The sequence below is a fragment of the Anopheles coustani genome, chromosome 2 (genome assembly GCF_943734705.1).
Source record: "Anopheles coustani chromosome 2, idAnoCousDA_361_x.2, whole genome shotgun sequence".
NCBI lineage: Eukaryota > Metazoa > Arthropoda > Insecta > Diptera > Culicidae > Anopheles > Anopheles coustani.
Genome location: NC_071289.1, coordinates 70,220,141 through 70,291,907, shown reverse-complemented (window position 1 = coordinate 70,291,907; position 71,767 = coordinate 70,220,141). Strand labels below are relative to the sequence as shown.

The 71,767-nt window shown below is 45.2% G+C and overlaps 3 protein-coding genes across 3 annotated transcripts; all 3 read left to right on the top strand.

Moving 5' to 3' along the window:
• Positions 1-12,512: 12,512 nt before the first annotated feature.
• Positions 12,513-34,989, top strand: LOC131263546 (cuticlin-3). Its single transcript, XM_058265758.1, has 6 exons — positions 12,513-12,554; positions 17,592-17,637; positions 20,046-20,278; positions 32,605-33,213; positions 33,310-33,459; positions 33,537-34,989. The coding sequence occupies exons 1-6, from the start codon at positions 12,513-12,515 to the stop codon at positions 33,732-33,734; spliced, it is 1,278 nt and encodes a 425-aa protein (XP_058121741.1). The 3' UTR covers positions 33,735-34,989.
• Positions 34,990-35,332: 343 nt separating this feature from the next.
• Positions 35,333-37,767, top strand: LOC131267428 (nucleolar GTP-binding protein 1). Its single transcript, XM_058270307.1, has 4 exons — positions 35,333-35,463; positions 35,572-35,846; positions 35,920-37,399; positions 37,483-37,767. The coding sequence occupies exons 1-4, from the start codon at positions 35,416-35,418 to the stop codon at positions 37,636-37,638; spliced, it is 1,959 nt and encodes a 652-aa protein (XP_058126290.1). The 5' UTR covers positions 35,333-35,415; the 3' UTR covers positions 37,639-37,767.
• Positions 37,768-51,291: 13,524 nt separating this feature from the next.
• Positions 51,292-67,295, top strand: LOC131263919 (U-scoloptoxin(19)-Tl1a). Its single transcript, XM_058266202.1, has 3 exons — positions 51,292-51,429; positions 66,735-66,884; positions 66,968-67,295. The coding sequence occupies exons 1-3, from the start codon at positions 51,300-51,302 to the stop codon at positions 67,093-67,095; spliced, it is 408 nt and encodes a 135-aa protein (XP_058122185.1). The 5' UTR covers positions 51,292-51,299; the 3' UTR covers positions 67,096-67,295.
• Positions 67,296-71,767: the final 4,472 nt, after the last annotated feature.

Here is a 71,767-nt window from a genome sequence, read left to right as displayed (position 1 = left end):
TACTTGAAAAATTTCCCTCAAATGAGTTCAATGGAGTAGAAAAGTTGTTAATAGTGATGCACTTAATTCCTAGTGGAACGCAATTTAACGGTTGCTGCTTAGGGTTTTTACTTCTATTGAATTTGTTAAGTCTACAGACAAGAGGTTTAAAATTTCCTTTAATATTTTTGATAATTTCTTGTAGGAGAAATTGAAGAACAAATTATCGACAGAATTATTTCAGTTCCAATCGGTTATACTTCTTTTTAATGAATAATTATTAAAAAGAAATCTTCTTTCCGAAACAAGTAATGACTCATAAAGACCAAGAGTAGTTTAAAGTTTGCTCGTCAGCGATTTGAACAAAATTTGTCCAAGTTAAATTAACTATGGTCCGCTGTTTAAATTATCATAAAATTTCGCTGTACCGTCTGTAATAAAACCAAACTAAAAAAGGCCCCAGCAGAAAAGTGAAATGAACAAAAACTTCTTGACTTTTCCAATACTGAACCGTCGATTCTGAAACATTCCTATTAAGTTTAAACAGATGTTGCAGATGTTGTTAAAGATTTGTTTGATGACTATGTTTTGAGAAAACCATCTAAATTTTACAATTGAACTCCAGTTTTTCTAGCTCAAACAAAACAAGCATGTATACATTCTACTCTTGTTGACTAAAAAAAACAACATAAAAGTATGCAAAATCTTTATTTGTGTTGTTGTGCAACCAAAGATTGAGTACAACTTTCAGTAGTTTTTAGGTAAAACAATAATCATTCGTACCAAGCACGGGATTTCATTCATATTTAACCAAATTTATGTCAAGGTGTTCAAAATCAAAAGTTATCAGTTATGCAACACTTGAAAAAGCGATGAAATATCAACCATTTAATAAATGCCGTTATTGTAACTATTAAATTAAAACATAACTTCCAAGTAAAGATTAAAAACCATAACTCTTTTCCCAAACCCTTCTTCATCGAGCATCGCCGGGGCGTCAAGCAAGTACTTATTATAATGTAATGTTTCTTCGCTCGTGTATGAACTTCCGTGTGTGAGATCTTAAAACACATGTTGCTTCACACACTTCCACCATATCAAGATCCGTTCTGCTTCCCCCGCGATCATCGTCGATAAAGCTTTCATAAACATTGAAAATGGTCTCCGTAAAAACAAGGGGCAGGAACATTGCCCAAAAATAAACCCCCAAAAAGGCAAGCGTTTTCGTTTCCCTGCGGCTGACCGAGAACCAGATAAAAGGAAACCAGAACGCCGTAGCCTGGATTCGACCAGTTCATAAACGCGCGAGGAAATCTCTCGTGCGCGTCCGAAAGAAAAGCCCATTCCGCCAACCATCCCCGGGGAAGTTGAGCGTCGAGCGAGGGGTTGCGGGGAGTACAAAACATCGATAGGATAGGAATCCGTTACGTACGGCGTACGTCGGCGGAGGTCATTGAAAGCAAACGTACTTTTCACGCTCGTGGGGCGGGACACGGACCGGTGCGTGCGTGCGAAGCGGCCTAAAAGCGCCCAGATGGAAATGGAATTCATTCGCAGTCGTTCGATTTCCCAACGCCGAGGTACCGCTACGTTTTCGGTATGCTGCAGCATGCCAATGGCGATGATTGGCTCGCCAGATGCGTTGCCATCGGTAGTGCATTAGCATTCCTTCGGGTGCTTTGAGAACCGCCGACCGCGCTTCGGGAAGCATATCGTTCTGTAAGAGAACCAATGGAGTAAGATTTGGAGTGTGCTTGGGCTTTAATCAAAGTGTGTTGCTCCCTTGAAACCTTTGAAAGGATAGAAATACCATCAACGGACCTTGAGTAACATCGATGCACAACGCACCGACGGATGTAGAGATTTTCTAACCAAACTTCCTGCTGCAAGTTGGAGTTTCTTTTCAATTTAGATTCAATACCACCCGATGGTAGGAAAACAAAACTTTCTAAGTTGATCTTTGTTGAAGATCTTTGGTGCGAGCTGCAGGAAGAAATAGAAAAAAAAACAACAAACCAACGAGGACAGAGCAATCTTCGATTCAATTCGATGCATCTTCCAATCACCGAAAAGATCGCCAATAAAAAACGACCGATCTCCGTTGACGATCGATCGAGAAGGCTGTAGCGATCGGTGGTTAATTATAATTTCTCCGCACCGTCCACGTTACGTTTCTCTACCTTCCTCTCAGCTCCCAGCTCGGTTGTCGATCGTCGAAAATAGGTTTAATCGTGGCCAACACACTTCGATCGATCTTCCGATTGGATTCGTCGAAGAAGAAATTCATCACCTCCGGTTGCATGAACGGCAACCACTCGTTCGCTCCACTGCGGGGCTCGAAAATGGGTCAGGTCGAATTAACGATAAACCAAAGCCAGCCAAACGAACCGCGGCGAGATCGTCGATCGATCCCGGGGTTGTCCGGTTTTTTTTTCGATCGATCGATCCCAGCCCGGGTTCGGGAAACGGTTGGACGGATCAAAGGAAAATTCTAACCCAAGGAAGGTCTGATCGGGCGATTATTAATGGCAGCACGCTCCCGAACGCTCATTAGGGGGATACTGGTTGGCCCACATTTCCACCCCTCCCCCCCCTCCCACCAGACTCACATTTCACTCTTCCCTTGCAAGCTCCGATGCGTTCGGAGTAAATGCAAATTGAAAAAATGATAGTTTGCATTACAAGCACTCATCCTTATTTCTGTCCGACTGGGCGACTTTACTCCCGGAACCTCTAGCAAACCCCAACCAATAATTTATACCTTCTCTCTCCAAACCTCCTAACCTCTCCACCCACCCGCTGCACGAACGACGGATGGATCTTTTTGAAGGTTAATATTATAAAACGGCTTAAACCTTCGCCATCCGGAACCCCGCCAAGAGGTTAAAGACGGTCGGACCCATAAAGAGACCAACCACCAAACCAAACCGTAACAATTTGGCAAACATTTGAATTTTTAATGAATCGCCACGTCCGGTCTCGAGGGCGCTCCGGTTCGAGGGCGAAGCAAAGGATAAAATCAATCAGATCGAACGCAAAGGGAAGTGGAAAAATCGCGAACGGATTTCTTCCAGCAGCGAGGAAGCGATAATTATAACATTCAAAAATTGTAAAGCGGGTTCTGGTACAACAAAACCCAATCTCCGGTCCGTCCGAGTTTGGAATGCAACCCGTCGAGCAACTATCGGTGGACGGTGTGGAAAACGAAGTGTGTGGCAGTTATTCAAATCGCGTCCCGATAAGTCACCTGTGGCACGGTTGTCCCTCGTCCGGGGGACAATTTCTTATTCTATAAAGACACCGTAAGGGACTTTCAGCTCCTTCTCCACCGTCGTCGCCTTTGTGGATGTGGTGGAAAGCTAACGGAGTTGTCGTTATCAATTAATTTCTCCCTGCTCACCTGCGGCAGCACGTGCGGATCGACGGAATGCCATGCCCGTATCGGTGTATAGGAAAATGACAATTTTATGCTAATGCTTTCCCGATAGTGCTTCCGTCATCGTTTGCCTTTGCTATGCTGCTGTGACATACAAAGTGCTGTGGTGCATTCTTGGAAGCACCTTTCTTCCCGACGGTGAGCGGTTTGGAAGAACGCTAGCTCATTATGCAGCGCACAGTATTATGTCATTTCCAATTAAAACTGTTCTGGTAGTTAAAACTCCTTTTAAATCCGTCGAAGAATGTTTTATTTTCGTTCTCCCAGCAGGTTTATTCTTCCGCTGATTAGCAAATGAGCGATGAATTCCTCGATCAATATAATCCTATAATAGAGGGATCGCCATTTTCCAATCACCAAAGAAAAAGGCTGTGTGGTTTGTTTATCATAAAACCAACTAAATCCCGTTGTTAATCGTTTCCCCCGATGGAGACGTCCATTCGGAAGGTCATCTAACCGTACACATTCCGATTCTATCCCATTGATCTACTTTTGCGCCCAATTTTATGCACAACGGGGTTTTCAGCAGTTTAAACGGCGAGACGCGAGAGGCTCTATTTGGCACCTCCCGTCCACACCGGCAATTATCGCGCGCTAGCGGAAAATTCCTACCCATTTTCCGGGCGCACCGGGCCCAGGCCAGTAAACAACGACTAAATACCGAGCCGGGTGCTTTTTCGGTACAGTTAGAATAAGGAATCTGGCCACGGCGTTTGAAGCTCCTTCGTTTATTTTTTGCTTCAGCCTAATACGCAGCTGATTATTCCCTTTTTGAATGGGTGAATAATCGCTAGATCGGAAAGATTGTTGGTGAGGGTTCTCCACCATCACTCCCTCCATCTCTACCAGTATTAGCGCACTCCGAAAAACCCTCGGTCGCCCGATTGCTACACGTAACAACATTCCCTTCATTGAAATTTATGGCTGATTCAACGCGATTGATCCCGAGGTTCCACAATTCGCCACGGCAAGATCTTCGCGATTGCGACCGTGGAAGGAGGGTGGGGGGGGGGGGGGCTCATTTTCTGTACCGCGTGTTTGCAATTAACATACAATCGCCCCGTTGGATTGGGCCCCGGCGGCAAGCGGAGTATCGCCTTGTATCGTCTTTGGCGATCATAATTTTACGTATAGGGAAAACCGTCGCTTCGGTGATGTTCTTCTGCTTGTCTCCTTTAGATTCTTCTGACGGACGGAAAAAAACAGAACACAGTTTCTTCGTACTTTGGAGATGATCAGTTTGAACAGTCACCACATCCGATTCCGACACCGCAAAACTTAGCTTTAAAAGCCGCAAAACCCCGCTCCTTCCTTTCCGAACCAAGAGCTGCCCCAAAACGGTGCTGCTACACACAAAGAAACCTAACGGAATTAATTAGACCAAATTCTCACCATCTCCCCCGTAGCATGATTGGACGAAACGGACGAACGTCTTGTGTGACGTTGCGGTTGCGTTTCTTTTCCCCAGTTTTTTTCCCCTTCTTTTTTTATTGTTTGTTAAACTATTTTATCCCTTTTTCACGGTGCCACCGACCGATGGGTGGAGTCATAAATTGGCACAAAACGGTACAGGTGATTGATACTGCGGCTTAATTAAATCCGAATTCGAAGCGAAAGGCAAACGCGTCCAGCGGGAAAGGTCACCGCGGCGAGTCGTCGGCGATTTTCCACCACGTGATTGTTGATTTTTCTACACCGATGGTAGTTATTTTTTCGTTTGCTTCGTACGATCATCAAAAAGCGACCGCCCACCGACCCAGTTTTTCGGGGCCCGGCTCCATTCTTGACACTTCACCTTTCTCGCCGGGGATCGACGAGGTCAGATGCCTTCGGTAATACGAACCCTCAACTAAAGTTAAACACTGGTTTGTGGATTATAGTTGTTTTTTGTTACTTTGTTTAGTTTTCTTTTTCCACGGCACGACTTGCACTTCGGGGTGTCGGTCACGCCGTTCGTTCATCTCGTGCAGCGCTGCACGGCGTGAACTCGTTCGGGCGCGTATGTCGTTCGCCATTGCGCAACCGTTTCGCTGCGAAGAAGGTGTGTCACAAAACCCGAACAAGAGATTCAAGGAGAAGGAGTCCAACCAAACTGGACGATTCGATTATCTTCGTACTCCGGGACCGCTTTCTGGCACTCTTTTGGGAAATGTGTTAAGGTGAGCAAATAAACAGCAAATAAAGTGCTTTTAAACCGACACACCGAAAAGCCCGTTTTAAACCGTTCCAAAAATGGCGCACAAACGGTTTTTTGGCAATCGGTGAGCCTTTTGTTCGGGTAGCAAATGTTTATCGGCCTCCAAATCGTGGTGGAATTTGTGTGTACAGCGATCAGCATGATTAATGTGTTGCTAATCACGGTTGATTCACGCGATGAGATCCTGGACGGGAGAAAGGAATTGCCTCAATCGATGAGATCAGCAATTATGTCATCATCATCGTTAGTTTCGAATCATCTCACAAAAGGGAAGTTGTTGCTGGTTTGAACATTGGTAATGTTTTTTTTTCTCCACATCCCGTCTCCTCTTCCTCGTTTAAACACAACGTTTTTTTCTCCCGGTTTTGGTTGACGGAAGCCACTGACACGGATGACGGTTTGCACGCGGATCCGGTTGAGCGCGCGGGACAACCGTCTCGAACGGGAATCTTTTCACGCCACACTCGCACAAAACCCGCTACGGCGACGGATGGCACAATTTAGTGGCGCGATCCGGGAAAAGAAGACACATTTCCCGGCGCGGGAATGCTAATTGTGAAACACGCCGGGAGTTGCAGATCAGGTGCATTAATCAACCGATCGGCCTCCGGACGGTCCGGGGTTGCTCGTCCGATCGATTAATGCTGCTCCCGGGAGGTACTGTTAGACGACGCTTTCCGGATGTTTATGCTTGCGCGTTTATGCATCGGCGGGGCGCACGGTTGGGGCGGTAATTATGCAGGTTCGCTCGGCGAAGCGGGGAAAATGCAGCGCCCGGTTCGATGCTGATCAATCCATCAGCGTCAACGTCGCGCCGGTGATGTCATAAATCTTGGCGAGAGAAGGCAACAGAGCCGAATGCTGGCAGAAGTTATGATACTATCGAGCTTATCGACAATCAGTTTGAAAACGGGATTGTTGGAGGGTTTGTTTTGCTTCCCAACTTTGCTCTTTACAGTAAAAAATGGAGGAATGTGTTCATTCAATCCTTTTTGGAGTGAAACAAATAGCCATTGAAGTACCGACGAAGCATATTTCTTAAAGTATATCTTCAAGATCGTGATCGCTGTAAAGATGCCATAATAAAATTATCGGTATCGGATCGATATCTTTTAAAATATCTTGTCATCATCAGTTCACCTTCATCATCGATCATTGGAATAATTTTTATCATTTTTCAAAAAAGTTGCTTGCCTTATCAAATGCGTGATGGATTTTTCAAATGAAATATGTTGTTTTTAATAAAAGGTTACCAAATGTCACATTTTTGTAGTTTTTAAGTTAAAATTTAAAATACTGATGTACTAAGTGATACATAACAGAGAACAGTGTGAGGATTGTTTTGAAGAAGAGGAAAATACTCAGAATAATTTGAGGATCATGGAAATGGAACAGCAAATGCAATGCCCTGCATATTTTCATATATCATAATGATGCTTGACATTGTATTAACCTTTTCTTTTTCGAACTTTTCACTTTCAAGAACTTTTTCGGTATTCGGAAGACATAAAAAATAATTAGATTAAATAGTTAAAAATTGAATTACTCATCAATTTTGATCATCGAAAAAACTTTCAGTGCAAAATGATTCTCTTCGAAAGTTCCGCATGAATTATGGGTTTGAAAAAGAATCTTTCGATATTATAAACTTGGGATAAAATTGTGGAAAATGGTAGTTTAATCTTTATTTGATTCCTGCTTAAAAAAGAATGCCTAAATCGATGTTGAAATGTTATAAATCTAGAAATATCAAGTTGAGTGTTGAGTGTAATATATGTTTTTGGGACCTTCAACTTGTTGCTGCCTGGGTCCCTAGAACGCTTCACCCGCTCTACCTCTCGTGAAAGAAACAGGCTTGATCAGCTTTCAGGTTCGCCATAAACGACCGAAATGGCGACGGTGCGTTCCTCCCGACAATGCCACCATTTAGAGACCTGCGGCATCTTCTGGGATCTCAAACCACTTAATGCTGGCATTGGGGTATCTCGTATCGCCTCCGAGCACCTCCCAACGGCCCGCAAGTGCCGGGTTAGTGGTTGATCTTTTGTCTACAAAACTCAGAAGTCGCGCTCGGCACGACGCCACGACGACAATTAAGGCTGGAAGTGCGCTCTGGCGCGCGCGCGCGCTCACACACAAGATCATCGTTAGCTTCCTCACGCACACACCACGCGGCTGGAGACGGTCGCGATTATCTCATCTCGTGGCAAAATCACATCATAATTATTTTTAAAATTGACATTGAACATAGCAAACCCGGGGTTCCAGCCCGCAAAACTGTCTCAAGCCGACCGTCGGTTGGATGGATGAATGGATGGACGGATCGGAACCGCTAAATTGGTGGCTGGTGGCTTTCGCACGGCCATTTGGGACGTCTGACCGGAGGCAACAAAGTCGCTCTGGAGCCGGTGGAAAATGTCAATAATTGTTTGGCCAAGATTCGGTGCGCACGGGGAAAGATCAACTTGCTTTATGTTTTCATTCGTCGACAAAAAGCACAATTGATCTTTAGCGGCGAGTGAGCAAGTGTCGTGGAAATTACGTTGTGATTGGCACGGCGTGGCCTTTAAGCATGTTGGATAATCGTGGCTCGTTATACCTAATTTGTCTTTCGTTTACTTTGGAGCAGATTTGATTTTATGGTTTGACCAAGTTTTAACTACTTTCCATTTTGTTCAAATGTATCACATATTTGTTTAACACTTTTACAATACAGTCTCTTTTAAAGAAGGACACGACCTCAACCAAATCAAGCAAGTTAAAAGTTGTTTCGCCTTTCAGCTGTGGTTCAGAATTTGAAAGTATCAATTTTCCTTGGCCTACCAAATCCACAACCGGGTTGATGGACACTTTTTTTGGTGATATAATCGTGACCCTGCAATCAGCAGAACGGACCGCTGAAGAAGCGCTCGATGATGCAAGCACGTCTTATGTCGTTTGTCTTACGACAAAAAAAACACGTAAACCGTCTGCACCCCCCCCCCCCCCCCCCCCCCCCCCCCCGAAAGGTGCAAAACAAACCGGCTTGCGTAACGAAACTAACCGGTGGACAGTTTGAGTTGTTTGCTAAACCTTTCTCTAACAACACTGGTCATTGAAAACGAAATGAGCGAACGAGTGAGAGATAAATATGCCGTACGTGAATTATTTACGATGCTTTTTTGTTATTGCGGGTGGGTGGAAATGGCTGTCAGGAAGCAGAGGAGTTTGACGCCATCTTAACAGAAACAGACACACACACATACGGCCATCCTAAACCTAACTCCACCGTTCGGGTGGTCCGTTCCAGTCATTAACTCCTTTCACTTTCACGCATCCGTAAATCTTTCGCACATCTCGGACGCCGCACCTCACAACAATGCACTCGAATGCAATCGGTTGTGCTTGCAGCAAGCGCGAAGGTGGTGGGATTTAATTTGGCCTCCTATAGCAACACCGAGACACACCGCAGCAAAGGTTGATTGGCAGTTGTGGAATATTTTACAAACGCTCACTCTGTTTTTTTTTGAGGCATTCGCGAGCGAGAAATGAAAATTGGCTCGAGGTGCAAAATGGAAATGTTGTCATCATTCCATCGTTCCAACCCACACACAACCACACGCGGTGGAGTAGAAGACATTTAGACACTACCCTAGACACGTCCTTCCTCCCTTTTTCACGTACCCCATAATGGACGTTGCAAATCTGGTTAATCAAGCTGCACCAAGGTGTATAAATGCTTTCCATCACCTGACTGGTTGCGCATTCGAACGATCGAAGCTTACAATTTACGCCTACATCATGTCATCATATCGAACGTATGAAAAGGAAAGGTTCAACCAGCCCGACTCCCTTCAAACTCCGCGTGATTCTCTCCGGTACCTTTGCCGATTGGTTGAGCTAATCGTTAGGTTCATGAATTTTATGCTATTCATGAGTTACTAGGAGGGCAAACACCCCGACATAACATGAAGCGTTCGTGAGTGTTATGGTTAACAGGGCTTTCAAGCATCACCACCCATTTTCCGTGGCCATTTTTCATTGGCCAAGGCTCGCGATCGCCCGTTTGGGCACGCGGCGACATGACGCACGCTATCGGTTTGCGACCGTTTAAGGTAAGCTGCGGTTACAGCATGGTTGCCATTTTTTTTAAACCTATTTTTTCCTTAAATCTCGAGGCAAACTGCTGGTCAAAAGCGGCGGCCAGTTCTTTCGATGCGGGCCAGTTTTTTTTCGTCGTGCAAATCGTGACGAGGATCGTGTCCGATCGGGAGGCGGTTGAGGACGCCAGCTTCTTACCGGCGGTTGGTCGAGGTCAGCTGATGGCGTGGAAAGACCGGCGCAATGCGTCCATGTCTAACTTTATCAGATCATGGATTCGGTATGTCTTACGCCGGCCTCAACGATGATTTATTGGGCGCGTTAAGAAATCATGGACCCCGCGATCATCCATTAATCCGGACGACATGGAGAGGTCCTCGAGGAAAACCAACCTTCGTGCACTATATGGTTGGTTAATTCTACCCACTTCGGGGGGTGCAATTTATCATTAAACAATATAACATTTTAGAAGGTAATAATTGCGTGCTAGGGAACCTGCGGCACGTGATGTTTATTTCAACAACAATAATTAATTGTATACGTTCCATCCAAGCTACGATGGAGGATGCTCTCAAGCGTGGCACATGTTAAGAAAGAGTGTGTATTATTTTAAGTAAACGGTTTAATAAACTCTCTTCCTTCTATCGCAGCAGGGAAGTAAATAAAGCTGAACAAAATTTCGTGATCAAAATGGTTTGCCTCTGCACGCATTTGTAATACTTTTTCCCCGATCGAGCGTCACCTACATTCACTTCCGTTCCGCAAGCGCAATTGAATGATGAACGACGGCTCAACTCGTGCGTCTTCCGAGAGAAATACGTAACCGTATACGTGAAATGTCTCACTGTGCCTTGAGCTGCACACTTTTTTTTCCTCTTGCCCAGCTATTACATCAACTCGGTAACCATATACCGACTCACTCACTCACTTGCCGACGCATAAATCAATGCAAAAAGAGATGAGCCCGGTGCCGATGGCAGAGGAAAGGAAAATATAAATCACCACCACCAAACAAGGCCACCCCTCCCGTCGGCGTTTGGGGTGAAAGCATGCCGAAGATGATCATGAAAGCATGCTGCAGATCGAGCAACACGAGACGAGCTCGGGTTTGCATAAAATTCCGCACCCTTGGAGTTGCGGCGGCCGGGGGGTGGGTTGAAAAGGCAAGAGGAATGGGAGCAACCAATGCGTAACCGAACGGAAGATGTATCCGATGGCAGGTGTGTGCGAGTGTGTTTACGAAATGCGGAAAAAAACGGAAGTGCGGAAGGAAAAACCTCACATGGCATCACCGATGGTGCGCCTATTGCCTGTTTTTCCGGCTCGTTGCCAAACAAACGTCTTCCATCTCGTTCGTTCCACCCAGAAGAGTGTGCCATAAATGGGAGGATGGAGGAAACGACAGAGACGCCGAAGCGATGCGTTTCCTATTTCCTATTTCCCAACGGCATGACCCGCTGGATGAAAAGCTCGTGTGTCGTTTGGATTCCAAACGGGTTCTGTATGGTGTTTCGATTTCCGCTTTCCGCCTCGACAACGACGATGACAATCATTGTTCGATGTACGCGTTTTATCGCCACCTCACCGGACTTTCTTTCGCCATTTGGATGAAAAGAAACCGGTGCCAGCAAGAGGAACGGTCGGCGCACGGCATGACACTTCGTTTCGGGTGAAATTTTCGATGATCTCATCTCGTCGAGCCGCAGCAGGTTTTAAATTTGCAAACCAGTTTGTCGCGGTTGTTGTGGGCAAAGTTTCTCCTTCAGTTTAAAGGCGTGAAAATGAATATCTTAAAATTTTGAACACGCCAAAGAATAGTTTTTATAACGTTTGAAACTAGTTCGATTTCACTAGTCTTAAATGAAGAATCAGAAAACCCTAAAATGGAAAGCGATGCTGCATCTCAAAAAGATTGGTTTTCAATCAGCATGCAAATAAACGATTTAATCAATAAAAAATGCGATGTTTTAAATCCAAGGGTGCTTAAATATGTCAATTTTTTGTTTGAAAAAAAGCACCATCTATTAAGTTTGTGTTTTCTGGTAATAAAGTTAATCAAACTACCATTAACCGACTTTGTTTTCAAAGGGTGAAAATAAATATCGTCAGATTTTGAACACGTTAAGGAATTGTTTTTATAACGTTTGAGACTAGTTCGATTTCACTAACCTTAGACAAAGTATCAGAAAAACCCAAAATAGAGAGTGATGCTGCATCTTAACATGATCGAGTTTGCTAATTTTTGGGCATTTGTTTGAAAATATTCATTTTTTGTATAAATTTTGTATAATCATCTATTGAAGTTTGTGTTTTCTGGCAATAAATTTAATCCAGGTAGCGAGAATGACTTAAAATCTCGCTCAAATGCTTAAATAATATCTTTAAATTTTGAACACGTTAAAGAATTGTTTTTATAATGTTTAAAATTAGTTCGATTTCACCAGCTTTAAACAAAGTATCAGAAAACCTTAAAATGAAGATCGATGCTGAGTCTTAAAAAGATCGAATTTTAATCAGCATGAAAACAAATCATTTAAGAAAGTGTAAATTTTGTTATCTATGGGTGCTTGTATTATAGATCTATTTTTTGTATGAAAAAGCATCATCTATTATGTTTGTGTTTTCTGGCAATAAATTTAATCAAGCTAACCTTAATCAACATTGTGGAGGCTTTCTCTATCAATTCGGAGATCTTTCCTTTCCTTTATCGTATCACGGTATTTAAAATGCATTTCAATCAATAGTTTAATCACCTTTTTCTAACCCTTCTCCCTTTTTTCTATTCTCTCCCTTTCTTGCAGACACATCAATGAAATCAAAATGGAGATCCACCCGATAGTTAGCACGATATTTTACGTCTTGGTAAGTAGCCGGCGCAAGTTCGAAACCATTTCACCGGAAGCACCACCGGTTTGGAACGCGGCTGGATGGGGAGTGCCGTTGGCCCATATTTTTGAAATTCATCAAACTTGCGCCGGCGTCCGGCCGCTGCGCTCGGGGTGCTGCGTGGTTTTAATTTCCGGTTGCGTGTGTCCGGGCCGAATCGATACCGACGAGTAACTGCGCACGTCTATTAAGTCAAACCCCAATCACCCGGGATGCCACCCGGGAATGGGCGGCGGAGGGGCGGGGCCGCGGGTCGGCCGGCGGTAACAGTAAACGTGCAAAAGTTGTCCCGTTCGGAAGGCAAACCAGTCAACCTGTTGGTTCCTGGCGGGTCCCGAGAGAAAACCATGCGGTAGATAACAACCGTCAGGACGCCACCAAGACGACGTTCCGGACGCAGTGGCGGCCGCCGAGCACCATCATCATCCAATCACTTTGTACTGCCCGACTGCGCAACGAGTTTTCGAGCTGAGCATTCGCATCGCGATGATAATGATCGGGCCTGCGAATGCGTCCAGCTCCATGGGACTCAATCAGCTTCGTCGGAGGAGTTGTATTGGAAACCCGTTTGGAAAGAAAAGCCTTTGCCGCCATCATGGTGGCCACGGTGGTCGTTTTGGCAGCTGCGCCAAGAAGCCCCGACGTTCGCCGACGTTCGCCGACGTTGTCTCCCTTCGGGGCGAAACGTCAAAGCATCGCGTGACGTAACGTTGGTTTGTGGAAAAAAGAAAGAAAAAGCAACGGTTGTGATCGGACCCGGGCGATAGTTCTGCTCCACGGCGTGTCACTGTCAGCCCGTCAAGACTTCCACATGATGGAATGCCACTTGCCCGGGCGCCGCTTCCTTCCCCTTCGCAATGATTTCAATCTCGGGACGAGAAGGAAGGAATTGTGATGTTGTTAGAACGTTTCCTGCCATCCAGATAAGACGTGCCATCGGGGTATGTAAATGACACGGCGGCCCACCGGGGCAAGGGCAAGGTTAACATGGAAACGGTTTTACGTACCACATCGCCAACCGCCCTCAAAGGGGTGGTGGCCATTGGGATTACGTTGCAAAACCCCACCAGCAGCGTTACGTTTCCCGAAATCCTACGCTCGGGTTCATCGACAGATTTTGGAGCGGCCTGTGTCGTGGTGGAACCTGTCCGTAAGTAGGGCAACGCGGAATGACGACGACGACGACGCTTTTTTCGGGCGATGTGTTAATGGCCCGACTGGATAGAAAGATAGGCGAGCTTTTAACCCTTAAAGAGGCAACATAATTTAGCAGTGTCAGCAAAGTGTAAATATTTGTGTGACATTGGCAACTTACTAGAAAACACATTGTCCAAAATCAATTTTACCTGCTTTATAAAGCTGAAAAAGATGATGATTATAAAGATGAACAAAAGCTTTTTTCTTGAATAATTTTATTTTGTTCGAGATTGCTAGTATTTTTGTGCAAACATTATTTTCCTAAATAATACAGTTAAATTGTTCCAATGAAGCCTTTAAATTAATTTTAATTGAAAGTTACCTCAAGTCATCATTTTCAAAACCAATTTTTAATGCCAGCAGTTGAAAATATGTTAATGCTTTTATTTTAATCAAAATACTCTGAGGAAGTTATATTGTAAATTTTTTATTTTCAAATTAAAAATCCTGCCCTTTAAATCGAGGATTCTTTGGGTCATTCGTTCCAAGAAATTTAAAATTTGTAATGTTTCTTCTTCTTCTTCTTCTTGCCGTAACGACCTTGTTAGTCATGCCTGCCCTGTTAAGGGCTTACGAGACTTTTTACCGTAAGTTTAGGTGGATAGTCAGTCCTCTCGTACAGGGGAGGGTCCGGGTTGGGATTCGAACCCATTTTGCAATGTTTATGTTTTTTAAAAAAATATTTCTTTGTTTTTGTTTGAGTTAATATATCCTACAAATTTATTGTTCATTAAAAGTTCAAAATCAACTGGTGTTTGTACTCAAAAGCTATTTTTTTTAAAACATCTTGTTTCTTACCTTCAAGGGTTGAACAACTGTGCCTACGACCATATCGAAAACATAAGATAAGAAGAAATCACGATCCGTCGGAATAGTTCTTGACAGGAGAATTCGAACGTGTTTTGGGACAGCTTTCGCCTCGGTTGAGATGTTTATCACCACCACGGGGCCAGGAATTTGGTTGGCGAATTTGGACAAAATGTTTATTTAACGACGTCAGTATCAGAGGATAGGGAAAGAATTCCACCCGAAGAGTGGTTCCAGGTAACTAATGATTGTTCGCCGTCGAGAGGAGTTAATTATTTGCAATAATCGAAAGAACACTCTGTCGCTCCGATCGACCGATTTGCGCTGACGAAAGTAATCCCACCAAGAAGATCACTGCAAACGTCTAAATTAGCTGGATCGGTCGGTCGGTTGCTTTGAAGTCGGTTTGATTTAAAGTCAATCCACCCCAGGGGAGGGAGTTTGAGCTGACCGGTGAATAAAAAGCGTACCATTTCGATCGATATCCAACCGTGAAACGGTGGCTACAGGGCCGGCCGGCACCTGTGGCGTTTTTCACCACCACTGGTGGCATGTGGTGTAATGAGTTCTCAGTTTTCCACCCCCGGCCCGAGGAACTCGGAAGCCGTCCGGTAGCTCGGCGGTACGCGTTGTATATTGTGTTACCGAACTGCGCCTTCCGAAGGCAGAATAACTCCACGAGTGCAATCTCGCAATTGGCTCGGCAGAAGATGTGTGGGGAATAAAAAAAGATGCGGCCTGCCAGGGACACTTTGTATCACGAGATGGAGTCATTACACCACAACAGGGGTGAGGCTGCGGCGAGGGTATGTGCGTATGAGGGCCTTCGATGCAAATTGGCTACATTGTTACGTTACGTCAGTGAACAGCTGGCCTCCGTCCACGGGCTCGGTTCGTTCGGCCCTTTCGGGAGGTTCGCCGTCTGGGCCTCACGTTTCCGAACGCGCGTGGCCACGCGGATCAGCGTTCGAGGTGTTTCGTTATTAGCCGGACCCAGCTGTTGCCATTGTTGTTACTGTTGCGTGGAGAAGCGAAGAAGCACTTCAAGAATCTTCTTGGGAAGGGTGCTTTTTTTTTTTATTCGAAACGTTGCTCCCGCGACTGACCATTGTCCGAGTTTGGAGGAAGAGAAGGTTCGTATTCCCGCTCCTCCTCATATTGTTGCGAAATTGTGATGAGTCATGTATGTGTTTCATTATTCTAACTGTTCCCGTCCTTCGGTTTCGAGCCGGCGATTCCAACTCGCAGGGAATGAGATTCCGTTGGCGCTGCAACCGGGAAGTGCAATTACATGCGACGACGACGACGACGGAGACGACGAACCTGGGCATAATTTTCACCGTTTACGCTCGCGCAACAATGGCCGCACGAAACGGACCTGCTGTGGCCTACGATGACCTTTCCCTTTGACGCCTCGCATCGTGTGTGTGGAAAATTACAAAAAATAACAACTCCTAACTCCAACGGAATCCATTCGTTGGAAGCGAAATTACACATTCAGAGGGTCTCAGCTTCTCTCGGAATGTTTATTCCAGTGGCGGGAAAATTGGAACTCCACGCCGACCGCCACACCACGTTGGACAATTTATTTTTCTTCTCTTCATTATTATTATTTTAATTTGCCGTTCGGTCCGGTAGGAAGAAGTCGTGATCGTTGCATTTGGTGCCCGTGGTCGACATCGATCGGTGCGCCGCTCTCCCACCACCCACTCCGCGGTGGTTGACCCAGAACCTTAGGGGGAACCGCCGTTTGGAGCGTTCCTAAGGCCGCAGCTCTGGAAAAGCAACGGTATACCGTTAGCAAGGCACTTTGACATATCTCCGTGAAAAACGCCACTCACATACGATAAGTCTCCGTCGGCGCTCAAGAGCTGGTGGGCTTTCTCTAAGGGGTACATTCCGCCCTGATCGGTGTAAGCCGCCGTCGCTAGTACTAGGCTCAACAAAGTTGAACCCGCTGAAAGGCCCCGGCCCTTACTTCGGCGTGATTACGTCCGGACGGTTACCGTCGAGATTTCCTCTTCGCCAGACATTGTGCCCAAAGATTGGATCGCGGTTCGGTCGATGTGTTTCTTCAAGCAAACGGGCGTATTAGCTCGTGAACTTCGGGTCCGATAGCTATCGGTCGTCGTGGCCAGCGACTAGGGGGGAGCCCGAGAGGAACCCATAAAGAGCATGACACCGCCCCAACATTGCACGACATAAAACAAACCTTCAACCGAAGGGTGTCCCTGGGGTTTGGTTCACTGCTTTGTAGTGTAAGTGCTCCGTGCCGTGTTGGCCGCGTTCGATCGTACGTTCGTTTCTTAGTTCGTTCGTTCGTTACCTTCACTTCGCGCTAGCCCCGGTTGTCCTCCCCGTGCCCTCCGGTTGTCCTCCTCCATCATACCACAGCTAAGGTATAAGTTGTTTTTCAACTTTCAAAAAAGAGAACCCCAACCGGTGGGGGACGGCGCTTGTTTGAGCGGGCGTTGTACAAGCCAAAGCGCAGCATAATTCTCCCCGGGGTTTATGTTGGGCGTGCAGCGCGTACCGCGTACGAGACCCTTTGCTTCCTTTGGCGAGCGAATTTATCACTGTCCAATTTCCAAACACCAAACAATCAAATCGTTACTGCCTCCCTGTTGCCGATGACGTTTGGTTGGACATTTTTTCCACCACCAGCAGTCCGAGTCCACGGGCTGACGGACAGGCCTAAGAAATCTGCACGTTTGCGCGTTTGTCTTTCCCCGTCTTTTTTTTTATCTTGTGTGTGTGTATCACTCACCCGACTCGCAAGGTCCGTTCCGGGAATAACGATTGTATTTCCAACCGTGTACGCTAGGGTCGAGGGAAAGATGGTGGAAAATTTATTCCCCTTTCGCTGAATCACAACATTTCGCTGTTAGTTAATAGTTTGTTGTAGTTTTCGTGTTGCTTTGGCTTCTCGCATACATGCCGTCACGTTTGTTTTCCACCATGCACTCGGATTTTCTAACGCTCCCTCTGTTTTACTTTCTTTCTCCACAGACAATAACAACTTTCACACATGGCGCGCAGATTCCATCCATGAAGCGTAAGTATTCGGTAATTGTTGGCGGCACGAAAAAACGCACGATTGTGGACACTTTCCACGCATGTGACAAATCTTATTCACACCGAATGATGTAACTAAAGCTCGCGGAAGGAAGGAAGGACGGCAAGCAGGTTCGAGTTCGATCATGTCACACAAAAGGGGAAAGATTACATACGCATTTGTTTTGCTATTGTTTATCAGCTTCAGATTTTTGTAGACTTTTCTTGCTGGTGACTTTTTCGATGTTTTCCCAACATGCTCATCCCCGTTACGCCGTGACGTACGTCGGAATGCTTTTAAGACGCAATATTCGTGGCTCAGTACTTTGGAACGAAGTTGCATCTGTTGTTGGTTCAACCCCGCGGTCCATTTAAGCGCATTAACACCAACATTTCCCTGGCAAGAAGGGAGCTTCAGCAACGAAGCTGGGCTGCAAAACCCGCCTCCAGCCGGTCGCATACCGTTAGAAAACTACCCCACGGGTGGAGCAGTTCCGCTCGCACATAAATCAATACTCGACTTGGGACCGAGCACGTGGCCTTACAAAAAAAAAAGAAAAACAAAATGAAATGGCGGCAGCTGCACTTCATACCAAGTGGGCCCGCGCTGGGCTGGCATTCAAAAGAGCTTCCACTTTTAACGATCCATTTACGGATCGACTTCCCGGTTTCGCCGGTAAAAGAACCTACCGAACGCCGTTGCGTTGTGCTGTAACCGAAGCAATTAATGCAAAACCGCATGAATGATGGAGTTTCGGGAAGGAACACAGGGTAAAAGTACCACAAAAAGGTAAGAAGCGTTCTGGGTTGCCCGCGCAAGCTGGTAAAGGTTTCCGTACTCGCACTGATCGTGTCAGAAAGTCATCGAAAACAATAACTCATCGAGATGAGCCACCTTTAGCTTCGCCCCGCGATCGTGTGCAGCTCATCGTTCGTTCGGAAATGCACAAGAATCCGTTAGGTTTGCGTCATAAACTATCGTGAGAAACGATAACTCGGTTGTCGGAAATTTTAAATCATCTTTGTAGTGATTTAATTTTCCAATATTTTCTTGAGAGTAAAAGTGTGTTAACAAAGTAATAATCTATTCGCTTATAAAAATCAAAGTAAAATAGTTTGTTTATGCTTTTACAAGTTCTATTTTCTCCATACCTTAAATGTGTTAAGGTGCTAAAAAAAATAAAAGCCAATAGAAAATTAATCGTAAAAGTAAAACTAGTCTTGGCCATCTACTCACTTCCTTTTGCTCATCTTAAACGACGCCAGCTTCCTTCGAATGTTGTAAATTTGGCTCTGAACTGCTTTGTGCATGTAATTGCAATAAATAAATTTTACTACCTAACTGTATTCGCGAGCATCGGAACCTTCGGAGTGGCCATAATTAAACGCGTAAATCTGTCCAGCGTAAGCCCGACCTCGCACACACGCACACACACACACTCTCTTGCCGAGCTGCACTTCCGCAGCTTCGCAGCCGGTGAAGAAGCCTCTGAGAATTCTTGCTCATTCCCGCTGGAAGATGCTTTGAAACAAAACAGCAAAATGGTCGTTCAAAAAGGAGGGAAAATGAAAAAAAAGGCACGAAGCGTTGGCAAGTACGTACACATCCCCGGTAAGGTAATTCAATATTCGTGTAGAACGTCCGTTGAACTTTGTCCACCGGCCGCGGGCGGTCAATGACAGTGACGGCGCGCATGTGTGTGATCTATTCGGGTTTTGGGATTTTCGGCCAGCAGGCCACAGCAGCGGACAAAGCCGGAATGGCATTCCGAGCGACTCGTTTGGCAATTCGTTTTGCCACACGCCAACGTCGACGATTTATTTACAGCCGGCCGGACTCCCTTGGAACGGGTGTCGGACCGTTTCGGTGGTACGTAATCGAATGCATTCTCGGACGGGCCTGGAGCGTTGAAGAACAGGACGGCCGTCCAAGATATTGGCCGTCATGTTTCTGGAGGTACAATAACTGCTTGGACATTAAAATAAATGGTAGCAATAAAGCCGCAAACGATCGCTTGCGTTCGGCGAGTTGGATCGCTTGCGCAAGCTTCTGATCATCGGGATGTTCGCGTAGCAGAAGGAGAAAGACATGAATGCCGGGTAGAACACGAACCCTTTGGTTGTGTGGATGGCTTACGTTCTTGTCGTTCGCCGACGGGAAAAGAAAAAAAAATACATCGAACCATGTCGCATTTACAGCTGACCAAAACCGTACTTACCGCCGGATCATACGGTTTGCCGTTCGTCGGGGAAGATTAATATCGTCACGAGCGGCAACAGGGAGTAGCCTTCCCCCCGAGTGGGACGGTGAAGTTCAATGACTGCTAACAATGCGCCCCAACGCCCCCATTTCCCTGTCGTGTCACCAATGTATACCTTGTTTTTTTTTGTTTTGTCGTCCCTCCGCAGGCTCAGCGACGATACTCGCCAAGGAACCGACCATACGGATACAATGCCAAACGGGCTCGATGCTGATCACGATCAAGGATGCACCGGCCAACCTGAACGGCCAGTTCAGCGGGATGGTGTACCCGAAGGGGCTGGCGAAAAATTCGACCTGCCTCACCGAGTACCACGAGCAGGAGGGTCCGCTCCGGTACAAGCTGCCACTGAAGAGCTGCAACACGATGCCCGTCGAGACGGTAAGTAGATGTCGCTGGGAAAGGACTAGCAGTCGTTGTCCCCAAACGCGCCTGAAAGATAATCTGGTCTGACCAGTTTTCTCCCCGCCGAGCCGTTCTCCGGTGGGTGAGAGCTCATATTTGGAATGAGTCTGCACGACCCACGCAAAGCTGTCCACTCTGAGTGGAGGTTCTAATCGATAGACCAGGCCAGAATTGTGCGCGACACCCTCGAGGTGGTTTCTAAGTCATCCTAAGGCGATTGGATCGGTCGGTTTGTGGAGGCGGTGTTGACGTTGAATCTAGTCCCGGATGTTCATGGCAAACCCGCATTCGGAGGTCGTCCCACGCGGGGGTTATTTCCTTGACGAACACCGTAAAAAGCCAAACGAATGACGAAAAACCTTCGCCGTATGACGAACGTTTGTTGCGCAATACGGGAATGTTTTATCATCCGCGCCTATCGTTTGACAGCCCGATGTCAATGTCAGCAGATATGCAAATGCGCGTCTCGGAATGAATATGCAAAATGTCTCGGAAATGATGGGCCCTTTTCCCTCCACCCCACAACCCGGTTGCCCTTGAGTGCGGAATGAGATAAACGTGTCGTGGCCTGGTTGACTTATTCAGCCGAGAAAGAAGCCCCGGCGCAAGATCTGTGACATCGTTTGCGGTTTCACGGAAAGCCCGATATGAGTTGTCCCGGCTGGTGGTTTTCCCGAAGCAGGGCATCCAAAGCGATATCGATGCAATTCCATGTCCCGCTTTGGTGTGAAACTATATCAGGTTTCCTCTGCTTCAAACGCGAACGGAGAAGAAATAGTGTTTACTTTTCAATCCGCCGGTCCGATCTTGATCGTCGCCTTGTTAGCGAGTCAACTACGAGTCCACCGCATACTGAGGGCTTGCGTTAGTGAAAAGAATGTCGCACACACGAGCCCCGGACCGCAGAGCCACATGTCGTCCAGAAGGAATGTTGATTTGGTTCATGTTTTTCCGCATCGCCGACCAAACGCCTTTGGTTAGGATGTAGTCGATTGTTCACAATGGGAAATGGATTCGAGAGAATTAAAAACAAGGTGTGCTAGAAGAAAAAAAGGAAAATTAGAACGTGTGGCACCATATGGCAAGGTTAGCATGTTTTCATCTCGTTATGTTTATACGGTGAATTTTTATGAATAAAGAAACATTGGATGAACAAGAAACAAGCGAAAAGAAATGGCGTTTTCTTGGAAGAACGGATGCATTAGTGAGGATTATGCAGCGGATCGAAAGGCGCTACTGCTGTTGCCTAAATCATGGCAAAATTGTTCCTACCGGAGCCAAAGATGTGCTCATGCATTTATGCGCATACCGAACCTCCACGAACATGTGGTACCGGTTCGCAATGCTCTACATACGCCCTACGGATCTTCGTTCGTTACAGATCGTCTAGCAACTAACACGGAAAGGGCGGCTCGGAAGCTACAGAAATCGTTAGAACGGGAATGTTTGAGGTGCTTCCACCACCACGCAAGTGAGCTGATTTTAACGACAACGGCATACGGTTATGCTTAATGGACATTAGATTAGATTAGAACGGAAAGAAAAAAAAGGTCGACGCAAGAAAATTGATCAAACCGTCACCGCCCAACGATGATGATCATACCCTCGAGGGAGCTCGAACAGTCCCGCCGATGACATCAACGCGAAACGAATCGCTCTTCAGCGAGCGTAACGCGGGCGACTTGAAAAAACATATGGCAGGTTCGTCGCTTACCGCCGCCGCTATGGAAGCGTTGAAGTCGTTCGTTATTTCCTTCGCCGCCAACAGTTTCCGCGTAGTTTGGCGGTGTTTGGAGCCGCGTCAAAAGGTGCGTTTATGGTGTAATAACACCTTTAACCGACCGGCAGCCACTCAGGCGTGTTTTAAAGCGATTTCATTCTGTTTGTTTCGTGTTTTCTTCTCTAGCGTTTGAAAATTCCCTTCAATAGGAAAAGGGAGGCGGGCACAAAAAGAAACAATATTAATTGACAGTAAAAAGAAAAAAAAACACCATCTAAAAAGGAACATAACAATCGACAAACACCCACCACCTACGGTCGGACACTTCCTGTTTCCTTATAATGGATGGTTTTCGGCCGGTTTGCCTGATTCGGCATGGACCAGCACGGTGGTCATCGTTACGAACGATCAATTGTTCGGAAACGAATGGCAACGAGAGTTATTACCTTCGTGCAGGAGTAAATAGAATAGATAAAAAACAGATACTCACTGCCGGGGCGAGTTGGTGGATTAAAGCGGATGCTCTAAAGTCAAAACTGCGGACAAGCTCGTTTATCTTTTCTAATGGTGTTGTTTAAAATGCCCCGATTTCAAATTGATCCACAATTTACGGCAAGGCGTATCAATTAACAGGTCAAGTTCAAGCGGTTGAAGAGATAGCAGAAAGTTTCTGAAAGATAAAAGTAACTGCTCAACTACGGCGAAGATGACGAATTATGGAAAACTATCGTTCAAAGAAGAATTGAAATCGTTCCCTTTTTTCCAACCAAACAAAAAAGGAGTTTCATTTGCAACGTTCCAGCGTCGACGATTCGTCATCGATTCAGGGTTCCTCATCACGTCATACGGACAGAAATAGAACTGCTTCAGCGCTAGTGGTTTAAAGTACGGGTATTACCAACGATAGCTTTGCAGGCAGTTCTTCTTCAAGTACGATTGTTCCCCGTCCCGCTGATGTTTCCTTCATTAATTCTACGCGCGCGCTCAGACACCACCTTTCCTGCCAGCCTGTTAGGATTGCATCCGGGTGGTTTGAGGGAGAAACGGTGAGGGTTTAAGGGGGGCAAAAAGTGGAAACATAAATGTCTGCGCCTTCGCGAAAAGGGTGGCCATCATCAGCACGCACGTTGGCGTCGCGTTGGGCGAAGAATGTTTATTCTCGCTCACCGTTTCACCAACGAAGTGTGTGTGTGTGTGTGTTGTGTTTGTTTGTGTACCCTGACCGATCCTGACCGGGTGACTTCCGCGCGCCACGATCGAAGGTTGTGAGGGCCCTCGGCTTCGAATTGCCTTAAGCATGGTAACACCTTATTTGTGCCGTAAGACAATGAAAGCAATGTAAAGGACGGGGTGGTGGAGGTGCACACAGACGCATGAAGGCCTCAGAGCTAGCTATCGATGATCATCGGTTTAACGATTACCATTAGCTCGTCGCCGTGTGAACAGCTGGGGCGAGAAAATAAAGGAAAACACCACCTTCCAACCATCAAACATGACGGTGTACATAATTCACGCAACGACACGTAAAAAAGAAAAACATGAAAGATGGACGAAAATGCAAATGACTTCGCAAACGATCTGTATCTTGTTCGCTCCGCATTGCGGTGTGCTTATTTTACAGCCGGCCCTTGTGGAGGGGTGTTTTTTTTCTGACGGTTTGTTTGAGCACCTCAATGCCACGTTTGAACAGACGCGCGAGATGGTAATGAGTTTATCCTCGGCATCTCCTCGGGTGGAGCGGGCGGGCAAAGGAAGTTGGGCAAACGGTCGCCGGACCAAAATAGGAAGCGGCCAGAAGGTTTAATTCCGTCGCCCGCTTAAGCTTCAACGAACGCTTTCGTAACTCGGCGTTAGCTTAGGGTGGGAGGTGAGGGCCGCTCTTAAAAGGCGCCACGGCGTAATCGTCCTCAAGGTTGTTGGTCGGTGGCGCGGTGCCGCACACAGACAAGCATGGTCGGGATCAACGCGTGGGGTTTCGCTGTGTGACCGGTTGTAAGGTCGGTTGACAATCGGCGAGCTTGGTTTGTTCGATTTTTATTTCGAGCTAAGAAAAAAAGGCCACAGAACAACCGGCTCCACCTTCTTCGAGCAGAAAAACCCAATGGCTACTTAGTGCGGTTCGTGATTAATCCCCGAACGGCTTTGCGGAGGGAATGACCAGAGCGGTGTGTGTGTGTCTGTTTGAGTGAGCAAAAAAGGCCAGGCACCCGGAGGTTGTTTAATCGCCCGGTTGGTATTTTCGCGTCTGCGAACCAGTTTCCCACCGTGTCCTACCGGGCGCTCGCCATCGTCGGACGGCTTATGAAAGGGGTGTGTGCAAACACCAAAGTCCTCACGCGTTGTCCAGTTGGCTTGGGTCGTCCAGATGGAGCTGACATTTTCCACTCGCTCTTTGCAAACCTTTTCTTTTTTTTTTTGTTTCAATAAACGTTGCGTCGCTTCACAAGGCCGTCCTCTCGGCAGGATTCGTGCGGCTCGAAAACGCTCGACGATCGCGCAACGTTTCGTTACGTTCGGAAACAAAATCAATAAAACAGCTGAATAAAAGATGAAGCGTTCAACCGAAGCGGACTTCCCAATCCTGGCGGGTTTTATTTTCGTGCGCAAAATTGCCATAACCACCACCACCACCACTATCACGATCGCCAGTGATATCGATACATAAATCATAGTTTGGTTGTGCAAGATGTCCGATGCTCCGATGATGTTGACCACTCGGTGAGGCGGTTCATTTTTGCGCTCCACTATAACGATCCGGTGACCCGTGGAGCGTTTGTTTCTGGTACAACGAAGGAATTGATTATCGATCCAAAACGCCTTTCACCTTCGTGAGATGGATTGATGTTTTCGGACATCCGGACCCTTACATAAAGGAGGGACGGGTGTTCTCGTTATGTCAGTGTTGCGGCAGATGATACTCATAAAGCATTTAGATGGTGGTTGTAAACTGATTTCTTACACTCTACAACAACATCCCTTTAGGTTTGCCATTTTGGGGGGAAACAACCGGATGAAAAGCAGATAATCCGATTCGAATTAGGGTATATTTTTGTTTCATATCTTTGTTTTCTAATGGTGCAAGAATATTAAAAGCTTTCGTTTAATCCTGCAATGTTTCTTTCCTACAAGCTTTATTTAGCTTGATTTCAGAGAATTCTATCGAAGAATAAACTGGATCTGTACTTAATGTTTAAATTTTCCAAAAATGATCTTTGTAATTTCTAATGTTGACATCTACAGAATTATTTGCAGAGTTGAATACATTTATCTTCAAGCAAGACAAGGATTCATGTTAAAAAATCATAAACAGTTTTGGAAAAATGGTTTGAAGATATTAAAATTGCAAATAAGAAATTATTGCACAAATGAAAATCCTAGCAAAAACTTTATATTTATCACTTTTGATACTGAATTTCAATCGGTTGTAAATCATTCTATTTTGCTCAAATTAGCAGACTCTAAATTAACCTCTCTCTACTGAATTCACTTTTCTGCTAAAAATGGCTTATGGTGATCTCTTGCCCATGCCATATGAAGCTGGTGGGTTGCTTATAAGAATTGCAAATACTGGCCCCAAAACACACAATCCATTCTCGTGCAACTGTTCTTTCGCACCTTGATGGCTCAATTTAAACCTTATCATCGTGCTCATAAAATGACCATCACTCAGGGGGGACCCTGCTGCGACTGTTGGGAAGCATAGTAAACGCCTCGATCCGCTCTCATCGCGGTTACAGTTGTAGCGATTTAGGAAAGAAAAGGAAAACCTAAATAAAATTTGTTCAAAATATATTTAAAAAAACAACAATCCCACAATTATGCCGATCTCACAATTCTTGGTCCGTTTCGTGGCACTCGAAACCTAGATAATTCTAGGTTGCTGATTTCGGAAAACCGTTGCAGTGGAAATTATTGCAATCCGTTGCAGAAATAAAAGAAAACTTCTCAACACCGTGTTTGCTTTGCCAACGCGGAGGAGTGACTCAACTTAGAAGACAAGGTCAATCCAAAAGAAGGGAAAAAGTGCTGGGAAATTTTCAACGATAAATCACTCGCCGTTCACAGCAACCGTTGTCATCCAATGGCTGACCGTTGGCTGATGTGGGAAATTCTTTGCCAACACGGAAAAGTAACACGAACGAAAGAAAGGAAAACAAGCCTCGTGAAATATTTTGTCGGTTAATCTTAAACCAGTGGGAGGTTTATATCATTCATTCGCGCTCTTTTTCTCCAAGCCAGTATTTCATAGTCACAAAAACACCAAGGGGATTCGCGTCCAGAGGGGACAGAAGAAAACCGTGGATTTTGCAAAAAGACTGGGACTGGGCTGGGGTGGAGGTTTTTTTTTATTTAAACCTCGATCGTTATCAAAGCTAACACACAGCGGTCGAGCAAACGGTTCCAGCCGTAGGTTGCCGCTACTGTTTTCGCACCACCGTTTTGCCGTCACTCGATCGTTCGAAGTCCCGGTCGTACTTCTTGGTATCTTCTTTTAGCCACTCACGTTGGCAGAAGAAACCCTGGGAAGGCGGCGCACAGTAACTGGGTCGGAAAATCGACGTCCCATAGAGGGCGACGGGTCGATGCCATTCTTCAGCTGGTTCCGGATGCTCCTGTTCACGGTGGTGGGGGAATAGTTTTCCACGATTTGCCTGGAAACGGGTCGTCCTCGGGAATGGGACTAATGAAATGAGGTCTTGTCAGCCCAACTCCCGTTTTGATGTAGCACCGCTAGAGCAATTACGGAGTTTTTTCTTCTCTAAAGAACGACGCGTTTGTTATTTAGCTCTGCTTTCCAAAAATTGCCCTGAAAGATTTGCGGTTGATTTACCCTACCGAAGCTGCGTGACATTGTCGACATGGCAAAATGAAGGAAAATAGCACAGTTTGGAGAGGTAATTGAAGAAAATTACCGTTTTCTTTGGGACAAGCAAGAGGGCTAGTGACTTGAGAACCTTAAGAGGATAGCTTTCTATCCATAAAATCGCAAGAACACCGTTTTTCTTCATTTTCAACAACACGTGTCCCAAAAACTCTGCTTCAAGGTTACCTGAGTTGATGTTAGAAACGTTACAATAAAATAAAACGCACACCGGGAAGACAGACGAGTGAAATTTCACACGCACTCCGCAAAAGGGAAGCCAGGTTGCTTCACTAACGGTGAATGTAATCATCCGCTATCCATGCGTCAGAAATTGTAGTACCTTCGGTAATCCCCGATCCCCACCACACGTTCTTCTTAATGATCGGACAATCTGATTAATTTTTCAATTATCACCAGCATCAAAACAAACCATTCTCGGGCTACGCGCGGATGCGGTGGGAAAAGTGGTAACGTTATGTGTTTATGCTTCATTGCCCAGAAAGGAGTTTGGATCTGTGTTGGGAGGGAACGATGGCTAGTTACCCCGGGAAGGGGTTAACCAAAATCAATTACTTGTTAGTTTAATTGGACGGGAATCGAACGGAGGTTTTTGGGCAGTGTAAACAACTTCTTGTGGTTCGTGATGGACATTTTCGGCGATTTTGTTGATAATTTTAAAATTAGAAGTAATTTCCAATGCTGTATTTGAAGGTTAATCTTTCCGGGTATCTCCAAGTTCGGGTTTATACATTCTTACAATATTTTTTGGAACTCTGTTTGATTAATCATGTTTTTGCAAATGGTTTGACCGTGTTTTCGCAAGGTTTTTGCTAAAATAGTGTATTAATTATATTGTTGTCTTTTGCAAAGGCTTTTACGTCATAGAAATCTAAGGGCACATTCCAACCCCAAGTTCCAGACAAAGAAAAAGGTCTCTGTCGTGTCCATATTCCTCCATCCTACCCTCTCTACACTTACAACCATCCTTTCCGCTGTCGCACGGAAAGACGGAAATGAAATTTTTAATGGTTTAGGGAACAGCGTCACAACGGACGTAACAAGCGCTAACTCGAGAAATAGAAAAAGGGTCACCCAACGGGAGTCTCCCGTCGTTACGGCGGGAGCGTTTTGGAGACGCGACCGAGCGCCACGATTCGCAGCAGTTCCGGTGAGCGGCAGCAATCATCCCGAAGCGTTTTATTTTACTGCGTTTCGTACGTTGCCTATTTCCCCTCTTCTCGTTTGAGACGGATGGTGCTTGTAAAAACACCACTCGATGCAGACGTCCCTCGTCGTCGGTATCCGATGGTCCTCCGCGGCTGTCATGCTTCCGTCAATATTTATGAACTCTCCCAGAGAAGCGGCGAGCTGCGAGTGGGGAGTAGGGTTGGTCCGACTTGAGGGACAGTAAAAAACATTCAACCACATCAACCTAACGGTACACCGGGCGAATGCTCGGGGAACTTGACCTAGTGCCTGGGTCTAGCATGAAAACAAAAACCCGGGAAGAAAAACCTCGACAACCATTTCGCGGCGGATGGCGCAAAGGGTATCGGTGGCAAAAGATCACCGAAAACTTCCTGTGTTTGACTTACGCAACCGTGTAATTGTGATAATTGTGCACTTTAGCAATCCACGGACGCGTGTGTGTGTGTGTTAGTGTGCGAGAAAGATAGAGCGAAGGAATACGCAAATGCTCGGGCGAGCGTCGCAATGGCCGCCGGCATAAATGGCGCCATTAATGTGCCCTAGAAGTAAACCAACACACATTACCCTTAATGGTTGCATAATTTCCCTAAATGCTCCCAGCGACTCCCAAACGCGGGCTGCCCGGTATCGATACGATCAGTGGTGGACCCCCCGAAGGGCGTTGGTAGGTAGAACTAACTGTAAACATGCGACCCATGGAGGTATGGGCCTCGTTTGTCACCAAGAGGTTGACAGGAGATCGAGATCAGAAGAAAAAAAAAACAGAGGCAGCTCCGACGTCGAAGCCTTCGTCCGGACTTTTAACCGGTGCTCCGGTCTCTTAAGGGCCGTAGTCTGACGTGATGTGGCCTCAATTCACGAACAATGCTGCTGGCTGCATAAAGACTCCAACGAGGCTACGATCCAGCACCAGTGCCAGTTCCCAGCGTCGTACAACTTTTTGTCCCTGACACACCCGGGGCAAAGTCTCGCGATCAAAACTTCCTACTCCGTGGCGATCAAGACGTTGTTCGTGGGGAAAGAAACAGAAGTCGGTCGACCGTAGTCTTGTAGTCGGCACGATTCTGCCTACAACCCCGCCGGTGTTAGGGTACGTTCCGCCCGCAATGGGAGTTTCAAATCGGGAACAAATGTACCTCAGCCGTAAAGTAGAACAGCGATTGTGACGGCGAGTTCTCCACCGCAACACTGGAGCGGCTTCGATTCGATCGATTTCGGGAACCTTAGGCTACCGACGGGAATCAATTCCTGGAACGGAGCACACGGAACGGAGCCTCGCCTCTGGAGCAAAAGCAAAACGAGGCCACGACCCATGATCATCATCATCGGCGTTGGTTGGGCATTTGACTCGCGTGACTTCTCGCGCGTTGTGGCGGAACCGACGTAACCTCAATTCTGTTGCGGAGGCTCCCAACGAAGAGGAGAGGGCGAAAACCACACGGAGTCATGGCTCGCTAGAAGGCGTCCCGGAATCGGGTAACATCGGCGGGTACTTTCTACAATGGCCCGGCACGGCCACCTCCCGCAGCGGGCAGCTTGGGGCTCTTTGCTGGCTCGAGAAAAAAGCCTTTCCCGGTGAAAAATAAAAGAAGAGGGTCAGGTCTCGATGTAACGGTTGTTGGTACGCCGCGTTGGAGTGTTCCCAAGACGTGCTTTCGATTCCTTCCGCACGCCGGCCACACGCCGGTGGTTGCGTATGGAGAAAGTAGACCCCCTCCTTCTCTCTTTGGTACTGGCAAGACTTCCAAAAGCTTGTCGATGACCTTGAAGCACCGATTTTTCAACCACGCTCGTTCCACCCGCCTTGCGAACGTCTTCCGGAGCGTCGCACGAGAATCGCGATAAGCGATAATGATTGAGCACAGATGTTACCACTTCGGTATTGGATCACCCCTGGATTCACGGTTGACTCGATTGGAAGCATCCGATACTTTTGGTGAAAGGTCCCAATTGGTCATTACGCAGGTGAATCGCCTTATGATCTTTCCCTGAACGAATCATGAAGCCGATCGTGGAGTTATGCAGGGGAACTTTCTCCGATATGCTCCGGTGGACCCGAAGAAGCGCTCGAGGATCATGGAACGAGTTAGTCGACGATGGCCAGACGATTACGATTTGGCACGATTGGATAATGTACACAGGCGTGAATGCTTCCGAAACGGAAAGCCACTGTAATCAGTAATCGTGTACATGAATATTGATACGGTAAGGAGCACCGAAGCGGCCGGGGAGCCAGGGTTTACGTGATATTGAGTAACAAATTGCACTACGGGGTGCACCGAACCGTGGAAGTGCATTTTAATGGCTGTGTCAATAAACCCGAACAACGTGCTCTATCATACTGAGGCAACAGTTTTAAACCCTCACCATTCGAATGGACACTATTAAAAGGCAATTTATATCTGTCGACGACGGAAACTCACAAACCCGAAACTAACATCAGATGTCGGCAAACATCGGTTGGAACAGCGTGATGATGTGGATGACTCGGTCCGTTTCATGGAACCTACACGGAAGTCACCGTTCAAGTAGTAATTACTGAAATCTCATGTTCTGGGTGCCCAGCTCGAAAGGGGCACCGAAAGGCTTTTGCGTGATGTCAGAGATCGCTGTGAGGTCGTCAGCGACCCGGGACGGTTAGGACTGAGTGGGGGAGGTTTTTCATGGCGGTGCCATCGAAAACGGTAAACGGACGGACTCAAATCTGATGTTCAGCCCTTCCGGAAGTGGGTTCCATTGTTTCTTAGAGCGTCGCCGGCGGAAAAAGAGGGTCTAGTTCCCAGGTTTGGTACAGTGTTTTTGACAGGTAGGACTCACAGGTGACGCCATTTCCCAGCAACAAATCCACTGTAGTTGATCTAAATGACCGTCCATAGTGTAACCGTAGCCAGAAACAAAGTGACAACTTTTACAATATTACGCTCCCAATGTGGAACCGTGGCAGGTTCGATTCCGGTCTTAATTTATTTTGGTTTTTCTCCTGCATGAACAAGTGTGTTCGGGAGAGCATAGCGTAACGGCCACGGTGGTCCGCCTCAACCTGATCAAATCTATTCCAACGCCAACCCGCGTGCTACTGTTGTCGACCGTTGGATGGAACCCACGGTTTGTTTCGACTGCGAGTGGAGCCTGGGACGGATCGGAAGACTCCGAATCTGGAGCCACAATGATTCATCAGCTTTATAAATTAATTTCACCAAACCTGATTTCTCACACCTGAAACACCTCGAATGTGTTGCTTTTGGGGGTTACCTTTCTATCTCTTTTCCTACTCGGTTTCAGCGCCGATGGGTAATGTTTGATCGATTTCTCCTTCTTGAGGATGTTTGTTATATTCTTTTGTCTATTTCATATCACTTAAGACGGCGATCTAAAGCGGCCCCGCCATTTCCCCGCGTGCGTCATGCCTTCCTACACGAACGGCCCACGAAATGTGCGCTCTAAACGCTGGAAGATGAAATAATTTCCGAACGTAGGCGCGGGAGAACCTAATTGAAAACGAATCAAAAGAACCGTTTATAAGCCGATCGAAAAGGGAACACACATTGGCTCTCGGGAAGTCAAGATCAAGAACGACGGAGGGAGACTATCAGGGATCCACGGTCCGCCGCTGTCATTCCCTGGCGGCCTCGCCTCCAAATCGGGCGTTGTACAGTTAGACGCTAGCCTGTCCAAATTCGGCGGAGATGGAGGGCGTACTGGTGATGGGTTCGTTTACACGAAACCTGTAATATGTAGAATATTTGTGGTAGGGTTTGCGGCACTGTCGAGGTTCATGAACTTGGCAGTGAGGTGCGAAAATGTTTGATTGCTTAATTCGTAGGTACATTTATTTGATGGCCTGTTAGAGGTCACGTTTTATGCCGTCTAAGCTAGGCACAAGATGGAGATAAATACTTTTCTTTCGTAGGCTTAGTACAGGAGCGTAAAAATCGTTACGACATATTGAGAAATAAGGTATAAGAACTTCTTAAATATTTGATAGCCTCAAAGGATTATATACCTCCATTAACGACAGAAGAAATTTGTACTGCAAGAAAACCTTTGCTTGCTACTCCACTTGACCACATCGACTCCCTAATTGCTAATGATGGAATTGTTTCGAGTTCATTAAAACAAAACGAAGGCCTCCATCTGAGACGGGAGGCTTTTTGTTGTTGTCGAGAGCTTTTGCATCTTTCACTCCACTTCTCACACATTCCGCAATGGTGCTAATTAAAGTTGCTCACGACCGGCCCTCGATTGGCGATTCGCAGAGTGAGTGAGGCCTTTGATTAGGATTCCACGACTGCAAGAATTTCATCAGCGTGCAGATGGTCTGGTGGGAAGGGAATAGCCAAGAATACCTTCATTACCGAATTACCGAACAGCTCATTACGCACGGTGCACGCTGTACCTTTTTGATTACTTCCATCGTCTCGTCGGGACGTCTAGCATTAAGAGCGCGCCATTTCGCGATCGGTTCGAACCTGCTGAAGTTGACCCTTCGATTTCACTTTTCGCACGCAGGACGACGGCGGAATCGAGTTCTTCAACACGATTGTGCTGCAGCCGCATCTCAAGCTGGTCACTGATCTTGGGCGGGGCTATCACGTACGCTGCCGGTACAAGAGCCGCGAGGCGGCCTTGAAGAACGTCCATCGGAGCGACAGCAGGCCGCAGGCACTGACCAGCGCGGAAGGGGGTAGTGATCGGCGCGAGCATGGTCGCTCGATGGATGGCAAGGATGCGGAGCTGGCAAAGGTTGGCGATGATGGCGATAAGGACGTGCCGGCGATGCCTGCCTGCCACATGAAGATCTTCACCGGCGAGAAGCTGGCGGAGAACGTCAAGATTGGCGATCCGCTGACCCTGGTCATCAACATCGACAAGCAGGACCAGTACGGGCTGCACGTGGCCGACTGCCTGGTGCGGGACGGACTCGGCTGGGGCGAGCAGAAGCTGATCAACGACGAGGGTTGCCCGCTGGACAGTGAAATCCTTGGTCCGTTCGAGTACACGGCTGACCGGAGCAAGGCCACCGTCACCTTCCCGGCGCACAAGTTCCCGTACACGTCCTCGGTGTACTACCAGTGCAACGTCAAACTGTGCGCTCTCGACAGTCCCGACTGTCAAAAGGTAAGATCGCGTAGATCGTTGTCGATAAACGGATCTCGGGCATGTTTCAGCGCAATAATGGCTGTGCTTACTTGCTTTTTCTTCCTTTCCCTGCAGACGCCAAGCTGTTCGAGCAAAAACAGACGCACGAAACGACAAACGGAGGAAGAAGGACAGCCGGCCACGATCGAGGTCTTCTCCGGGCTGCATGTCAACGAGAACGCTGAGGTGATCAGTGATGATGCCGATTCGGTGTTCAAGGAGAAGGTAGGTCACACCGTCGTCCGTCCTTCACGTCGCCCGTCAATGCTTATCGAATTTGCTTCTTCTTACTCTATGCACAGACACCGGACGACGCCATCTGCGTGTCCCAGCGTAGTTTCGCCGTTGCCATAGCCATCGCCGGCCTCTGCCTGATGCTGGCCGTCGTCCTGGCGGTGATGTGCATCGTCGCCCGGCGCAGCACCAAATCCGTGTCGAACTCGGGCAGCTCCATCTACAGTGGTCCCTACACGAACACCGCTTTCTCGCACAGCAGCTAATGCATGGTAGAGCACGACGACATCGAGGGAGGTTGAATTGAACGAAACAAAACTGAACAAGAAACGAAAGGGTTATCGACGCCGCTCCGACGCTGGAGTATGCGCTCATTCTGTGATGCCTTTTTATTTGAGTTGAAAAAAAAAAACAAAACACATCAACACCGTTTTTACGAAACTACGACCACTACTGGCGAACGACAGCAGGAGCCTAACAGTTAAGATTTTCCCGTCACACTTAGAATTAAGGGCACGAAACTAGAAAAAGAGTAGAACCAACAGCAAAAGTGTTGCAGGTAGCGATAGGAAAATATTAAACAAATAGTTTAGATATTACCGAAGCAATCTTCCCTTCGGCTCGGCTCTTTCCTCGCCAACAGATTGCTTTGCTAATATCGCCAGAGGCTCACAACAAGCAGGCAGGCCCGGGTAGTCGCTCGGCTCGGCATCACTGTTCCCTCTGGAAAGCAAAACTAAATCCTCGTTTAACTAGCATTTAGAGCGTCACTCGTACGCGAAAGTCTGTCTCATTTGTTACTGTTTCGCACGATCGAGCAGTCGATCAACTCTGATCACTACACACTCACTTTCCAACTCTAAGTCAGGTGGTGGGTACTTCCGATAGTCTTTCGTTCTAATTTCCTCAATTTTTAAGTAAGAACACGTAAGTCACAAATGATGTGGATACCCTTTTGCGATACTATTTGCGCTCTTCACTGCGCTTCCAGTTAGTCCTTAGAAAGTCAATGTAGTGCGTGAGATTGAGTTGCAATAGTACAAGGGAGAACATACAATTGCAATATGATTGAATCATTTCAAAATCTCCCAGCCTTTCCTCAAACAAGTATACCGAGCGTCAACTAGAATTTTAGTTGAATGTACTTCCCAACAAAACTATCACCTTTGAGATGCACTGTAAAAAGTATCGCTAATTTTAATTCCTTTATATTTATTTAATCACCCTACACCCATCCTGCTCCCATTCCCGGAAATATTCCCTTGTATTGCAGTTGTGTCGTATTTTTAGAGTATTTTGTGTTGGTTCGGAGGGCTGAGAAGATATGCTTTGGGCGCTATATATTGATGAACCGTACTAGCCAACGTCACGTTGTGAGTTAACAGAATTTTACAAATTGTTAAACGATTTAGATGAAGAACCGTAAATCCGTCTCAGCAACAACCACTCACAACGAACAAAAGTTTGCCTGTACTGAACGAACTAGTAAGCACATGGTTAGAAAGTAGATTGACAATAAATGTGAATATAACAACGATAAATTATCAATGGTTTTTCTCCATGAAAGAAAAATGTTATTCACGCAACAAGTTATTTGAAAGTTGTCTGTGTAGATAGTTGAATGAAATGTGATGTGAAAGAAAATTTAAAAATGAGAAACGAGAGATTACTAAATTAACGTATATTTTGAAATATCAAGGTGGTTATAATATAAAAACCAAGATTATTCAAGAAACGGACAAGGTATATATATAATAAACAATAGCATTCGTATAAACCTTGATAATGATATTGGCAAGGTGTATAGAAACGTCACTTTGACGTGTGGTCGTTTGACACTTCGACCATTCTTTTCAATCCACAACCTCGTGGTTTGTGGTGTTTTGTAGTGCTGCGTGGTTGGTTTTTCCTATTTTCGTGAAAAATAACAGCCACAAACTCATCAAAATGAGTCTGTATAACTTTAAAAAGATCATGGTGGTGCCGCCAGCAAAGGTAAGAAAGAAAAACCGCGTTTATCCGGAGAATATCAGCATTTGTTTACCCCGGCGGGTACCCGGCTGTGTTTTGGTTCGAATGTTACAATGTGTGTTCCCATTTCAGGCCTTCATCGATATTATGCTATCGAAGACACAGCGGAAAACGCCCACCGTTGTACACAAGCACTACAAAATCAGCCGCATCCGTGCGTTCTACATGCGCAAGGTGAAATACACGCAGCAGAACTTCCACGATCGGTTGACACAAATCATCCAGGACTTCCCGAAGCTGGATGATGTGCACCCGTTCTACGCGGATCTGATGAACGTGCTGTACGATAAGGACCATTACAAGCTTGCCCTGGGCCAGCTTAACACCGCCCGGCATCTTATCGATACGTGAGTAAATGAAAAAAAAAACCGCTTTATCCAGGGTTGGTATGTAACGTTCGGGTATATGTTCCCTTTACAGAGTCGCAAAGGATTACGTTCGTTTGCTTAAGTTTGGTGATTCACTGTACCGCTGCAAACAGCTGAAGAAGGCTGCCCTTGGTCGGATGGCAACGATTATGAAGCGTCAGGCATCGAATTTGACCTACCTGGAAGAGGTCCGCCAACATCTGTCGCGTCTGCCTTCGATCGATCCCTATACCCGTACGATCATCGTTTGCGGATTCCCTAACGTCGGTAAATCTAGCTTCCTCAACAAGGTCACCCGGGCCGACGTGGATGTACAGCCGTACGCGTTCACCACGAAGAGTCTGTACGTGGGTCACATGGATTACAAGTATTTGCGCTGGCAGGTGATCGACACGCCCGGAATTCTCGACCATCCGCTCGAGGAACGGAACGTTATCGAAATGCAGGCCATCACGGCCATGGCCCACTTGCGTGCCTGCATCATGTACGTAATGGACGTGTCGGAGCAGTGCGGTCACTCGATCGAGGAGCAGGCGAAACTGTTCGACAGTATCAAACCGCTGTTCGTTAACAAACCGCTCGTGCTGGTGCTAAACAAAACGGACGTGCTGAAGTTTGACGAACTGCCGGAGGAGAAGAAAAAGGTCATCGAAGATCTGTCGGAGGACCGGGAGCTGATACCGATCCTGGAAATGTCCACTGCCACCGAGGAGGGCGTGACGGAGGTGAAGTTGGAAGCATGCGAACGGCTGCTCGGTTATCGCGTCGACCAGAAGCTGAAGACGAAGAAGCTGGAGGGTGTGCTGAACCGGCTGCATGTGGCCATGCCCGAGAAGCGCGACGAAAAGGAACGTCCAGTTTGCATCCCGGAAGCGGTGCTCGCGGCTCGTGCGGCCAACGCGGCCAAACTTGCCAAACGGCAGCGCAAGCTGGAGAAGGAGATCGAACAGGAGCTGGGCGACGACTACTCGCTCGACCTGAAGAAGAACTACACGACGATCCCGGAGGAAGAGCGGTACGACGTGATACCCGAGTTCCTCAACGGCGTCAACATCGCCGACTACATCGATGCGGACATTTTCGAGCGACTCGAGGAGCTGGAGCGCGAAGAAGGCCTACGACTGGAGTCCGGTTTCTACGATCCGCCACCGCTCAATCTGGACGAAACGTTGCTCGAAATCCGCGAGATGGCCAAGCAGATCCGGCTGAAGCGTTTCCTGCTGAAGGACGCCCGCAAGATGTCGATGAAAAGTGGCCGACCGATTATGCCGCGGCACAAGCAGGCGAAGGTGCGCGACCGCAAGGCGGACGATCTGCGGCAGACGATGGAGAACCTCGGGCTGGACATGTCCGGCACGGAGGACTCGAACTTTGCCAAGAACCAGGTATCCATCCGCCGGAGCCTCACGCCCGCCGTCGGTGGCCCGAAGAAGCCGAAGAAGGACCGCGAATCGAGCGCGATCGTCCGTGCGACCGGGCTACCAATCAAGCGGAAACAGCCCAGCCACGAGCTCGGCATCAAAGACGTTGTGGTAAGAACACTTAATGACATATTTGGGCGATATCTCGAAACTCAACCGTTCTTTCTATCCCTGGTTTCTCTCTTCCTGAACAGCTTAAGGCGAAGGCTAAAGTCATGGCGAAGCACGACATTGCGAAGCGCGTCACCAAGTATGCGCGCAAGGGCGAGGGTGACCGACACATACCGGATCTTATGCCGAAGCATCTGTTTGCCGGTAAACGTGGCTCTGGTAAAACCGATCGTCGTTAGGTGGTTAAAGGGGTGGAATTTATCTGCGTCTTCGTTTCTTTGGTTCCATTTTCTCTCCGTTCTCCTCCGTGCTCTTTATTTTGATAAAAAGATACGTTTAATAAATTTACCAATATATCCACCAACAACTTATTTGTGTTAAAATGTAGCAGTTTAATTTGAACGAAATAAAAATATAAGCAATAGAAAACAAATGTTTCAATTGAATGTTTGAAAAAATGCAAACAAACCACAGTGAAGAGGAAAAAATCAAAATAGTAAACGATATCAAAAGGAGGCAGAATTATTAGGTCCACCGGAAACTTGACTGAAACAGCCACCAACTTCCGGAGACGAGTCAATTTCGTGACAGCTGACGAACTATGGCAAACATCATATTCATTTCGACACTTTTCCTCTTTCCTGTCGCAGCATGTTTTCAACTTTATTTTGAAGAGTTCCAGGAACATCCACTGCATCAACCGTTGACTCCGAAAATGGGTGTCCCGGGCGGACTTTGGGTACATTTTAATTTCGCATTGCGGCGCTGGAACCTCGCGACCGAAACGGCTCGGTGCATTGTCGATCAATAAATTTTTGACGAAGTTTGTCCTACTTGAAACGTCCAGCGGGAAGGCAAAGTATTTCGTCCAGGAATTTCTTTCGGCTCGGCAGGACAGCCTCGTGCTGCCCAGATGGTTTATTAATTTCGTCCATCTGCATCGTAATGGGAAGCTGATTGGCTATAGGCTCTCTCTATCGTGCCCATCCGGTCCGTGGAATGGCCATGCCGTCGTTCGCTTGCTGCATGCACACGGCGAGCATTTGCATACGGAAGCAGACGGAGGTACCACATGGATGTTTGACCATATGTGGACATGCATAGCACGATTATGCATGTTGGTGGCACTCTACTTCCCTCCACCGGATGCAACGGGTGACTGGTTCGAATGCGATACGGACACGTGCGTCTGTCCGGCCGGAGTCGGAGAGGATTATTGTGCCCGAACCTGGGCCAGATAGCAGCACCGGGTGCATCGTTACCGCGGCTGCTTAATGGCATACATGATGAGCCCCCCGTCAATCCACATTCAATTCGCGCGTCAACCGATTCCGGTTCGTGCTTGGGTTGCGTGCTATTAATTAGAGTATTAATTAAGTTTATTTCTGATAATAACAATTATTGTGCCAGGTTTCAGGATGCAACAATGCAAAAAGAAACCGGCAAACCGGTATCGAGTGCCGCTTTCGCGGGAAACAAACGCTGGAGCCAACGCCCGGTTTTCCTTTTGACATGGATGTTTAATTGATAAATTATACCATCATCCAGCGAATGCAAATTTACGTTTCCATTGTCGCGGATCCATATTTCTTGCCGTTATCATGTTTCGACGCACTTTTGGTCGCGTTTATTGTCTTTTTAATGGTCACACATGCGTCGGTTTGGCTGCGATGAAATCTTGCAAACGAACGAACCGAAACGCGGGTCATTTTTCCCCCATACGGAAGGCAATTCATGATCGCATAAATTGGGACAACTTGTCACTGCTTATCCTTGTTTTTAAATATACGTTGTGTGGGCCAACTTGCCCACAGCGAAATTAATGTAAACGAAACAAGTTATGCAAAATATGTTACTATACTTTTGCTGTACGATAGTTTTGCATTTCATTGCAATGTGGTTTGATGACTTTTGTGCGTGTGGTCAAACAGTTTCTTCTAATCCTAACGATCGGGTAATATTACGGACATGTGTGTATGTAGATTGATGACCCAACCGACATCGGTGGCTCGATTATGTTTTGAAATATTTAAAAACTAATAGTTTCTTACCTAAAAACCCCAACTATATGGAAAACAAGAGAAAATTCTTACTCGTGATAGTTGTCTGCGAAATGGGAACACAAATTTAAAAACGGTGTAACGACTTTTTATGCATTTTAACTTTATCGGAATCAAATTTGTAATTTATTTTTTTAATACAGTATATAACCTATCAATGTTTTCTATTTTAAGCATACCATTTTTGTCTGTTTTGAATATTGTGTTACTGTACCTCACTTTCCCGGGTTATTGATCCTCCACGCATATTTCCAAGAAGTTAATGGTTTGTACCGACTATAGGAGATTGCTGAAGTGAATTGGGATGGCATTTCAATTTCAATTTGTATTCGAGCGGATTGGAATTACAAACAATATTTCTAGGTAAAAACAGCCCACCGATATCAAATGGCTCCGTGAGACGATTGCCTTAAGCAGTTAACTTGTTGACAAATGTGTTACAATTCCGTGCAGCATCATAATTTATCAGGTAAAATTGGAGCTGGGTGAATTAAAATGAGATGTTTCAGTAACTATTAAATATGACTTCCGGTGTATTGTTTTTTCCCCCTTAAAGACCCTTCCTACCGTCACAACTTTAAGCTGTAATAGACAATGATGAATGATTTTCCCTCAACACAAAACAATCTGAGGTTGAAAAGACTGTGTTTGGAGTTTCTAGGCATCATGATTTTTTTTAATTAAAACGCCTAATATTCCACCCCACGGACTAAAACTGAAAGAAAATGGTGGTCAAACCTCGCGATCCCCCCTACCATTACCGATTTGTCTTTTTGGATGATCTGCCGTTCATGCAAGCGATACGCAACGTTGTTTTGCGATTTTATGTCTTTCTATTTGCTTCTAATTCAATCGCCCTTCGCTTTTCCGTTTTCAACCGTATCGTAAAAAGTTGGATACCCCTGTCCTGGTGCGAAGGAGTCATGGGGGAATGGCAAAAAGAAGTGAGACGGTGAGGAAAACGCCGTCAAAAGTTCGCTGATTGGGGCATAAAAGTTTGCTTCATCTAACTTCTCGCCACTGAAGAAGCAATATCCTGCGCGTTACTGTGGCCAGGTTTACCATCGAATCGATGACCGTGACGTCAAGTGTTGGGTCTGGGAAGAAAAAGAACGACCCAGCAAGAACAATAGTAGCGGAAAAAAAAAAAAAATAGGGAGGTTGCTTTCGGGAAACAGACACGCAACGAAAAAATAAGGAAGGCGAACTAAATCGGGTCCAAAGCACTGCCAGGATCTGCGACCTGTCACCAGACAATCGCGTTGCTTATTTAATTTTAAAAGTTCTCTTTGTCATTGCAATATTTTTTCTTTCCAGCTTTGGGATAGTTTTTTTCCTACGAGCCACCATCGTGGAAAACATTTCAGAGGCAATGAATTAATCAAATTTAATATTTAGTCTATTCCTTGCCACCCTCTTCGGTGGTAAGAAGTATTTCGGTCGTATGTTTTGAACAGAGAGATGAAACGAGATTTTAAAAATGTTCTCACCGCTTGAACGAACCGATTGTCTTTGCGTTCTGAATGATTATACCAATGGGAAACTGGCCGTGACGAGCATCTGATGAAAAACGATCGTGAGGCTAAAAGGAAGCTCTTAAATGGACTTTTAAATAAACGAATTGCTGGAGAAAACCCACTGGGTTGGCTTCGGATCAGGAAAGCATTCCCTGATGCTTGGGAACACAAAACCCACTCGATATTGTTGGGTTTAATGAAAAATCGGCCAATATTTGTTTCCTTTCCTTATCTTAGGTAATCGTTGTTTTTATTTGATTGCTTTGAAGCAACGTCATTTTCTTTTCAAAGCCACCTTTAGAGTGCCACTTTCAACGACGTAGTGTTTGATTTTTTCCCGAGGCAGACACAAATATCATGCACGTGTGCCGGATGAATTGCCTTTAATTTCCGCCTCCAGCTTTGCCCAAAAGAAACGAGAAAAGTTTTTCTAAAATGTCCTTCTACTATCCATAATGGAGGGTTTTCCCGTCCCGTGAATGTTGCTTCCATAAATGGTTGCGTCGATTAAATTTGTTCAGTTGTGTTCGTCAAAAAACAAAAAAAAAAAAACATTTACTAGATGACGTCAGTTCCCGGATCGCTAGTAGAGTTGGTAAAAAAAGTTAAATTTTGTGTCAGTCGTTTAACTTTGTAAAATCGGGTAAGTTCGGTCTGAAAAGATGGCGAATGTGATTGAGCAACGGTTTTGCTTGGTGAAAGTTTTAACGTCACACTGTAGTTGGAAAACTTCGGTAGCTCAACCATCTGTTTTCATGATCAAAACTGACACGTTCGCACGCAAAATAGTCATGTTGGAAGCACAATCCAATATGGAATAAATTGCATCGACTTTTTGAAAATTTTCCGTTAGGGTAAAGTTCGTGCCAATTCGCAGAAACTATCTCGATAGGCAAACTTAATTAAGTTAATTAAAACCATTATTTGAATTGAGCTCCACTTGACCGGGACCCTTTAGGAGCTCTAAATTTTACCGATTAAACTGAAGCGAAGCAATCGTCCTGCAATCGGGCGCAAAATTGATCCATCCTCATCGGGTGGCGGGCATTCCAAGCACTGTTTAGCCATTTCACGCTTCAACACTTCCTCAGGCACGAATTGTGTTTTCCCGAGGCCCCATTCCAATAAAATTGCTCCAGTATCAAATTGCTGTTGAGTTTTCCATCAGCCCGCTCCACAGCCAAATGCTGCTGAATATGCCTGAAATGCACCCGGGGAATGTATCCGCATAGTTCGCTTGGCTATCACTGATGTTTCCACTTCGATTCATAGAAATCTCGATTAATATCAAGCAGATTGCATTTTCTCCTCACCTCCCCTCATCGCACGGGATTCCACTCGGTTGCCGTGAACACCGGAGCGGCTTTTCCACTGCTTTTTGGTGGAACGCGTCGGTCGTGTTTGGCACGCGTTAAAACCGGGCGTGCCATAAAACGGTCGTAAATAACTCAAAACAATTAAAAAGCCGTGCGCGCGTTAGTGCAATTTATGGTTTGAGGTTTGTGCGCCAAAACCGGTGCAGTTCACGCACGACACGTGGAAACGAACCACGGCCGTACGGAAGTTTACTCCGTTGCGCCCGAACCATGTTTGAGCTAGATCAGACCGGTAGCTCAGTGCGCCTCGCTAACCCTTTATCGCAAAAATGAAACGGTCGGGTTCCGATTATGAAACACTACCGGCAATTTAGGTTCCATTTTCGCCTTGCTACCTGTTTTGTTTAATTAAAAGTATTTGATCGCATTTTGCAAAACCTGCCCGTCACTCTCGGTCGGTCTATTGCTGCTATTTGCTGAAATCTGAAATAAGTACCACATTCCATTGAGGATAGAATCGCGAAATAATGTGCGTCATACTATCTGAACAGGTATTTCGATTCCTGCAGATTTTTCCTTTTTGGTTCAACAGAAATCTGCATAAGCGGATAGAAAAGTACCAAAAGAATGACTAATTAATGAATTGATACTTGTATAAAAAGTACAATAAATATATACAGAACTTTTTGTACAACTTCAATTTTCAATGCTTTTTCTCGTATTTATTCGGACTTTAAATATGCTATCATTTTTTTTTTTCTTTTTCAGGCCAGAATTGGCTGACTCTGTATTTTACTTTTTGCAAAAATACTACTCGAGACTGAAAATTTGTATTTACCGACCTTTACATACGATGCATTGCAATGCAGAGCGTGAAAAGAATAGAACGGTAGGTTCAATCGTGGAGTCCTTGAAACATCCTAATTGACGCATAATTGAACAATTCACACGGTTGTGTCAACTGGCACAATTCGAGAATGCAATAGCGTGACGACAACTAACGACAACTCGAACATGCTTACGTCGGATAATTAACATTCTGAAGAGGTGCTTCATTTGGTGAATTATTCGTAGTGGATGCAGTGGATGAATATATTGCTTTAATGTCAACATATAAGAAGTTGTTATTTCAGAGGCCTACAGTAGCTGGTAGTACGATAGGTTCAACTTATTTTGGTTATTTAACTTAGTAATGAACCGGACTCTATTACAAAATGTTTAACCCGTCGATTGAACGGTTGTTTGTTGATCAAAATCTTTGTAAGTTGGTAATACAATATTTGAATGGTATGAAGGGCTGGTCTTAATCAAATTTTTAGTAAATGATAAATTGATGAAATTATTATTTATTCAATAGCCCCATGAAATAAAAAATTTGTATTATGGAAATTTTTTAATAGCCAATGGTCCTATGAATTTTTTTTTCGTTAAACATAAGTTCAACGGGGCATCTATGATTACTAAAGTTCAATAGAGTGCTCTATTAATTTTTTTGAAATATTAGTGTCCTGTATTACAGGACGATTAATTTGAAACATCAGTCGACACGCTGTAGACGAGAGTATGTAAGGCCCTTCACAATCTTGTTCATGACCCCTTTACCATTAATCATTTTTTACGCGTTTGAAAATAGTATACAACGGCCAAAGTCCAGCACAACAAATGGAACGTAGTGCACCATCGGCTGTTATGTGTCGGTTCTGACTGAAGGAAGAGAAATCTAAGGAGTATGAAAGCAAGAGAGCCTATAAGATAGAATTGTTTGGCAAACAATTTCGCCAACCCGCGAAACACGTTGGCGCCAAACCGATCGGTCCTCCGACTAGCGTTTCCCTCTCAATCCCTCTAACCGAAACGCAAATCACTGGCCAACCACACCCCTGATCAATTTCCTTCTTCATCCCCTTCTCAACTGTTGGCCCAATTCCACCCGTTCCACCCTATACTGATCGGATGGCTCTGTCCTACTCGTATGGTAAGTTTTAAAAAACCTTGATTGACTCGGCGGACGCTCCAGCAGGCTCAATGTCAATGTCGCAGTAGCTGGTACCGCTCCCCGGACATCGGTGCTAGTTATGAAACGGTAGAAATACGGGGATGATGTGCCTCTGATCGAATTTAAATTATTTTGTTTTGTTTTGATCAACGCCTTGATGTTTATGGTAGACGATTGACTCGCGTTGCGGCGTCACGTCAGGGCCCAGGAGGAATCGGATCGTTTGATCGATTGAATGTAGACGCCTTGATTGAACCGACATGAACAGTTGCATCACAGTCCGTGGGATCGCTATTGGAGGGTGTGTGTAGAAATGAGCTATTTATGATGTCCGCTTTATTTTATTACTCTCGGCTGTAGCAAGTGTCTTTGATCATGCCTCCGCTGATTAGGGTCTTTAGACTGGGCCCTTCACTTTTTATTTGGGTGATCCTTAGATCCTATATCCCGAAGGTGCTCATGAGTTATATTTGCCTAACATGTTAAATGCAGTTCTTAAATTTGAAAATATTTTTTTAAGCACAAACATAGCAATTACAAACCCGCTGTACAGTATCTGGAAAAACATTAAATAGGAGTATTACATCTTCAAAGCACATTATATTAAAAACGCAGAAGATAAAATACGTCAAATTACACGTGATTATTAGTTTTAAGAATGTAACTAATGTTACTTAAAATTATTGATATTAACTTTGACAAATTAATTGTATATAATTTCTTGAACGTTCTTTACCAAATTTCGATGTGAATATTTTTGTTAACCTTTTGTAAATTAGGTTATTTATTCACAAAATTGTCATACACCACGGACAACCGGGACTCCGTATTTTTTTAAATTTCTTAAATTTGAAAATATTTTTTTAAGCACAAACATAGCAATTACAAACCCGCTGTACAGTATCTGGAAAAACATTAAATAGGTGTATTACATCTTCAAAGCACATTATATTAAAAACGCAGAAGATAAAATACGTCAAATTACACGTGATTATTAGTTTTAAGAATGTAACTAATGTTACTTTAAATTATTGATATTAACTTTGACAAATTAATTGTATATAATTTCTTGAACGTTCTTTACCAAATTTCGATGTGAATATTTTTGTTAACCTTTTGTAAATTAGGTTATTTATTCACAAAATTGTCATACACCACGGACAACCGGGACTCCGTATTTTTTTAAATTTATAAACTGTTTTGCGTCTTAACTTGAGCATCACCACACGCCGCTGTTATAGTATCGATGTCGAAGTGATCAATTTGATCAAATATGCCCATACAATAGATAAAAGATCAATCAAATCGAACAGTCTGGAATAACGGTTTTCCCAACAAGCTAATGTGAGCAACTCTAGTGACTAAACATTTAACGAAACCGAATCGGGCCAGTTCTCCTTGCGTCAAAGTCACGTTTTTCGTTCGATTTGCCAATGTTTTGTTTAGCACAGGAAGAGTGTTCGTTTGTTTTGGTTTTTTGTTTCCTCAATCATACTTTTTTCGAGTTCTCCGTTTGGTTTCATTGATTAGCCCTTCTATTCGTTTCCCCGCCCGTACGGTCGCGAGCTGAGTGTGGAACGAAACGTTTTCTTGGCGTAATTGATCCTGTTAACCTCATCGAGAGCCCCGGCTCTGGACGTCAGTCGGCGGTGGAAATTGATCACATCACATGTGCCTACCAATTGGTCGAACGTGGTTTGCAATGGTGCGATTTTCGGAAAGCTTGTAAACACTTCCCAACACAAGCGCGAACAATGTGAAAGTCACGATATGCTGCCCGTATTGACATAACAATCTTATTCTTTGTCCATAACGTGACTTTTTGATGGAGTTTCAGTTGTCTTTAGGAGATATAGCATGATCGATTTGCATGGGAAATGTTTCGCAAATGTGATACACACGAAATTTTTATACGAAGATAAATTTATCAATCCTACTCAAGAAGGATGGGTGTTGCAATACGACAAAACGACATAGCAAATGCGCAGTTTTGTCAAGAGAAATGCTTTTATATTGTCAACATAAAGTATGCAGAAGTTGGCTAGAAACGTGGAAACGATGCGTTGTCACAAAACAAGAACGTAAATACGAGAACGTGAACGCAAATCACTAAAACCTTACATGATTGATCAAATGCTAACGAGAATTTGTTTGTGAAGGTTGAAGACTAAACAATGATAGTAAATAATTTGCCATCAACTTTGTGCTCTGGAATAATTTGTAGTATCTCGATATTGCCCCATGGCAAATTTATAAGCTATGTGAAAAGAGGTCTTTTTTGGATAGTGACATCAAAATAAAGACTTTCCAATTTTTTTTTACATTCACGCTTAAATAATCGCGATATATGTATACTTCAATATTATGTTCAATGCTGAATTCCCATTTCCCTGACAATGTTGCAATTAGATTGCATACTTCTTCAATTGCAATTTACGGATGTTGCATTTATTTTCCGTGCGATGAAAGTAAATTAGCGATAATGATTTTCCATTCTCTTTTTGTTGGTCCTTTGAACTTCTGAAGATACCAATAAATCTAACAGAAAACTATTGGATACAAAAAAGAAAGCCAAAATGGAATAGCGAAGAAAATGTGTTCGATAAATGTTATGGTCGGGATCGGGAATTAAAATTAATGGTCCGTTTTTGCTATGAGGGAAAATAAATAGCGTGGCTTGGGAAGGGGAAAAATATGTGAGTGTTTTGTGCAACTCAAGAACCGTTTCCAATAATTGGTTTTTGTGAGTTTAATGATTGCTAAGAGTAATTGAACTTTAAACTCTTACCAAGTGGCGATAGAAAAAGGGTGTCAGGCAGAATTCTATTTAAGCATCCTGAATAAACTCCGTGAAGCTGCCTGCTTTTTTACAAGCAAAGAAACAATTTATTCTGCGTTCTTTGGAAAAGTGCAAATAAACGAAGTGCACTCACCGTAAGAAAATTAAAAGCCAAAGAGAAAAACAAACCGACCCGTACATTAACATATTTACTTAACACAATGTCTTCCCATAATTCACTAAAGTTCCTGTCCATTAGGGCAGGATCTCTTCACAAAAAAAAAACAAATGAATAAAATTTCACCATTCGGACTAGAAAACTTTTAATGATAATCATTTTTCTTTAGCCAGTATAAAGGACCCGGGATCCGCGGGGTCGGAACAGTGTTGGAACCCTCCGTCCAAAAGCGAACAAATTACGCTTATGCAAATTGAAGTATTTTTGCGGTGCTTACTTAATCTCTTCAATCGTTCGACATCAATTATTTACATACAGTGTTGGAGGGGACAGAGTGGTTGTTGCATCACCATGCATTTCCAGTTGCATTCGAACATCGGTCCGGTGGGTGGAGGTGCTTAAATTGTTTAACCAGATGTGACATGGAGTACGTGTGTGTGTGTGTGGGGTTGGAGCCCGTGCGGGTTCCTGGAGGGTACGTGCGAGTGAGGTTCTCATTTACAACAATAAAATAAACGTGATAACGCGTGGTGGTAATTGACAGCAACTCGTGGCTGATGTTGAAAGAGTTAAAATTTGCAAATAAATCCGCTATAACTGTCGCAGCTGTAGAACACGCGGTGCAAGTGTTACAATGATGAGTGTGCTTCGTTTGTATCTGAGAAAATGCACAAAATGTACCTTTGAGATATGCTGGTTGGCCTCCAGTGGATCGGCTGGAAAAGTCGGGATTAAACAATAAATGGAATTAAATGTAGAAGCACACCCACACTCGTCCGGTGCCACCACGAAGCTGGTGGACAACAGTTTCTAATACTAATATGGCCGGGTACAAATTATACCGTAGGCACAAGTACAAACATCATTAGCAGAAAGTAATAAAATCAACATGCAAAAACCCATGTGAAAATAATTACACCCTCCGGCAGCCAACGTGGCGCTTTGCGGAGTCAAGGGCTTACCCGGTGGATGATACACCCGCTAAAGCTCGCGGAAAAGCAGTCCCATTTTCCGGCGAAACCGCCACGCCACACGCGCTTCACTCGAGCCCCGTGTGTTTGTGTGTGCACTTTATTAAAAGCCATTTTCCAGCCACCGCCGTCGAGTGGGCGGGCGAGGGTTTCGAAGCGTCCAATGGTAGGGATGGTGGGGTGGAATATGTAAAAATCTATTACGTCCTGGAGGGCAGTGTGTATGGGAGTTATGTGTGTATGTTGGTCGGTGGAACGGTGCGAAAGTATTTATCATCGGCCGAGCTTGCTTTATGAATGCAACATCATTTATTCACACACGATTATTTCTGTCCACTTTTCGCTGCAAGGAAAATGGCGCGGGAGGCGGCCAGGGAGTCGTGCAACGGATATCCTTTTTTCGATGCTTCAACGTTCACCCGGCCCGTACGCCGTGCAGACTAATGATGGCAACAATCGTAGCATACGGTGCGATCGGGCTTGTACCAGCTCCGCAGTTCCGTGTTGTTTAATGTGGCTTTACGTTGCTATTGCTGGAAAGGGGTTGGAACACTTCCCTAGACATCGGTTGGATTATCGTGGTGAAGGTGTGGAGGGAAGCAGTTTAAGTTATTTATTACCAGTTGACGGAGGTTATGTTGTTGCGCTTTTTTTCGGGCCAAGGAACATCCTCTTTGAGCTTTCGCAGCATGTGTAGTTTATGTAGAAAGACGCAACGAATGGCCGAGTTTAGATTTAGATTCCAGAAAACCGAAGTAATGTTGAGAAAACCTAAAATGTAGAGAAATTTTGTTCGAAGTAGGTCAGTAACAAACGAACCTGAAGAACCTAGTTGTATTAGAATTTTTATCAATAAAATGTGATGAATTCACGTAAATCTTGCAAATACATATTTTCCTTCACAAATCTTATATATCTTGTAATTATATTTATTTTTCAGTTTCATGCTTTAGAAGGGTATTGATACCAATAATGACGTATTTAGTTGTAACTCACTATATGAGGTAATTTAAAATTATCAACAACGCAAAATTTTACTTCATTATTTTCCAGAAAAGCATCTATTTTCACCGTACACAATAATACATAAAAATTGTTTATTTCTTCCTAGCCGATTGTTAATATAATGGTTGTTTTTTCCAATAGATGCATGCATCTATAGTGGTGGTAGTGCAGAGAACTTGGAAAAGACTGAATATATATTGAATGTAATTTATTTTTGAAGCATATTTCAAACAGAACGGCAAAATTGCTCATCGATCTAATTTTCTTGGCCGTAGATCAATGCATTGGGCTCAAAGACCAATGTATTTTGCAGTGACTTATAGCCTTAAGGAAATCGTGGCATACCTGATAAATTCTTAAGAAACCACCATATTAGGAGAACTTTTTTAGAAAATATTAATTTTGAAGGCCTAATTTATTACAGGGTGGGAAAAATGATTTTTTGTACACTTCGTAGAAGATCAAAGAATATTTCATGTCAGAACAAATATCGCTCTTGTATCTATAACGAAAACCGAGGCCCGTGTGTCAAATTTTAAATGCAATCTATTCAATGTTGTTCATGTTGTAATTCTTTGCTACGTTTGCCTTTGACTTATTATTTACTATTACTTACGTTTATCATCATTTGGTTTGACCGGTTATTTTCTTTTTTTGTGTATTGCTTAAGTTTCGCAAGCATCTTTTTTTTCAAAAAATGTAAAATGTTTTATTTTCTGTATTGCAACGTTGTAACTCTATCAAATAGTGCGCCTCGGATCGTAATGGGTAATGCGACACTTTCTCTTCCCGGCGTTTGTAAACTCCCCACCGAAGAGCGATCACGTTTCGCCCGGCCCGACCCAAAACCCATCAACCGTCGTCATCAGCCCCAAGCCGGCGGGTCAGGCGCATGGCGCGCACGGTGCACCAATGGGCTGCGAACGCTCATCAGCACTTCATTTTATGTGGCGCCTAAACAAACGGGCGGGTTTGCAAATGTGCGGTTTGCGCCCGCCACCCGCCACCAACCATCACGGGTCGGGTGGATGCAGTTGTGGGGTGGCCAGATCGCGAGCTGAAGATAGCACTCCACCGTGATGCGGTGTGCTTGTGTGTTCGGGAGTGTGTGAAAGAGAGACGATGGGTTCTTTTTAAATTCACCCCTTTGCCGGCAAAAGAAGCGAGACGAAAGACCGGGCTCGAATGATGGTAGCGAGCGCGTTAATGTTTGGAACAGCGTCCACATGTTGCTTGGCGCTAATGGCTATCAAATCGTCGCTGTTGTGTGAGCCAACTGTTTCGATGTGTTCCGTTCCCCCCGCGGATGACGGACGTTGGAGGTAGGGGTCGGTCTTAACGAGGCCTAAGGGGTGGCCACCCTATTCGGTGCGGCGGGTGAGACGAGTCTTAAAACGAGCGGGGCGAAAAAAAAAGGGTGCCAAAAGAACCCCGCACCAAGGCTTCATATAAAAGCAATTGATTACTCATCGCCACCAGTCAGTTGCTCGTTGGACAGCCTCATCGTCAGTTTGCGCTTTTTGAACGGTTTTAACCTTGCCGGGCCAGGTTCGGGCGTGTGTTTGTTGTGTTGTCGTCCGGAACGGTCGGTTGATTCAGTTGGATTTTGAAACATTTGACCCGGGACATTTTTGCATTCACTTGCTCTGAGTTCATCTTCAAATCAGTCCGTGTTTGATTTGAAAAAACAACAAAGGTGCTTTTTAACCAAACGTCACACGGGCTTGCGATCGATTCGATCGTTAGAGATAACACATACTATCAAAGTGCAAGTGTTTAGGAAGGGGATCCGAGATAGGTGATCTAGTGTTCTCAACACCATCATCACCTCAACCTAGTGTGCTGGGTTGTTTAACTCTTGGTTTTTTTTCCTGTGTTGTGTGCTGTTGTTGTGTTTCGGTTGGACGAAGTGAAAGTTGCCTGCAACTTGACATTATTGCCTTGGGCTAGAGTTTAGTGCGGTAGGTTGAGGTGCTTCCCGATAGTGTGTCCGCAAACATTGTCAGCATCGCGTAGTCGTTGCCATACGCACCGTTGGAACCCGCTACATTGTCCTCGCCAACAAAAAAACAACAACGATGAATTCCAACGCCGTCGCACTGCTGCTGTTCGTGGCATTGGCCGTATGCATCGGGGACAGTGCCGAAATACCGCCGCTGCCGGTGCAGGACGACCAGAACGGTGCATCGTCGGCGGAGACACAGGACTGTAAGTGCATTGGCGTGGTTGGACCGACGCAGTGTGATTATTAATTTTACCCCCGACCGGGCGGGGAAGTCCGACAGGACAACAGCCTCGGGGGAGGGACCGGCGCGACCTTTAACGACGGACCACACGTCCGTGTTCCCGATGCACGAGGATGTTTGCGTTTGTGGCGTGGTACGGCGAATTCTTCCTGCTGGCGAAAGGTGGACACAATGCTGCCGTCGCCACGTTCGGCCACAGGGCCGGTCGGTCGTGACACGCCGCCATCAAGTGCGGCCACGGAAGGCACGGAATCCTTTAAGCAAATTTGGAACGCGGTTGTACGAACGCGTGTTGTGGTGATCGAAAGCCGGCGACCTCGAAGCGCGGGTCGGGAAGCCGGCGGCAATATCTGATCGGGTATTGTGCATTGCATGCGACACATAAATTGGCCCTCTTTGTTTCTGCCCGGTGCGATGCAGGAATTATTGCTTTTCGATGTTGCGCCGTGGTAGGATTTTATGAGAGTTATAGATTGCTATCTTGTCTCGCCTCGCTCGGGAAGCGCCGCACGGTGCTCGGCACGTAATCAATCGTGCCTTTCGTTAATTATGATCGTGTTGTAGGTGATAGCGTTAATCGATTTTGATCGAAAACACATCCGCCTTCTCTAAATTCCATCTAGAATAGGCAGAGGGGGAACTACTTATGAGCAGACTTAGCAGCCGCGGGGGCCTCCCGAACATAAGGGAACCCGGGATGAATACCTAAGAAACTATCGATATTATTTGTAACTAATGTTTTTCACTTTTAGATATGTTTAGCGAGCGATATTAAACATATTATTTCTAGTTAGATTTTCGGTATACTTTGATATTGCTTTATCTGTTTTAATTTTTACCTTTCAATCCTTGGCAGAATATGTATTCTTTGGCCTTGTTTTGGTCCAATCTTTCCCCTTGAAGTGCTTGCGATGCACGATCGAAAGTGTGTATTGTGACTCATGTAGTTTTCCCTAATCGAGGCACAAATTATTCAATAGTCGATCATGATTCAAGAGCGATTTTAAATGTATTGTGTGATCATTATAATCAAAATATTATATGGTAGCTATTTAAACCTAATAAAAAAGATTTGGGTAGCGCCGAGGCTCACCACCTTGACGACGTGGGTTCGAATCCCAATCGAAATCAGACACTCCCCTGTACGAGAGGACTGACTATCCACGAGCTCAAAGGGAAAAAGTCTTCATGGGGCAGCCACGACCATAAAAAAAGATCCTCTTTTAACAGTAGGAAGAATTCCAATTTGTAAAAAAAGTAGAACAGAATGAAATAAGATTGTGGAAAAGTATCAGAAAGAGTAGTTTCCAATAGCAAATTATTATGTCGTCTTGGTTGAGGATTTGGAGGCCATAATAAACAGCAAGATTCGGATTGGAAGGACATTTTTAACTTTGATTGCTTTGTTGAATATGATGAATTTTATAAGTTATATATACAACAATATGAAAATTTGTGAAAAAAGAAATTACCAAACAAAAAGCGGGTTCAAACTATAGTATTTGTTAAAATTATTCTTTTGCTCTTTCCCAGGTGCATATACTTAAGAATTTATAAACTTTTAGAATCTATTCTTATCGATAAACATAAAAACCATTTGACAATACTGCAAACATGAGTAATGGATCACAAGCTCTTATGAAACAAATAAGTCTGATCTTGATCTTTAGTATAGACACATTTGGATGATGGAAATGTCTCGTGAGCACCGATTGCCCGCCGGTTAGGGACCCAGAATAGATTGATCCATCTCTGAGAATAGGGAAGCATGGGGTTTTTATTTCTATTCGTAAGGAAATCGTCCCCAAGCCAAGGCTCAACATTAAAGATCATGTTGCCCAACACGAGTTTTAATAGCTTGAGCAACTTTGATCAGATCGTTTGCAGACTATCACCTTGCAGGGTGCTGCCAATCGTGCCACCTGAATAATAAACCGTGATTACTTTGGCGACTTTCAATTCGCCACCACCGTCGAACGTGATGTTTGAGCTGGCGAAAGATTTTCGTCCGGACCGCACCAGTCCATCAGAGGCCCGGAGGGAATGCATCAATTTGGGTGCAAATTTACCTGCAATATTCAATAATCGTTCGCTGCCAGTGCCCGTCCGGTGTTCGTTTGCCGGCGGCGGCCGTTCGAGAGCCAAGCGAGACCGCAGCATCCAATTTGAAGCTAATCTTTCGACACAAATGTCCGTCATGGGGCGGCTGCAGATACACAATCGGGGTTTTGGAGCTGCCGCCGGAAAGAAGCAAAGCAACGGTGGGTCCGGGTGCTAAAATTAAGCTAAATTTGAACGGTGAGAGCGGTGAGCTAAAGATCCGGTGCAAAAGTCGTTCCACGTGGTTCGCCTGCTCGGATGGCTCGGACTTGCAGTTTTCGGAAGAACCGCAAAGGAACTGAGGGGATGGGAGGCGAGTCCCGCTAGAGATGCTTCCGAGGACGAGGAAACGATTTTGCTGAAATTTTCACCTCGGGCCAAATGGGGCTCGGAAAATTTCTAACCTCCCCACGGAACGGTGGTGCGGTGACTGCGTCTTTTCCGAGCTGCGTCGGAAGTTTGCGCTTCGAGTTTGGTTCGGTCAGCTTGCAAAATTGGCTATCAAGGAGCTGGAAAGCGGTCGCAGTAAAAAGCGAGCGTTGGTGGTAGGAAAATGACTGTCCAACGAGCGTCCGTTTGTTTTTTGGGAACTACCAAAAGTTCCATTTTCCTAGCGGCTTTTGATCGCGCAGAAAAGGACAGCAAAATTAATTGCATTAATAGCTCGCGGAAAAATGGCTGCGGACATGACAGGGGAAACACAATTTCGCGACATCTAGTCCCAAATGGTTTTAACAATCTAAATATAGCGTTTTGATTCAGGATTAGACAATCTTAATTTCACCAAAAAATTCCGCACATTTGTAGTGCTTGACTTTGGAAACTAACTGAAACAGCAGTACTTCATAAAGCTTACAATTGTTTGAATTTTAATTCAAATTATAAAACTTGAAACTTGTACTTTTTATACCCACACTCAACCGGATATGGTTAAATGTCATTAATACACTACTTACGTTGCATAAATATGGTTGGAACATTGAAACAAATCACTGCCTTGAGAATAAGGAGAGCACTTTTTGCCAGCTTGAATTCTGGTATAATCTTTTGAGGTATAAGAAAGGATGTAAAAAATTAGAAACCACTATACAGCTAAAGTATGATTAAAATTACTTGAAAGCACACAAGATCTGTTGGCTAAAATGACTAACCTTAGAAGGAATTAACACTAGAGTTGATGAGATAGATTACAGCTGCAATTAGCCAAGTAAAAAGAATCGCTTTTCAACATTGTCAAATTAAATGAAAATTCCTGAAAATATCAATTTTTGCTAAAACATTTGTAATGTCTCATATGTCTTTTAACCTGCAAAATCAAATTAAAATATAATCCAGGAAATAATTAAAGAAAAACGCTCATATCATTTCAACTGAGTGCAGATCCCTGATGGTTTTGTTTTCGAACAGGAACCTCCTCATAATTTCACTCTAATTACAGTTTAAAATGATTATAATAAACCAAGTCTCATTAGAGAAGATCTTTTTAAAACCATTCACATACAGTTCAACACCAAATTTATACAACAAAATCAGTCAAACAAAACTCGTTTGCACAGCGTTCTGATGTTTTTTTGGTAGGATTGAAAAGCCATCAAATATATTAAAAAGCCGATTTATTTCTTGTCGAGCGGAGATAAGCCGATAAGGTGACGATTGCATCGCAGCTTAGCGGATTCGAATCATTACAATCACAATGCATGGTCGTTCCGGATCCGGATAGATGGTTCACATTTTGGAGCGCGGTTTGTCTGGGGAGCAGCTTTTTTCCGCTTTTAACGTTTTTCCAGCCTCTCCCAGCGTGCTCGTTCGTTCGAAAATGATCTCGAAATAGCGAACCCCCGAAACAGCTGTCATGGCAGAAGATACGTGGCAATTAGGACAGAACTCGACGAACGAAAGTGTCGTTCGTAGCATTCGTTGGCGGAGCAGCCCATCCCACCGGGACCGGGCTCTTAGACCCGGCCGGAGCCATTGATGTTCAACCGTTCTGCAGCATTTCCGTCGTTCCATTTGGTCGACTCATTTTCCGGCGGATTTCAGGACGAAAAGTTTAACCAGAACGACACAAGCCGTTAGAGCGTCATCCGCAACCAGCAATTTGAATAACTTTCGGAAACTAATGGGTTTCCGGAGCGGGTGTGGCGAAGGAGGAGGTGCAGCGGAAGATGGGAGGCTCGAAAAGAACGGGTTTTTGTAAAACCATCGCTCGTTCGACGAAAGGGTAGCCCGGTGACGACTTTGGGGTGAAAGGTAATGTCGGCTCGGGTGGTTTTTTTTTCGTGGGGGACTTGGGGGGGTTTTCTGGATGGAAATTTCCCATCGGGCCGCTGTTCCACATCCCCCGAAGGGGTGGGGGTTGCAGTTCACCCGGCAACCGAAAGGAGCGGACGAAATTGCTAGGTAAAGTTTTCGTTCCTTCCGAAAGCCGACTGCTGATGATACATTAAAAGCAGCTGCTTTGAGCGATGCGCTTTCCTTCCCATTCAACGGCGGCTGGCTGATGAGCCTGATGTGGAAATGGAAAGTTTTTTGTGCGTTGTGCCCGCCGACAGCCGCTCCGTAGTTTTTATTTTTCGCCAAAAGAAATATGGTAATGATGCACGTAGGATTTGAAATAGATTTTAATGAGCTACAGCGACATACTTCGGGCCAGAAAGTGCGGAGGCTGCCGAAAGTTCCGCTCGCCAGGCGGGCGGCCGTGAAAGCTAAGTTTGTTCGGCGGTACGGCTTTTGCAGCTTGTCTTTTCAATTTCCACAAGACCGGCTCATTTCGGTGACAGGCGAGCCGTGTGCTGCGTTTGATATGGATCCCCGGGCACGTGGCCGGGAAAGACTATTAAACTTGGGACGATGTCAAAGTTCCGCCGAAATCGAAACAACGAACACAAAACCCCGCCTGTTGACATTATTTTAGAAAAAGGAAATATTTCTTTAAAAGTTCACAAACAACATGAATTTGGCGAGCAGAGACAAGATTATTACAATATAATGATCAAGAATCATTAAATTCTGCATTCAATGTAGTGATGAGAATAACAACTTTTTTCAAAACGCTGAATAAGAGTGAACAATCATCACGATCGTTTGAATCTTTAAGCCACTCTTTGCTATTTTGAAACGTGTAGAATGATTTATCAGTCGTCGAGAAGATTTGAATCATTAATAGGGATTCTAATCCCAAAAGAGTGAATGAGTGAGTAAAAGAGTTGCTGGTCGTCTTAGAGATTCGAATCCCAAATAACGATTCAAATTCCAAGAGTGAATAATATAGTTACTAGTTGCCACAGAGAGCCAAATCCCAAACTGGAATTCGAATCTCAAATAGGGACTCGAATCCCAAATTGTATGTGTATTCATTCGACTCCCTATAGGACCAAGCAACTCTTTTACTCACTCTTGAGATTCGAATCCTTAGATGGGAATCAAATCTCTCCATGGGATTCGAATCTTAATTTGGGATTCGAATCTTAATTTGGGATTCGAATCTCTATGACAACTAGCAACTCTTTTACTCATTCGTTCTCTCTTTTGGGATTCCTAATCCCTGCGAAGGATTCAAACAGAAAATGAGTAACAAAAACTATTCGTTAGGATTTAAATCAATCATTCATTAGTAAGATTCAACTCTGTCACTCATTCTTACTCAGTACGCACATCACTAATTCAATGGATTGAGTTTAAATTTGGTATAGATATAAATGTTAAAAGTTTTTTGTACAAAATCTAGTTCTGACCGTCGGAAGACAAGCGGTGCTCCTTCAAGACACAAAGTTCTACACCCCCTCGAGCGCAAAACTCACCAAATGAACCAAACTTTTCCTCATAAATATCCTAGACATGCCGCGTCAGCTTGTGTCATCGAAAGTAAACAGTTGCTCTGTTTTTTACCCGACTTAATAAAATCGGTACACGTCCTATTGGGAAGTTTTGGGGGGACGGGGGGGGACGGGGGAAGAAAAATCCCAGGGAACCGGATACGCGACCGTACACGGAACGGCAGTAACATTGCGCACTGGCAGCGCTCATAAATCATTCAGCAGCGCGGAGTTTACTGACGAGCAATCGTGGAAGTTGCTGCATCGATCGGGAAACGGACTCGTTGATGCAGCTCGAGCAGTGACAGCGAAAGTTTTTCGCTTCGGAAAGTAGAATTCGAACTGGGAAGAAATCACCGGTCCGGGGAAGAACCGGGTAAGGAATGGGCTCAAAAGTGTAAGTCAATTTGTATCCGAATTAAAAATTGCGCACCACTGTATTGACTGAGGAGTGATCGTAAATCACAAGCAAAACTGGTGTACATTTTTATTTTCGCGAATAAAATCATTAATTACAAAAGCGATAAAAAGGGAGTGAAATATTCAGGAGCCGAAGTTTGCCGATAAAGCCTGTGATCATTTACCCGGCATGAGCTACCCATGTAGCGGAGTAATCCTCCCTCGTAGGGCTCGCCGTTTGGTCGGTAGGCCTCGTTCTCCGCCCCCGGGAGGCTCAGGATTTTCCTTCGCTTTCGGGCGACTTGCCATTATCGTTACATTTGAAACTCACCGCACGTAACGCCCGTTCCGCGGTGGCTTTGCGAGGAGTTTAACTGCTGACGCGCATTGATTGATAGTGGTGCGGCCACGAAGAAGAAAAACCCATCACCTCCATTTCCGGCAGATTGGATTTCTACGCACAGACGTCCCGTTTATCTAAGCCTGTGCGGAAGGTTTGATTGCAAATCGAAACGGTTTCGGTGGATATGTCCACCACCTCCTTCGCCATTAGACGCGGGATCGATGTCACAGTGGCCGGAAGTGCCTGGGGGGTTGGAATTGGCATGCGTGCGTATATCGATCCGGATCGTCATCGTTTCCCGGGCCACTTCCCGGGCGTGAATTCCCGGGCCTGCGATCGTTCCACCATCGTGGCGAGGCCGGCGTCGATGATGATTGATTATAATATCGTGTTTATTTTCCCCTACACGGCCTCCTCATTCGCGCCATTGTGATCGATTTAGTGACCGAATCGTGTACGAAGTTGGAGGTGATGAGCTTCCGAAAATCGGGCGGATGGAGTGTCGATGGTGAGATTGTTTGCGCTCGTGGTGGCAAACGAAGGTCTCGATCGAAGCGATTAATAGAGTCGTCCCGGTGGGGGTATACTGGGTGGTAGTAAGGGGGAGGGGGGGGGGGGGGTGCTTATTTGCACTAGGATTTATTAAGTTCCTTATCGCCTCTGAGTTCACAAACCGAGGACCGAGCAAACCGTAAGTCTGGCGGATAAAAAGGATATCATGAAAAGCGCTTTAATGACTCCGGTCGACATGTTTATTAATGCTCTTAATTGTTGTCACTTGTCCCGAGGCAGAAGGAATAAGTTTGCATTTAAATTATTTCATAAACCCATCTGTTGATTCTGCAATATAGATCTATGCTTCCGGTGCGCAAAGCGGGCATAAAACTTTATTGCATCTAAAGCACGAACTGGAATTTCCACAGTCCGTTTGAATGCACCCTTTAATCATCACCGAGCCCTGACCTTACTACCCTTGTTTGGAAAAGCGCAATGCATTCTAATGCCGGTGCAAAACTGCAACTTCCTACCCGAACTCCAAGGGACAAGGGTCGAGCTTGTGAGTTTGTGTGTTTGTTCGCATCTCTTTGGCACTTTTTCCTTCAACCTGCGGTCATTTCTCGCTGCACCGCTCATTTGCACCACCATTATCCGCCATTGAAATGGTGCCGGTGCGGGGATGAGGTCCGCTGTTTTCCTGTGTTTTTGCTTTCAAATTTAGTTCCCCCGTTTTTTTTCCACTCATCACTTCCGGTCATTCCAAAGCCGGACGGACGCACCGAGGCAAACGGGATGGAAAAGCCTTTCGGTGAGCGCATTCCGTACTCGTATTACCGCAAACAAGTTTATGGAAAGTCGAAAAAGAGCCGAGAAGAAAACATATGAAAGCCGGGTCAGGAAAAACTCGCATAAAAACATGATTTCGCAGCGCAAAAGGGGCGGTGAAAGAAGGCACTCTCTCCGGCGGGAGGAAATAAAAACAAGCGAACAATTCCACGCTGATTGGATCGTTAGGTTCCAATTTTTCCGGCCAACCAGCGCTGTACTTCGGTAATTGCACTCCAATTGTTTGTGCGATAGCCTCTGTGCCTTCTCTCGGTTTTTTGTTTTTGGTTTTTTGCGTTGCCCCGGTGGCGCTTGCCATGTTTGGTTTTCCTCGGACATGCTTTCCGAGGCGCATTCACTCTTTTTCTTGAAGTGGCAAAGCCGTGCGGTGCGGAAAACTTTAAGGTGTGTAAAAGGTCAGCATACACTGTTGGTGGTTTTGCCTCCGCAATCGGTTTAGTACAATCCTATTTGCCTACATCCGGTTTGGTAAATGTTTATTGTCGACAAAAACATTAACCGGTGGTACGATTGCAATCGTTCGTCCGGTACGATGTCGGTTGGTACTCCCGGGGGATCAATTCGCTCGACAAAACAGTCACATTATTTTCCAATTATCGTGTGTTGAGTTTCAATTTCCCCCCACTGCAATTGGGACCTTCAAGCCCAACTGCCATAAGCCATCTGTGTCGGTAAGCCATGTCCCAATAGAAACTCGGCCCTGCATGAACTGGTAAACGGTTCTGACAGGAACGTAATCACCGTAGCATGTAACACGGCGGGGAAGTCGTAAGAAGTCGATTCCAACCCACCACGAACTTCTTGCACCCTCCCTTCCCCCTACGGAAGGATTGGGCCACATGCGGGTGTGGGTGTGAATGACTAATGATTGGTTGTTAGCCGGCCGTGTTTGATAGAATATCTATTTATCATAACATCGGAATGGAACGGGTGTGTGTGTTTCTGTTCTCGGGGGCTCGATTTTCCAACCCTCCCGGGCTCCAGCGAATGGATAATGAATTTCCACACAGTTGTTTTTTTTTCTCACTGACTTCGCCTCTTTATTGCCGTGTCATTACACTGTTTGTCTGGTGCTTTGTTTAATAATAAATTATCGGTCTCGGATGTGATGCGATATTTATGACAGGCGCTTCTATTGACCGCTTTGTCCGCGTTGAATCAAGCAAATGTGTGTCAATATTGATCAACGACCGGGTATGATGTTAACGATGGTGTGGAGCCTTTTTTTTCTTACATAATTCATGGTGGGCTCAGCTAATGGGTGCGATGTTCATTCTGTACGAGCTATATCGAGCGGATTATATTTGATTGTGGATTCGGTTTGTGTCATTTGATTCAATATGGTATATTTATATTTTTTTTGCAATGTCCTTCTTTTACCTTTTCCCTGCGTTTTTTTTGTTTCTTTGGTCAATCAATCACCAAATCAATTCAGCTTTTAATTCCATTTCTTCCATTTTTGTACCATTTCGAGCGGACTGTAAAACGAAATTGAAATGGCCCCCGGTTTGCGATCGCCATGTTAGTGTATTTGTTCGTGCGATGAGCAAAATTTATCGCCCGTTTCAAATGCAATCACTCGCACAGATTTATCTTCCGTGTAAGCAAAGCGATGCAACGGTAGAGTACCGGATTTTGTCCAGTGGAATATAAAGTGAGATTGAATCGTTTATCAGCGTTCAACTTCTCGGTGATAAACTTCCGTGGCGGGTGTAACATGTCGGAAAACAATTCCACTTCAGCCGTGCGCACGTCAGCGGGGACCCATTTAACTGTTTTCAATAATGATTTACCACCCGGCCATCCCGTGTCCGTGTGTGTGTGTGTGTGGGTGTGCCCGGGGATATATCACGTCGAACGATAAAGCGATGAAATGACACATGTACCAGGGGATGGGATGAAGTGAAGGAAAAAGGCAATCCCAACCAGAACAAGCGTAAAAATACACCACCCCACAGCAAACCGTCTTTGCCTGCCTCCTTTCCACTGCAATGGGCGCGTTCTTCGATGCACCGGCGGTGGTCATAAAATGTGCAACCGGTGCAGGTGCACCTTTGATACCGAAAGCGACCACCTTGGCAAAGATTTTCCACCCCAGCTTTGCCGGTGCACGTTTCGGTGAAAGATCAGCGTAAAATATGCATCCCGGCCACGGGCAATCCGCAATCTGGCCCATTCCAGCTCGATCGATTACCCATTTGCCTGCCGGATGGATGCTTGTGCTGCTGCCGAGGCTCGTTCCACCGCCAAAGGATGGTTCGGTTTGAATGCGAAAATATTTTACCCATTGATGAGGTTTTTACCCGTGCCGCGCGAACCGTAGCGGCAAATGAAAATGGATGGAAATGGTTATCCGAAGGCCGGAAAATTATTTTTATTATGATGTTATTAATGTTAATGGCATCGAGCGACGGGATGAAGCGCTCGGGACGTTGCGCATGATAATTGCTCGTCCTATTCAGGCCTAGCATTCTGCGCGCTTTTCTTCCATTTCTCCCCGCGGTCAGGTTCGATTCGTTCGATCGTTCGTAACGGGGCTCCAATCGGGAAAGGAACTCTCGCTTGTGATTGCCATTTGCTGAAGTGGGGAGGGTTTAAAAAGCAAAGAAATCACGCGGGCGTTACGAAGATTCACCACCTGCGCTACCATCATCGTCATCGGCAACGATCCTATCGATGTGAGTGAAAAGTAAACGAATGAATGGACGCGCTTTCCACCTTTTTTTTTGTACCGAGAAAACCCGGAAATAGTCGCTAACGTGTGTGATTTCTTCCCTTTCTTCCGATTGCTTTCAAAACACCGTCCTTTCACTTCGCTTCGCATCAGTTCCGCGGATAACCTTCTACCTCCATTTTCGCTGCCTGATTTCCACACAAGTATGTTCATGTTCGTGTGCCTGTGTGATTTTTTCCCATCGGAAGCTTTCCTACCGGAAGCTGCCCGTTTGGACTTCGTTTATTTATGCCCACGCTGTCCGCAAACCTCTGAGGCTAGTGGAACTAACGTAAGCCTCGTAGGAAAAGCTCCAGTTTCCCCGAGCCACGAACGGTGTGAGTTCGGTGTCGTCCGGTTTGCGCAGCTTGAGGCAAATCTTGTCTTGCTCGTGATTGCGGGAAATCGTCCGAAAACTGTCGGCAGTGGACACCTGGGTGCTTCTGTTTGCTTTCGTGGCGGCTTCCTAGCGCGCATCACGTTTTTCACACCAACCAGGGACACGGCGAGGAAAGTTTATTCTTCCCATTTCGGTAATGGAGAAGAGGAGTGGAGGGCAATTTTTTCACCTATTCTGGTTGGTCACCGGCGCTGTTTGAGCGACGAGAGGCGGGGTTCGATTTTTCCTCCACCGCTCACTGACTTTTCCCAACTACCTTCGTTTCCCTTAATGGTTCCATTCAAGAACAGCACGCTGCCATCAAATATGTCGATCGTGAAAATTCGTTTAGAACGTTTCAGAGGATAGATTTTCCATATTTTTTTTTTCATTTCGTTGCCTACACTCGGTCAAGACGGGCACTCGATACACCGTCGATGGTGGGAAAAGCGAACAAGCGAAAGAAAACTACATATAAAATTACCTTTTTTATGTCACGAAGAGGTTTGCATTCCTTAGAACATGGAGTGGGCATAAGATATTAAAGAAGGAGGGAGGTGAATGGGGAGCCTTAAATATGGTAAAAAACAGGGATTGCCAAAGGTGTGGAAACACGTAAAAGTGTGTTTTAATCAAGTGATAGTACGTAATAGAAGACGAAGTCGTAGAAAGTATGAATTTAATCTTAAATCAGTACATTTCGAATCAGAATGGAATATTTGTATGAACAATATACGAATGTATCTTCTTCTTCTTCTTCTTGGCGTAACGACCTCTTGGTCATGCCTGCCCTGTAAAGGGCTTACGAGACTTGTTTCCCTGTTGTACGTGGATAGTCAGTCCTCTCGTACAGGGGTGGGTCCGGTCTCAGTTGGGATTCGAACCCACGCCGTCGAGGTGGTGAGCCCCGGCGCTCATGGGCCGATTTTCTAACCGGCGCTACCGCTCGGCTGTCGCGGACCTCCTAACGAATGTATATGATACCGATTAAGACTGTAATACGATTTGCTTTATCCATATGTACAGATGAACGAGCAATGTACTGTTAGCGTAAATCGTAAGTCCTATATGATGCCGACATAGAAAGATATACGACTAAACATATACGTTTTGAACAATGTACGGTTAGCGCCGCAACTTTTGTACGTATAAGCATTATTTTAGCATCTTATACAAAGCAATCATATTGCATTCAAACACGATTATTTCAAGTTGTATTTCGATTTACATACCAAATATGTTGAGTGGGATGTCACATGTAATAATTTAAACAAAAATCAAAAAGATTTATACATTTTAGAAAAGTTTAAATGTTATATAATGATGATGAAGCCATAAAAAAAGAAAATTGAAAGTCAAATTAAAATAAATAATCTTCTAGAAGAACTCTACGATATTCAAGAAATCTAGTTTTGATACAAAATGATGATCCTATAAAACAAATCCGAATAAAAGTTTGCCAACCACTGACCAAAAGTGAACGAAGCGAGCACAATCGAAACTAAAAAAAAAAAATAAATAAGAAAAACACCCCTTTCCGTGTGGGAAATTACCTTCCCCTACCAGAGATCCAATTTGAAACCACGAGCGTTCGATAAATATGATCCGTTTAGTATTTCCCAAACGTCCGCACAAAACCGGAGCAATACATTGAAGCTGTTTATGAAAGCACTAAGCCGCCCAATCCAAACCGGACGATTTGCTGGTATTACATTTGCTCTACATTGTTTTACTTGGTTATGGTGGGCCAGATTTGAGAGTTTTTGCCGTGATTGTGACATTGTTTCAATTATCGAAAACAATGTTGTTTGGAAGAATTTTCATACCAACAACTTGCTAGTAATGCTTGAGTATTCTTAAACGTCTCGGTTTCACTTGCACCAGGTACGTGTAAACATCTGTTCCTTTAATTTTCTTTTCTGAACTCTTTCACTTCGCACTCACCGGTTCTGGTTCGAACACTGTCGGCCGCACCGTTCCTATTTATGGTCGTGCTGAAAGTGAATTGTGGTGGGCACGTTTTGTGTTGTGTCACTTTTTGCGCTCATGTCGGACCAGGTTTTGGTCCCAAATGTGCACGCCCGGTTCCCATTCCAGTCCGTTACATCTGGGACCCATTTATCCTCTCGTTTGTGCCCGGCAGAGTGGAGGGGCCCCGTTTACTACCGGGAGAGTGTGCGCTCGCCATCGGACACCGGCCTGCACACTAATGAGCACCGAATGCACACAGGTATCCGGCGGGAAAGGTCGACGGTGCCCGCGGGGTAGCAATTACATTCAGGCCAGATGCACCGTTCTTCGCCGCGCACGTAGATTTCGGACCAAATGGAGTTTAGCAAATCGCTAACCGAAGCGTGACCGGTGATTGAACTCGATGGAGTCCGATGGAGGCGCATGGTTGCTCACGCGTTCCGGAGCGTTTCGGACGTCATCGTCGTCGTATTGGGACACCGTTTTCTTCCCCCAATGCAACCCTCCGCTGGGCAAGCATTAGCCAAGCATCTGTGCGAGCATGCGTGTGTGTGTGCGTGTGGGTGTCGTTGGCTGTGTGTTACTGGAGCAGAGCGGAGTGAATTAGTAGCGGTTCAATTAACACCAGTCAAGGATGCGTGTTCGCTCGGGTTGTCGCTGCCGCTTACAACAAACCCAAGCTAGGGTGGCGCTTAGGTGGTGCTTGGAATGTAGGTCAGCAAAGTGACCGGGTTTCCCGCGGGCAGCATGCATGCTCGAGCGCACACCGATCGTTATTTATCCAATCAGGAGCGTGTGTCCGATGCGTCAAAGCTAATCTATGCTGCCAGCAGTCCGTCACTGGCATTCCACTCTGGCTGGATGGAAACCACATTTCAGCGTCACCAACAGATAATAGAGCTCACTTTGGTGCCTAAGGTTGATTCTTTTGTTGCGTGGATCTCTTGGATCGTGTACTGTTGGAATTACGGCTCATATTTTTTTCCCTTGTGCTTGGGAAAAAACCTTTCCCATTACGACAGTTCATCAATATTTATCGAAGGAAATAAATACTAACGACCTTAGAAGTGTTTGCGAGTGAAAGTTCTTCCGGTACACTCACGATCTGCTTGTTTGATTTGTAGCATAAAAAAGATCAAAAGAATGTAAAATAAAGAACAATTTTGAATACATTTTGCATTTGGAAAAAAATTTAGTAAAACAAATATTTCAGTTTTGGTGGCAGATTTACACTTATTTACAAAACAACCAACGCAATACTGTAAAAAATTATACATTTTCGTCTTGTTTATATGCTTTTTAACGAAATCAAATTATTTTTATTCTGCAATCACTAAGTGATTTGATAGCCTCCTTGAAGTTTGAGTTTATCAATGTTTTCTAACACTTTTTATTTAATAAGTAGAGTAAAAAAAATATTTAAATTTGACTTTTTCGATTAAGATACACAAGAAATATTCGTTTAAACACTTAGTTTGTTGTAGGTGTGTAAGCTGGTGTGTAGCTTTTTCCAATGTGTGGTAATATTTTACAGGATATATCAAAAATGCATAGCTCGATGTGAAATAGACAAAACTGTTCGCATTCTTTTAGTCCTATGCTTAATATATTCAAAACTCTTGTTTTTTAGATGCCAATAGATGCTTGTTTTCAATTGTTTAACTATAAAAAAATGTTCTACTGTTGCTATTTAACTTTAATCATATACCGGATCATCATTTCATTATTTTATTACGACTCTAAGCATTATTTTCTATAGGATACAGTAAAATTATCCATTATTGTACGACTGACTCCGTTCGAATTTGTATCTTTTCGATCATTAAAGATGTTAGTTGAAATAGCGCTGGTAATTATTTGAAAGGAGTTCGAATTTGTTTTTGATCGAATGAAGCGATCTCTTTTTCCACGACAACCTTAATTTCATTCATTTCAAATTCGAATTTTAAATGACGTTTGTATTGTTCGATTTTGTTCTGGATGGAATTCGAAATTTATTCCTAAAATTATCAAAAAACCATGGCATTTGTAATTGATTGTTTATATTGCTGTCGTCCTCTTTAAAATTATTACTTTAAAATTAAGATGGTTTGAGATCGGCAGCATTCATGAAACAATAACGTTTTTTCTTCACAAACCGTGTCTAAACCATGATTCCTTCTTGTCAACAACTCCGTTTTCGCTTGCCTCTCTTTTTTCCCAGCCTATCTCGGCGTGAAGCTGTACAAAGTGGAACGACCGTGCGCCATGCTCGGCGGTTTGTGCGTCCAGACCAGCGAGTGCAGCCATCGGACGGCGAACAGTGGCCTGTGCCCGGAAAATGCACACCTCGGCGTGGATTGCTGCTACGAGGGTGAGTCCAACCGAACCGTCGGAAAGCGGGCAAATGTTTGATTTTCTCTCGAGCTAACCATGGTTTAATTTTGACTTTATCAGTAAAACCAGCCAAAAACCTCACCTGCCACGAGTTCCGGGGAGCCTGTATGGACCGCTGCGCTCAAGCCCTCCAGCGGCCGGCCACCGACTGCACCGATGGGCAAACGTGTTGCGTGTTGGTTGGCTAGGGTGCGGGGAAAAACCCCCAAAAAGGCGCCCCGAACAAGCAGAACATTGAATCGTGGATCTACGCTCGGATGAACAAACCATTTGCTTGACGTACAGAAAGGGGCGCGAGGGACAGGTCAGGCTTTCAAAACGTTTTTCAATGACTAGGAGTGGAGGTACGGTTGCTTAAATTGATCTTATTAAATGATGCTAGTTTAAAATGTTGAAAAAGAAAATTTCTCATCGACTGCGAACTTTAAATGCTTTTCCGAAAGTCCATCCGAGAGCCCACGATACGGAAAGGGTAAGTTATTTTTCCAGCCGTCTTCGGCTGCGCTTAAGTACATAATTGGTGCTGTTATCTTTCAGGAGCGTTCTTGTGTGTGTTTCCTTTGGGCGAAACGAAACGCCACGGGCTCGGTGCGGGAGGGCAACGGTGCGGGAAGAAAAGGTATCGACGCCCGGCTGACACTAATTGAAGTCGAAACAAGATTTCAACATTTCGATCTTCTTCCGTTTCCTTGATGGAAGTGGTGAAATGAAGTGGCAGGGGGCAGAAGCCGAACCATTCCTTGAGGGCTTGAGGTTGAAAGTTGAAAAGTAGCAGCAGCAGCAGCAGCAGCAGAGCAGCATAACTGCGCACCAACACCAACTGGCACCAGGTTCGGGGCCTGGTTTCTGCCGGAGGCAAAGATTAGGATTACGGTGTGTACTTGCTTTCGGTAAGATAATGGGAAACTGGTCGCCCTGGCCTTCCGGCTTCCGGGGAAAACCGTGGTTGCATGGGTGGGTACCGGGGGCTCGGTGTAGAGAAATACTAAACGTACCTGGCATTGGATGTTTTTGTTGTTCGGGTGAGCCACCACGCAAAGCAAAAGGCAACCGGAGCTCTCGGTGGCATCTCGGTGTGGTCTCCGAGTGAAGTGGGAAAGTTGGTCGTCGAGTTGGAATATAGTTAAATGAAACCACCCGGCGCAGGAACTTCCGACGTCCCCCCCCACCACCTTCGGTTGTCTTTAGCACACACTCAAACACACGCACACACAGACGGTCGTCCCCATGGCCACGCTAGTTTTCTTATCGATTATCCGGAAATGGGAAAAACCACATGCCTTTCGTCTACCAGGAACTACACTCCGACTTCGGCTGACATGACTATCGACCGAAAATTCAAATGGCTGTGAATGTTATGTATGTGTGCGTGTGTGTGTGTGTGTGTGCTTTTGATTCAGTCCGGGACGGAAGAAGATCGAAGCGGGAAGCTGATCCGTAACGCAGGCAGGCGCTACAGGCATTCGTTTTATGAATACATTAATGCTGTGGCTTTCCGATTACAGCATATTAGGCTTGTTCGGTCGGGCGCGGGCGTACGCCGGCTCGATCGAGCTAACAATTGACTAAGAATAGAAATCGGAAATCATTTCACCAGAGAGTTGGGGGAGGGTGGAAACACGAATCGATGCCTCGCTCGCACGGATCCACTTAAAGATTTTCTTGCACGCACACTCGGAGTCTCTGCCTTCTGTTCTCCTATGTTTCTGTCAGTGATTTTGCTACAAATATTAGACGCACGTGTTTCGTTATTCCGTTTTCTAGCGCGTTCAACGTTATCGTGCTACTGACGTTATCATCAATGGAAAAGCAACGAACGGAATAAGTTCAAGCTGGCAGCAATTTCTTTCCCTGTGCGCTGTTGAAAGGAAGAAACGGCGAAAGTGGTCCATTCCCACATTCTTGCACACCGTTCCGTCCGAGGCCACAGCTGGTCAGCGTTTGTCAGCGAACCAGAAACCAATTATGGCAGAATCAATTAAAATTGTTTTCTCAGAAAACAGTGCCGTTAGCGGGCCCGCTTCTTGGGAAACCGTGCCCTTCGCAAGAAGCGACGTCCAATGGTTGTGCGCTTCGAAAGCATAATTGTTTCGGATGTTCATTTGGCGCGAGCATTGTGTGTGTAGCAACATTTTACACAAATGCTGTGCCCCTCGAACGGAAAGGTAATATATTGCATTCGGCGGGGGTGTGATTTTTCAACTCGGCCTTCCCCGGGTTTCATTTCATTTGGGAGTTCGAATTCGTAAGCCATTTGTTCCCAGGGTCCCGGCCGTTCTTGTTATCATAAAGTTAATTTTGGGTTTTTAAACAAATCAAAACCCCTTTTGCAAATGGCCGAACGATGGTTGTCGGGCGCCGAGAGACAAAGTGTGCCCATTTATCAACGCGTAGGATGGCCTGCCTCGAAAAAGCCTGCCATTGTGGGCCGATGCCAGGAGTTGCGGGTTTTTGCAATTCACCGATTTGAAAAATAGACCGCCCACAACCATGCCCGATACCACAACCGGTCAACCGGACGGTTTGCTTGCGGTGTGAAAACAGGCCACAGCAATCGGTTAGTGATAGGCGAGATGGATGTTCCACCGGAGTCGGATCCAGTCGACACTGGTTGCATTAGGATTCGAATCCGAATCAACTCCGTTCTCCGGTGAAAAGATTTATGGATCCCTTTACCAACCTTAAGTTAAATCAAGATCGGTCGAAACATGCTGAACCATGTGAAAATGTTTGACTCTTGGTTTGAATTTTGTTTACCTTTCATGAGCGGCTCGAAATGTTTGAGTAAAACAGAGAACTTAGTATATTTTACACGTTAGATTGGGTTTCACACTTGTTTGCTGCTATATCATGGCGATCAACATCCCATGACTTCGCACCGAGGAGTACTTTTGACTACTTGAGATATCTCTATATTTCACGACACTTCCCGCGAGGCTGTGTGTCACAACTAAAATACTGTGATATCGAATTTCTAGTTACCTGTTTCGCTTAAGATTCTAGGGAAGATCTACTACATAGTGCAGGAATATTCGTAAACACTTTTCAAACTAACTGTCAAAATAATGGTTGTAAAGGCCGGGACACTTCCACAACAATATGCTCTCCGTATGGACGGTAGTTCTACCAATATTAAAGGGATATAATATACCATTTTAAATCGATAAGTTGATAACCAGTGGGAGTAAGTTCCGTTGGTTCCGTAGGAGAGTAAGTTTCTCTATAACTTGTTCTTTGAACTAGAACTTAAATTAGATTCGAGTAATTCGGATTTAAATCCGACTCATCCAGATTCAACCACAGCCATCCGGTTTTAATATAAGCCATCCGAATTCCACAGAAACATTCAGGATTTAGTGCATACATCCAGATTCAACGGAGCATCTGGAGGCAAATGCATTCATTTCTCAGGTTCGAAGCCGGCTTCAGAAAGGCAGCGCTATCAGTAAATTCGTGAATCCATCCTCAGGGCTCCCTTCACTACAATCAGCCAATGGCTTCACCCGTGGATGTAGGATTGCGCAACAAAACCACCAAATCAGTTTGTTTGAGGAAAAATTCAACCAGAAACCCTGAGGGGCCGCAATCGCAACTGCCGGGTTTGGTTTATTTAAAACGGTCGAACATAGTACACGCTGTTAAGCTGGTGTTGTCTGCTCGCGAGGGGCTACCGTGCGGTTTTGGGTGTCGTTTGCACGGGACACGGAATGCTTGATGGGTCGACGCGGGTCAGGAATTGATAATTGACCAGCCGCAAATGTAGCGCCACCAGCGATTAATCAACGATGCAATTAGAAGAATTTATGCTGCGCTTAGGCGCCGGGCGAAAGGTTGGGGTGTTGGGTGAATTATTTATTACCCATGGGGTGAAGACACGGATTCAAACGATCGATAGCTGCAACGTAAAAGGTTAGTTCAACATCGCGACTGTGGTTGAGTAATCTCTACCCGACCCGATACGTTAATGTGGCTGGACGTTAAAACGATCACTTTTAATTTAAAAAAGAAACCACTTTGTATGTTCCATTAAATCAACGAAAGCACCCTAAATCTATTATGGTGAGAGCAGCAACCAGGAATGTTGAACAGGACCCGCCAGAGTGCCACCAAATGGAGCACGACGCCGTGTGTAATTATTTACAAGCGGTTAGACGTTAAGCTGTTGTTGCACCTTCTAATTCATTTCCGGTTTGAAAAATGGAACGTTCCGGAACGGTGCTTGCGACGTTTGGTGGTTCCGTTTCCGGTACAATTCGATTCTCAATCGGGTGCAGTATGTGAAAATCAAAAACTTCCGAACACCCTTTCAACACTAATGCATTCCGGGGAGGGAAGAGAATTTATGGCTCGCTTCCATTACGCCATCCGATGGCTTGATTTGTGAAGGATTTCTGTTGGGTGGGGGGAGTCCAACGGGTGGGCGGGGAAAAACGGTCCAATCCCAAGTGAGGAAATCGAGCTCGCACCGGTGCCAAACGTCAAAAATCACCTCAACATGCAGGAACGGTGCTATCGAGAAAATAACCCATCAAGGAAATATCGTATCGGAAGGCATTTCTATACCGGGTCAAAGATTTTCTCAACCCCACCCGCTCCACCCGGGGGTTGCGTTCGTCCGTCAATCGGGGAAGGGGAATCCAAAAATCACGTTAATTCCAGATTCGACACACGTACGACGCCACCGCGCTCGATTGGAGCCGGACGCCATTCAGCCGTTGCAGCACACGGGAATATTTATTACAACTACCGGTATTAAAATTCGTCACTGCTATCCATTTACTCGGGAGGTTTATTTCCGATCGACTGCTCAACCAGGTCCCGGGCTACGGATCGGTGCTTCCGGTTCTGGGCGCTTCCGGA

Excerpts from the sequence above, each read along its gene's own strand:
- LOC131263546 (XM_058265758.1), top strand. The coding sequence starts at position 12,513 with ATGGAGATCCACCCGATAGTTAGCACGATATTTTACGTCTTG. Across the intron at positions 17,638-20,045 it reads GCAGATTCCATCCATGAAGC|GCTCAGCGACGATACTCGCC; the intron begins GTAAGTATTCGG and ends GTCCCTCCGCAG. Across the intron at positions 33,460-33,536 it reads ATTCGGTGTTCAAGGAGAAG|ACACCGGACGACGCCATCTG; the intron begins GTAGGTCACACC and ends CTCTATGCACAG.
- LOC131267428 (XM_058270307.1), top strand. The coding sequence starts at position 35,416 with ATGAGTCTGTATAACTTTAAAAAGATCATGGTGGTGCCGCCAGCAAAG. Across the intron at positions 35,464-35,571 it reads TGGTGGTGCCGCCAGCAAAG|GCCTTCATCGATATTATGCT; the intron begins GTAAGAAAGAAA and ends TTCCCATTTCAG. Across the intron at positions 37,400-37,482 it reads TCGGCATCAAAGACGTTGTG|CTTAAGGCGAAGGCTAAAGT; the intron begins GTAAGAACACTT and ends CTTCCTGAACAG.
- LOC131263919 (XM_058266202.1), top strand. The coding sequence starts at position 51,300 with ATGAATTCCAACGCCGTCGCACTGCTGCTGTTCGTGGCATTGGCCGTA. Across the intron at positions 51,430-66,734 it reads GTCGGCGGAGACACAGGACT|CCTATCTCGGCGTGAAGCTG; the intron begins GTAAGTGCATTG and ends CTTTTTTCCCAG. Across the intron at positions 66,885-66,967 it reads CGTGGATTGCTGCTACGAGG|TAAAACCAGCCAAAAACCTC; the intron begins GTGAGTCCAACC and ends TGACTTTATCAG.